This window comes from Oncorhynchus mykiss, chromosome 12 (assembly GCF_013265735.2).
Source record: "Oncorhynchus mykiss isolate Arlee chromosome 12, USDA_OmykA_1.1, whole genome shotgun sequence".
Classification (NCBI taxonomy): Eukaryota; Metazoa; Chordata; class Actinopteri; order Salmoniformes; family Salmonidae; genus Oncorhynchus; species Oncorhynchus mykiss.
Genome location: NC_048576.1, coordinates 52389626 through 52461714, shown reverse-complemented (window position 1 = coordinate 52461714; position 72089 = coordinate 52389626).

Here is a 72089-nt window from a genome sequence, read left to right as displayed (position 1 = left end):
TACACATTTCTTGTAAACAAACTATGGTTTTGGCAAGTTGGTTAGGACATCTACTTTGTGCATGACACAAGTAATTTTACCAACAATTGTTTACAGACAGATAATTTCACTTATAATTCACTGTATCACAATTCCAGTGGGTCAGAAGTTTACATACACTAAGTTGACTGTGCCTTCAAACAGCTTGGAAAATTCCAGAAAATTATGTAATGGCTTTAGAAGCTTCTGATAGGCTAATTGACATAATTTGAGTCAGTTGGAGGTGTACCTGTGGATGTATTTCAAGGCTTACCTTCAAACGCAGTGCCATCTTTGCTTGACATCATGGGAAAATCAAAAGAAATCAGCCAAGACCTCATAAAAGAAAGTGTAGACATCCACAAGTCTGGTTCATCCTTGGGAGCAATTTCCAAATGCCTGAAGGTACCACTTTCATCTGTACTGACAATAGTACGCAAGTATAAACACCATGGGACAACGCAGCCATCATACTGCTCAGGAAGGAGACGAATTCTGTCTCCTAGAGATGAACGTACCTTGGTGCGAAAAGTGCAAATCAGTCCCAGCACAACAGCAAAGGACCTTGTGAAGATGCTGGAGGAAACAGGTACAAAAGTATCTATATCCACAGTAAAACGAGTCCTATAGCGACATAACCTGAAAGGCAGCTCAGCAAGGAAGAAGCCACTGCTCCAAAACCACCATAAAACAGCCAGACTACGGTTTGCAACTGCACATGGGGAAAAATATTGTACTTTTTGGAGAAATATCTTCTGGTCTGATGAAACAAAAAATATAACTGTTTGGCCATAATGACCATCGTTATGTTTGGAGGAAAAAAGGGAGGCTGCAAGCCGAAGAACACCAATCCTCATCGTGAAGCACGGGGGTGGCAGCATCATGTTGTGAGTGTGCTTTGCTGCAGGAGGGACTGGTGCACTTCAGAAAATAGATAGCATCATGATCAACATCAGTGAAGCAACATCATGAAGCAACATCTCAAGACATCAGTCAGGAAGTTAAAGCTTGGTCGCAAATGGGTCTTCCAAATGGACAATGACCACAAGCATACTTCCAAAGTTGTGGAAAAAATGGCTTAAAGACAACAAAATCAAGGTTGTGGAAAAATGGCTTAAGGACAACAAAATCAAGGTATTGGAGTGGTTATCACAAAGCCCTGACCTCAAGCGAGCATGGAGACCTACAAACCTGATTCAGTTACACCAGCTCTGTCAGGAGGAATGGGCCAAAATTCACCTAACTTATTGTGGGAAGCTTGTGGAAGGCTACCCGAAACATTTGACCCAAGTTAAACAATTTAAAGGCAATGCTACCAAATACTAATTGAGGGTATATAAACTTCTGACCCACTGTGAACGTGATGAATGAAATAAAAACTGAAATAAATCATTCTCTCTACTAGTATTTTGACATTTCACATTCTTAAAATAAAGTGGTGATCCTAACTGACCTAAGACAGAGAATTTTTATTGTGAAAAACTGAGTTTAAATGTATTTGGCTAAGGTGTATGTAAACTTCCGACTTCAACTGTATATATACAGTATATATATATATAGTGGGATGCAACAATAAGCAGATGGCTCAACTCAACGGGGTGCAGAGGGCCCTGAGGATCATCTCCAGAGTTGGAGCAGTTCAACCACATCTCCCGTCAATGCAGAATATGCGAGAGCAGGCTGCGGTGCACCTGGTGAAGGACATGCACACCCTTGAACACCCACTGCACGACCCGATCCCTCCAGAAAGAGGTGACTGCTCCACCAGTCTCCTGAGAAACAGCCTGTGCGAACCTCCTCAGAAACGCCACTCTACCCATTTCTGTCAGACTGCACAACAACTCTAGCGCTTAAAAGCTTTCCCTAAAAGTATCTTTTTAACAATTACATTTGAACATTTCAGTTTCCATTATGAAAAGACTTCCTCTAATGTTTTAAGTGTTCTGTATTCTAGTCATGCCATGTTTGATGTATTTTAAGTGAGTGTTTAGACATTTTTTATGATGTACAGTAAATTCTGCATTTCTTCAGTTTATCTGTGAGCAAGAAAAAATTAACTCAAACTCTATTTACAAACCCTCTTACAAACCATCTACTCGGGACTATCCAAATTAAGTGTTACCATGTCTTGCTTTGCCAATGCCCCGTAAGTATTCTAATTAACATGTAAGTAGTTAGTATTGTTAAATAACATGTAAGTAGTTAGAAGTTCCAAATAACATGTAAGTAGTTAGTATTGCTAAATAACATGTAAGTAGTTAGTATTGATAAATAACATGTAAGTAGTTAGAAGTTCTAAATAACATGTAAGTAGTTAGTATTGCTAAATAACATGTAAGTAGTTAGAAGTTCTAAATAACATGTAAGTAGTTAGTATTGTTAAATAACATGTAAGTAGTTAGTATTGCTAAATAACATGTAAGTCTAAATAGTCACTTGTAATTCATATTGGGCCAGTAATCATCAGCATTTCTATGAGTTAATGAGTTTGTTTTAACTTTGATACATAGAAATAAATACTTTATGACTGCAATCCAGTGGGTGTGAAAATAAATGAAACCAACTTATGAAATATATGAGATATGGCACATGCTTAGTTGGTTAAAAAAGGCTAATTATACTGTCCTTTGTCTTACACATGCAGTAAAACTTTGTAGACAAATAAAATCTGCATCCATTTTTCATCTATCTCCTGATTGTCATCTTCCCAGATGCTGTGACCATGATGTCTTTAATGAAGGTTCTAACAGCCAAAATGTTGCCAAAGCCCAACTGCGCCCCAGCCAAGCGATCTGGCAGATTGTTGACTTAGCTTACAGCAACCCAATGATGTAGGGTCAATCTAATGAAATATGAAATGCCACATGCTGAGAGATTGAGAGCTCCTCCTCACACATAAACACACTTTCAGTGGTAATGGAAATGGCAACATCCAGAGTGGGCTAATCGTGACGTATTAGCATGCAGTGCAGAGATCTGATTACATACAATGGTATGTACGCTCATAATTTACATGTATCCTTCCTTGGGACATAACTAACAAAATTACAGTTAACTAAAATGTATGCACAATCCAGTATAAACTAATGTATAGAATTCATTACACAATAGACAAAATTCACAAATTCTACAGCGCAACGGCTAAGTCATGTCTTAAGTGAAACACTAACAATACCTCAATAATCCATGCCTTCTGGGAATGCTACAAAGTCCAAAAGTTATTGGCAGAGTTAGAAAGTTGGCTGTCTGAAGCATTACAATGTAAATGTACTTTTAAACCGTCTGTCTGCGTTTTTGATAACATGGCATATGAGGGTGCATTGGGATAACAGATGGGTTGGACTATACTTCCTCTCAATCAACTTGAGAAAAAAACCCACCATATTTTTAAAACTGGAAAACAACCAATTCTCCACCGTTAACACAATAGAAAGGTCAAATGCTTTATTATCTAAATGTTGAAAGTGTACGGGCGACGGAGAGAAACTAAATGGTGCAGTTTGAGGCCACGTGGGGGAGAGTGATGCGGGCGCTGGAGATAAGGGTGGGAGCAGGTGTGCTTGTGCCTGTCGTTGATGTTGGGGGTGTTAGTATTGTTTGACAAAAATAAATAATGGGGAGAACATTTTTGGTCATTTGCCTTCATTTTCAACAGTGATTAATCTGTCAGTCTAATGAACAGTCAATCTCCATTTGGGCTATTTCTTTGATGGCGTGTTTATTTAGTGAAAGATTAGAAGTGCCTGGCCTAGAACAATCGATAGACTATGGCTGCAGACTCATGTCATATTTTCACCAAATTAAATCATATCTAGTTTTATCGGTCACATGCTCTGAATACAACAGGTATAGACTTTACAGTAAAATGCTTACTTACGAGCCCATTCCCAACAAAGCCGAGTTAAAAAGTAAGACACATTTTTTGCTAAATAAAAAAGGAAAATAGTAACACGTCAGACTCATATATTTTCTCCTTAATAACAGAGCCTCTGGAAGAAGTGTGAGGCTTCTGCAAGAAGGCAAGGAGGAGAATTTCCAAAATAATTGCAGCCATTATAGTGGTGGCGGTGAAGCCATTTCCTGATTCTATCTCCTACTCGTCTGGGATCAGCATAAAGCAGACAGGAGATGTGTGAGCATTCCAGGAATCCGATTAGAAGGAGTTTCTCATATTAGGTACCCATCTACCATTCATAATTGGCCTGCCATTAAAGCTGAGGGAAGCAGGTTGGGCCATGAGTGGGGGAACTGCTTGCTAAAGTGGGTTATTAATGAGTAAATTCATTTGGGGATAAAGTGCACATAAGCACAGAGAAGAGACATAAGCAAAAGAGACACACGTTGGCTACATTGCAGTCTCCCATTATCAAACACAACAAAAATGTGCAATGTTGAAAAAGTGAAGGTTATTGCTTACAAAGCCTTCACATTATGTTGTGAATCTAATTATTCTATGACAAAACCTGATTATGGGATCATGATTTATCTCCCACATATTTATTTTATTAGTGCCAGGAGTCTGTATTTCATTTCTGTTCTTCCATAACAATGTGACTGGGGGCCTTCTCAGCTTGATGCAGATTCCTGCTTCTCATGGCCATCTGGTTGATCAGATAATTCCTTCCTCACCATGCAGTATGTCAATTTCATTCACCGCCAACATAATTACCTTGGTTTTGTATGAATCATGCAATTTCCTTATTGTGTGTTTTGTCGGTTGGTTGGTGTGAGCTTATTGGACTAGGGCTGAAGGTTGAAGGGTCTGCGTCTGGGCATGATACAAAATTATCAACATATTCAATCCATTCAGGAAAATAATCATAAAGGCATGTTTTACTGTTCTCTGTAAAATGCGTTATTGAAATGCTATTGAGAGGTAGCTAAGGCATAGGGGGTAGCTACGGCACAACTACCTCCTTTTTACTTTTTAGTGTAGCAGATTTGTGGGAATCTACAGTGTGTGTGTGTGTGTGTGTGTGTGTGTGTGTAGCCATGCATATGTTGCTAATCAGGAAACAGTCAAACCCTACTGTGTAAAGTGGCCCATTCCAAAGTTGTGAAACCCATGGTACTGTACATCCAGAACCACGGTGGGAGCCCTGTCTCCACCCCCTCCCAAACATCACCCTCAGCCAAGTCTTTTTATATGGACAGCGATTAAATGCTTTGCTGAGGCAATAGAGAGGGCTGCTGCCAGCATAACCGGCCAATCGCAGGCTTCAATTTAGAAGGACTTCCTCTCACAGGTGCTGCTGAGAACGCTGGGACGGAAGGAAATAATACAAAATTACCTTGGGGTTGTCAGAACGGCTCAATCACATGGCTCCATCCTGTCCTCTCATCTCCCTGCAGTCTGTGAGGAAACAGGCTCTGACACCCCCTTGCTGCTCTAACTACACCTCAAAGTCATGTTTGGTCACTCCGTCAGGGAGCTGACGAAGAAGAAAATCTCAGCCAGACTTTACACACTCTTGACTGAGTTGTGCTTTCCGGTGCTGAAGTTATTATTTATTTCTAGCAATATTGAATAATTACTAATGAGCTCAAGATGGTATTTGATACACACTGTGTACAAAACATCAAAAACACCTTCCTAATATTGAGTTGCATGGCCTCTGTAAGGCGTCAAAAGGGATGTTGGCCCATGTTCACCTCAATGCTTCCCACAGTTGTGTCAAGTTGGCTGGATGTCCTTTGGGTGGTGGACTATTATTGACACACACGGGAAACTGTTGAGCATTAAAAATCCAGCAGCGTTGCAGTTCTTGACAAAAAACGATGCTCCTGCCACCTAATGCCATACCCCGTTCAAAGGCACTTAAACCTTTTGTCTTGCCCATTCACCCTTTGAATGGCACGTATACACAATCCATGTCTCAATTGTCTTAAATCTTTTTTTTTTTTTTACCTGTCTCCTCCCCTTCATCCTCACTGATTGAAGTGGATCTAACAAGTTACATCAATATGGGATCATAGCTTTCACCTGGTCAGTCTATGTCATGGAAAGAGCAGGTGTTCTTAATGTTTTGTACACTCAGTGTATGTCACACGCCATCTAACACGTCATCGTGCGCACGTTGATTTTGTTCACCCACACCAGAAGAGATCAGGACACGCAGGTTGAAATATCAAAACAAACTCTGAACCAATTATATTCATTTGGGGACAGGTCAAAAGCATGAAACATTTGTGGGACTTTAGCTAGCTAGCTTGCTGATGCTATCTAATTTATCCTGGTATCAAATCAAATCAAATGTTGCTATATACAGTGCCTTGCGAAAGTATTCGGCCCCCTTGAACTTTGCGACCTTTTGCCACATTTCAGGCTTCAAACATAAAGACATAAAACTGTATTTTTTTTGTGAAGAATCAACAACAAGTGGGACACAATCATTTATTGGACATTTCAAACTTTTTTAACAAATCAAAAACTGAAAAATTGGGCGTGCAAAATTATTCAGCCCCTTTACTTTCAGTACAGCAAACTCTCTCCAGAAGTTCAGTGAGGATCTCTGAATGATCCAATGTTGACCTAAATGACTAATGATGATAAATACAATGATGATAAATACAATCCACCTGTGTGTAATCAAGTCTCTGTATAAATGCAACTGCACTGTGATAGTCTCAGAGGTCCGTTAAAAGCTCAGAGAGCATCATGAAGAACAAGGAACACACCAGGCAGGTCCGAGATACTGTTGTGAAGAAGTTTAAAGCCGGATTTGGATACAAAAAGATTTCCCAAGCTTTAAACATCCCAAGGAGCACTGTGCAAGCGATAATATTGAAATGGAAGGAGTATCAGACCACTGCAAATCCACCAAGACCTGGCCGTCCCTCTAAACTTTCAGCTCATACAAGGAGAAGACTGATCAGAGATGCAGCCAAGAGGCCCATGATCACTCTGGATGAACTGCAGAGATCTACAGCTGAGGTGGGAGACTCTGTCCATAGGACAACAATCAGTCGTGCACAAATCTGGCCTTTATGGAAGAGTGGCAAGAAGAAAGCCATTTCTTAAAGATATCCATAAAAAGTGTTGTTTAAAGTTTGCCACAAGCCACCTGGGAGACACACCAAACATGTGGAAGAAGGTGCTCTGGTCAGATGAAACCAAAATTGAACTTTTTGGCAACAATGCAAAACGTTATGTTTGGCGTAAAAGCAACACCCTGAACACACCATCCCCACTGTCAAACATGGTGGTGGCAGCATCATGGTTTGGGCCTGCTTTTCTTCAGCAGGGACAGGGAAGATGGTTAAAATTGATGGGAAGATGGATGGAGCCAAATACAGGACCATTCTGGAAGAAAACCTGATGGAGTCTGCAAAAGACCTGAGACTGGGACAGAGATTTGTCTTCCAACAAGACAATGATCCAAAACATAGAGCAAAATCTACAATGGAAAGGTTCAAAAATAAACATATCCAGGTGTTAGAATGGCCAAGTCAAAGTCCAGACCTGAATCCAATCGAGAATCTGTGGAAAGAACTGAAAACTGCTGTTCACAAATGCTCTCCATCCAACCTCACTGAGCTCGAGCTGTTTTGCAAGGAGGAATGGGAAAAAATGTCAGTCTCTCGATGTGCAAAACTGATAGAGACATACCCCAAGCGACTTACAGCTGTAATCGCAGCAAAAGGTGGCGCTACAAAGTATTAACTTAAGGGGGCTGAATAATTTTGCACGCCCAATTTTTCAGTTTTTGATTTGTTAAAAAAGTTTGAAATATCCAATAAATGTCGTTCCACTTCATGATTGTGTCCCACTTGTTGTTGATTCTTCACAAAAAAATACAGTTTTATATTTTTATGTTTGAAGCCTGAAATGTGGCAAAAGGTCGCAAAGTTCAAGGGGGCCGAATACTTTCGCAAGGCACTGTAAATGAATCCACAGATAAAACGGTAAAACAAATAGTTTATAAAATAGTTTATCGTCATCTCTCCCCCTTCTGGCTTTTTTTCTTCTTTGGACGTTTAGCAACTAACTTTACAGCATTACTACAATCCAACCGACCGGAGTGTGGACCTAAGTTCAATCACCCACGTGGGTATCATACTCCTGAAAACCGATGAGGAGATGGCATGTGAATATACAGTGAGGAGAACAAGTATTTGACACACTGCCGATTTTGCAGGTTTTCCTACTTACAACGCATGTAGAGGTCTGTCATTTTTATCATGGTTACACTTCAACTGTGAGAGACGGAATCTAAAACAAAAATCCAGAATCACATTGTATGATTTTTAAGTAATTCATTTGCATTTTATTGCATAAGTATTTGATCACCTACCAACCAGTAAGAATTCTGTCTCTCACAGACCTGTTAGTTTTTCTTTAAGAATCCCTCCTGTTCTCCACTCATTACCTGTATTAACTGCACCTGTTTGAACTCGTTACTTGTATAAAAGACACCTGTCCACACACTCAATCAAACAGACTCCAATCTCTCAACAATGGCCAAGACCAGAGAGCTGTGTAAGGAGATCAGGGATACAATTGTAGTCCTGCACAAGGCTGGGATGGGATACAGGACAATAGGCAAGCAGCTTGGTGAGAAGGAAACAACTGTTGGCGCAATTATTCAAAAATGGAAGAAGTTCAAGATGACGGTCAATCACCCTCGGTCTGGGGCACCCTCGGTCTGGGGCTTTGCTTTTCTGCAAAGGGGACAGGACGAATGCACCGTATTGAGGGGAGGATGGATGGGGCCATGTATCGCAAGATCTTGGCCAACAACCTCCTTCCCTCAGTAAGAGCATTTAAGATGGGTCGTGGCTGGGTCTTCCAGCATGACAACGACCCGAAACACACAGCCAGGGCAACTAAGGAGTGGCTCCGTAAGAAGCATCTCAAGGTCCTGGAGTGTTCTAGCCAGTCTCCAGACCTGAACCCAATAGAAAATCTTTGGAGGGAGCTGAAAGTCCGTATTGCCCAGCGACAGCCCCAAAATCTGAAGGATCTGGAGAAGGTCTATATGGAGGAGTGGGCCAAAATCCCTGCTGCAGTGTATGCAAACCTGGTCAAGAACTACAGGAAACGTATGATCTCTGTAATTGCAAATAAAGGTTTCTGTACCAAATATTAAGTTCTGCTTTTCTGATGTATCAAATACTTATGTCTTGCAATAAAATGCAAATTAATTACTTAAAAATCATACAATGTGATTTTCTGGATTTTTGTTTTAGATTTCGTCTATCACAGTTGAAGTGTACCCATGATAAAAATTACAGACCTCTACATGCTTTGTAAGTAGGAAAACCTGCAAAATCGGCAGTGTATCAAATACTTGTTCGCCCCACTATATACTCCTAAAAACCAATGAGGAGATGGCATGTGAATATATACTCCTAAAAACTAATGAGGAGATGGAAGAGGCCAAATAAATAAAAAACAATTGATATTTTTAGCGCCTGGCCACGCAGACGCTTGTAGACGCACGTGATCAGTGTGGGCGCAATGATTGAATAACATGTACTTGTACATTTATTTTGCAACGCTCGAGCACGCGACGCGAGCGGTGTGGTCAGCATGTTAGTCGTAATTCTGATCCTAACATTGGTAGGCTCAGCAGAATGATGTATTAATACAGGAAATGGCAGACTACGTAGGCGCTACACTCTATCATCCTGTAACTGCTGCATTATTACAATTCCCTGACATTGAAAGTAAAGGTCAAACTAACTGTAAAATGGCAATTACCTATTCCACAAGTACTCTACAGACAAGATGAACTGATACTGCAAATTCAGTAAACAGTCCTATTTAATGTTCCTAGACTGTAATGACTTTTTGGGCCGTAGAGAAGAATAAGATTTTGCTCCTGTATTAAAACGTTTCAGTGCTAATCGGAAATGCCTAACTGTGATTAAGCATAATTTACACAAGAGTTATGTCTGCATTTTATCTCAGAGTCCGGAGACAAATAGTTGCTCCATCTCTGCTATACTAGTCCCTCCAAGGGAGGGCAAGATTTACATGGCAACCCAATGCGATGGGAGAGGGCAACGCCTCAGAAAGGGTTTCTTAAATGGTGACCCCCTTCCACCAACTGACAACAAGGACATGTACCAAAGTTTGACACTCAAACATGAATTCTATCCTGGAAGTCAATGTCAAGTCTGTCTGAATGGCGGTTTGGTTGCTGAAGTATTCCGGAATTTCTGGAAATTTGTTGCCGGGGAGCCAAGTATGAAAGGCCAGGTCATCATTAGTGATGGGACGTAGAGTCTGAGTCATTTTCTATGGGAGCTTGTGTTAAAATGTAATTTTAGATCAATTTTCGGAAGGAGACACTGTGAAGGAAAGCTGCCAATGAAGGCAAATGTCTGCTTGTCAATAGACCAAGTAGGCCTATAGTATGGGCGCCAAAAGGCTGAGTCAACCATTTTAAATTAAAGTTCACTTCTGGCCACCACCCAGCAAAAAAACAAAATCACTCAAGTTTACTACTTCGACCACATAAAACGTGTTCAAAGACACTTGGAGAAGTTGGCACAAACTTTTCAAAGAAACAGGAAAGAATATCATGGCACAGACAACGTGTACTAATCCTGTTTTTGTCCTGTTGTTTCTATTGATTTCTCATTTTCTCTCTCTGCTTGGCATGCAAACTAAGCGTGGTCTAAACTCAATTTGTTGAAAAACAAATTAAAGCAGCCTCAGTGGCATCCCTATTTGTCTACAGGCTTTCTGGGGAAGCCACCTGTTTTTGTTCTATGATGGATTTGAGTTTTGGGGTAATGTGTCTATGTGCCATATTCAGCCTTTACTCAGCCTTGGGATGTTGCCACCTTGGAAATGACATAACATGATTTATCTTCCCCTGTGTTAGGCCTGTCACTGTGGTTAAAGTGTTTTCATTACCATAAATACAGAAACTTAAATTCTACTTTTGTAGAATCCATTATCGATGCTCTCTCCCACTATGGAGAGAGAAGAGAGAGGAGGTGGGAGAGAGAAAAGAAATCCAAGGGCCATTGCTATGCATTTATCAACTTGTCATCTTCAAAGATGTGCATAATGTTGCAATCGCTAAGATCTTTATCTTTAAAACACTACATTTTAATTGAGAAGAAGGGATGCCTCTGAAGCCGAAAAAGCAAGAACCTTCACATGAGCACCACAATGCCTACTACAGCCATGCTCTACCAAGGTTTTTCAGCACACAGCTTTCACCTACTACAGTAGCTATGTTGGTCTATTGTACTTCACACAATGTGTATGCAGGTTGCTTAGGGGTTTACCACCATTTTATTTAGCCATTTTTATTGTTCAGAAATGTGGTGGGTACTCTCTTCGTTCGCAGGACTTTGGTAAAAGGGCTTTTATGTACTGTACTCTGTGCCATCGGCTTGGAACGCCTTACAAAATACTTTTAAACTGGAAGAACTTGTCCCGATTGGTGTTTTTAAATCATTGATGAAGGATTTTGAGGCTGATTCCCTGACCATGTTTTTAATTTGCTGTTTTATGATTTTGTTATACTCTTGTGAATTCTATGTTTTTTTTACAGTCAGAAATTATGTAATGACTTGGTGTGGCATATCTTGGCCAGGAGGTTCTTAAAAAAATAGATTTTCAAATCGCAATGAGCCCTTCCTGGTTAAATAAATAAAATAAATAAATTAGGATTTGAACCTTCTCAAACAGCCTAATTCATACTCTTAGAGGAGGTGCTCCCACAATAATGGGATTTGTACTACATACAAGTTGATGTATTGGATACTTGTATTGGATACACACCAAACTAATGACATTCCACTACCTTTGAAAAGCTTTTTTAAATTATGAAAGCTTTGCTTTTATACTTACAAGACCATCACGCTTGATTGATCGAGCGGTTTTGTCTTGTAGTAATTAATCAAGAATAATCAAGTCAAATAAACGTTGGGTAGTTAGCCTATAGTTAATATACTGGTAAGCTTGATGTATAACTACTAACATTAGGTAGCTAGCTAACATACCGGTACTGCTGTAATGATATGCTATGTGGTTCGTAAAGACAGTGTAGCTAACAAATTGTCAGCCAACATAACGTGTAAGGTAACTTATTTGAATAGTCATTACTTTGTTACATTGAGTAGCAAGCTTGGTCGTTAGGGCAAATCTGGTCTGTGATAGGAGGGGGGTTCACACCTAGCTCAGCTATTAGACTATTCTTTAGTAAAGGTTGAATAGTCTATTGTTCAGCTATGAGCCCCCCTCCCCTACTTGCAACAAATTGCTGTTCCCATCTCATTCCTTTCCTCTTCCACGCGTCATCATTCTGCTCCTAAGTGGCTTGTGGGTGTGCTGGCAGGATCATCAGTTGTGTGTCAAGAATTCTGCATACAGTAGCACGTTTGTATGAAGGTGTGGTTATTCACAGGCAAATTGTTATATGCTATGGAGGTACATTTGTGTCTTTTTGTCAAGAGCAAAACCTTTTTTTATTTTCAATCAAAAATAATTGTTCTGAAATCAACTTTTTCCGACACAAAGTCAAAGCGTACACCTACGAAGATGGCATCTCAGGTAAGCAGCACTGGGCAGTATTGACGTATCCTAAAAATAACATCTGCTGCTTTAGATTGGAAGGTCATATTTCAGTTATTTTCATATCTATAAAAAATAAGCTGTTAGCTTTACTTTCAGAGAGCGAGCTGACCAAGGGGTCAACATTTTTGATATTGCCAGATGTTCACTGCCCAAGGAACAGCCCTTGGAAGCTTTATCGCTGTCAAAAGTGTTTGGTTCAGATTTGGTCCGATTCACACTGGCCAAGATTTGGCACAAACATAGACATATATGTTTGGTCTGGACCCCATTCCATGTAATTTATCTATTCCAGAGCTAGCACCTGATTCAACTTGTCAACTCATCCTCAAGCTTTTGAAACTCATTTAAGCTATCTTAAGATGAATGCACTAACTGTAAGTCGCTCTGGATAAGAGTGTCTGCTAAATGACAAAAATGTATTTGAAAAAAATGTACAGCTAGTTCAGAACTACAGCAACAATTTGAAACATCTGGGGGTCCCCAAGGAGAGGTTTTAGAACAACTGAAGTAGAGCACAGCAGAATGCAATACATTACAGTACAGTATTTTTAAAAAGTAGATACATTCAATATTCATTCAAAACCTAAATAAATACACATTTTCAACCTCCGTAAAATATGTATTTCCAGAATATTTAAAATATCCAGAAAATACATTTTCACGTTCATTCAGAACCTAAAATTATCCTATCTGCAACGTCTGGAAAATACATCATTTTGCTTACTGGGTTCATATTTTGGGGGAAAACACTGAAAAGTAACTTACATTTAAGTCATTCAGCAGACGCTCTTGAGCAATAAAGCAATTGGGTTAATTGCCTTGCAGACAGATTTTTTTACTTAGCCTGTTCAGGGATTCAAACTAGTAACCTTTCAGTTACTGGCCAAATAGTCTTAACCACTAGAGTACCTGACACTGTTGATCAATCAACACATTAATTTGATTTTTTTTACCTTTATTTAACTAGGCAAGTCAGTTAAGAACACTTATTTTCAACGACGGCCTAGGAACAGTGGGTTAACTGCCTGTTCAGGGGCAGAACGACAGATTTGTACCTTATCAGCTCGGGGGTTTGAACTTGCAACCTTCCGGTTACTAGTTCAATGCTCTAGCCACTAGGCTACCCTGCCGCCCCAAATAAGTCAGCGCATTAAAATTGAATAAAGAAATTTGCATTGACAGAGGAGGGAGTGATCTGTATTAGTAAACGCTAAAGGCAAAGGCTGGTATTTGTTCTGGATGCTCAAACAACGATGTGTATGTCTTGTGTGTTTATTTAGCTAATTAGCTAGGTAGCTAGCATGTGTACACTCAATGCAATGCACAGCCAATGTGTTACTTGCATGTGCATTGGCTGGGTGTTGATTCAACATAAAAAAAATATCAGCTGCAGTTTGTGTTGTGAGGGGCTGGTCTTGGTTGAGGAAATGTAGTCTAGCTAGTAGTTGTTTGTGCTGAAACTGACATCTTGCTGCACGCATAGCTAGCTAGACAGTTTGACTGTATTATGCCAAAATAGCTAGAGGAGAAATGCTCATTGCATGTATTATAAGTTAAAGTTTGGTGTTGACTATGAACTTTACTTAGCTAGCTAGCTATTCTTTATGGAAGAATGTAGCTAGATAGAATATATTGTCAACATTGAGTTGTGTCTACAATCTATACAGCTATATTACAGTCTCGTTGGCATGTTGGCTTCTCATCCGACTAGTAGCTAGCTTTTAGAACTTTGAGATATGGAGGAAAATATATTAGCATTGTCAGAAATGCTACAAAAAGGTTGCACATCATTTGTTCTCTATGGGCACGTGAGAGTGATAAATTATAAATGTAATCAAAATTGTTGCCCCTACAAACTTATTCAGATTGAAAGGCGGCATGTCTAAATGGTCACTTTCTGGATGCATTAGTCTCGTTCTTATCCGATGCCTAGATATTGAGCTAGGTTGGGCAAGAAATGTTGTTTTTCCTAATGCTAACGACCCTGTTAAAATTCTGGTATGTGGTTTGCGATAATGGCCGGACGACTCAAGTTGATTTACAAAGTTTCATCGACATATTGGCTTCATATGATCTTCAACGTCCAAAAATATGTTATTTTGCTTATTGGGTTCAGATTTTTGGGAACACACTGCAAAGTAACTTACATTTACATATTTTAGCAGACATTCTTATCCAGAGCGATTTACAGGAGCAATTAGGATTAAGTGCCTTGCTCAAGGGCACTGACAGATTTTTGCCGTAGTCAGCACAGGGATTCAAACCAGTGACCTTTCGGTTACTGGCTTAATGTTCTTATACCTGCCACCTAGCTCATTTGCTTCCATTCATGGTGAAACTGTCCCCTGCATAAAAGAAAGTCCTTCGATTCTCTTTCTCCTAAATGGTTCCTGGCTGTGATTCTGGAAGTAATTGGCCTGCTGTGAAACTGTCCTTACGAGTTGTACATAATAAAGTTTTGTCCAAATCCCCAGAGGCCAAATCAATTGGATAATTTATACTTCTGCTCTTTCATAAACAAGTTAGGTTTAAATATGTAATGGGGCCCTAATTAGGTTTGAATCATCATGCTTTTAACTAGAATGTTGAGATGGAGCCTGACGACACCCAGCAGGGAGAGATGACCCTGAATGACACTGTTATTATACACAATGTCACACAAATCCTGCGAATATGAAATTATAATGTCTGCATCGAGTGAGCTCATCATACTCTGTATGTTAATTAGGTGAATATTTAATAGCTATTATAAATTAATACTCTATGCTATGAAGTGTACAGCCTTTGCTATCATGGGCAAACAAGCGTTTCAAACATGAAAAATAATTGTATAAGTGTTCATAAGTAGTGCCGATAAGAAAGATAAAGAAATGAAATATTGAGATGCTTTAGAGTTTCATACACTAATGGGTAAGTGTGGTCGGGGCAAGCAGCTGTGCCTCGCCACATTAGTTTGCTGATTACCAACACTGACGAGAGAGCCTGGTGGGAGTGGTGCCAGGACAATAACCTCTCCCTCATCGTCAACAAAACTCAGGAGCTGATCGTGGACTAAAAGAGACAGCAGAAAGAGCCCGTCCCCATCCACACCGACGGGGCCTCAGTGGAGAGGGTCAAAAGCTTCAAGTTTCTTGGCGTGGGCATCACTGACGACCTGGAATTGTCCCTTCATACAGACAGCATGGTGAAGAAGGTGCAATAGCACCTCTTCAACCTCAGGAGGCTGAAGAAATTTGGCTGCGCCCCTAAGACCGCAGGGCTCTCCAGAGGGTGGTACGGTCAGCCCAAAACATCATCAGGGGCAAAGTACCTGCCCTCCAGGACATCTACAGAACCCGGTGTCACAGGAAGGCCAAGAAGATCAAGGATGTCAGCCACCTGAGTCACGGCCTGTTCACCCATCCCTACCATCTAGAAGGAGGAGTCAGTACAGGTGTATCAAAGCTGGGACCGAGAGACTGATAAATAGCTCCTATCTCGAGGCCATCATACAATCATGGCTCATCCTATATAACTACAGTTGTACACATACCTTTTATGTTAATATACTGTCCATACTGTCTATACACACCATTATACTGTGTACAAAACATTATGAACAACTGCTCTTTCCCATGACCAGCTGAAACATCTGATCCCTCAGTTGTTTAAAGTGGAACTGACAGTGTTTCAACTATTCTGCCTTATTATTATTCGACCATGCTGGTCATTTATGAACATTTGAACATCTTGACCATGTTTTGTTATAATCTCCACCCGGCACAGCCAGAAGAGGACTGGCCACCCCACATAGCCTGGTTCCTCTCTAGGTTTCTTCCTAGGTTTTGGCCTTTCTAGGGAGTTTTTCCTAGCCACCGTGGTTCTACACCTGCATTGCTTGCTGTTTGGGGTTTTAGGCTGGGTTTCTGTACAGCACTTTGAGATATCAGCTGATGTACGAAGGGCTATATAAATAAATTTGATTTGATTTGATTTGAACTACTTTGCATATAAAACAGACAATCATAATATCAGTCAAAAATGTAAAATTCCCAGTTTATGCTACAAAACCAACTTTATAATATGTTTTAAAAATAGTTTATATTTTACAAAAAATGCCATGATGGCATTGTTGGCAGAATAAATTGATGCAGTTCAATGCGTGCTTCATATAATTCACCAGTACATTTCCTGGTAGTCCAAAACATATTGCTATCAGGTTGCAAATCACAGCTGGCCTGGTACCCACCCATTCGGGATGCACTGCTTCAGTTTCAATGACTCAAAAAACGGACAAATGTAACTAATGCTGGGAATGTCAATACAATCAAACTAGCTAGGGCCATGATCACAAGTCTGTGTGCCAGAGCTCAGAATAACTGATGAATTTACGAATGTGAAACACCTGCTGAATATGACTGGTGTCATTAAATGTCAGCAAAAAAAGTTAATAAAATGTTGTCAGCAGCACAGTTAGTCACTAACGCTCTAGATAACATGTAAATAACCTAACCAGCTCTGCATGGGTGGGAAAAATGGTCAGAGTGAGGTGTTCTCTCATTTGTATCTGGAAGGAAGCTAGCCAACTTCATCCAGTTAACTTGGGTACTTGACTGATGTTGTGAGGAATGCTCAAATCAACCCTACACCTTATGGAAAGCCAAAAGGTTCAATTTGTCTTACCCCGAACACATCTTTACACTTGTAATGATCATTTTTTACATGCTGTGTCAAATGTCATTTTCTTTACATTTGTTTTTTTCACTTGTCCATTGTGTGTTCACAGATGATTTGAACACTTGTAATGATAATTTTTCATTTGCTTTTTACAAGTGTCAAAAGTCATTTTGATTTTTATTCTATAGCCTTTCCTCCTCCTTCTTGCTGGTCTGCAGATGATTGAGTATTTGATTATGATGTTGTGGCTGTAACATTTTCTGAACATTGCAAAAGAACAACAACTAGAACTAACAACTTTATCAGATAGATATATATTTTTTAAAGCAGCTAATTTTGGGCTCCCGAGTGGCACAGCGGTCTAACGCACTGCATCTCAGTGCTAGAGGTGTCACTACAGTTCCAGGCTGTATCACATCTGGCCATGATTGGGAGTCCCATAGGGCGGTGCATAATTGGCCCAGTGTTCTCTGGGTTAGACCGTCATTGTAAATGAGAATTTGTTCTTAACTGACTTGCCGAACTGAATAAAGGTTCAATTAAAAAAATATATACTTTTTTTTGAAAGCCAATAAAATATCTATTGCATTGTCTCAACCTTGAAATATAGCTACTCAAGATAAAGATCTTACCTTTTTATCTCTGTAGCAGTTTTCTCTCACCTCTTCTGGGCACTGCAACAGCCAGATAAAAGCAGCTGCACATCAGATCTTATTCCCCATTCTCTATTGTCTAGATTCTACAGGGAGCTAGTCTGTTCTCCTAAAACATTAGCTACAAGCAAGCCAACTTGAGCAAATACATCTCAGCTTGCGAACTAGCCAAGCCAACCGATTACAAAACAAATATACATAAAGTTAACAATTACTTTCTAAACTAATGTTAGTCTCAACCAAATGACAAGTACAAAGACCTATTGCTCTGTTCCACAACTTAACAACCATTAGTTACAGGCTAGACAGAAGACTATATTTCTAGCTAGCTAACAGCCATGCTATCTCAATGAAAATAAGATAGCAAGCCAGCGTCAGCTTTGTAGTTGTAATGCTATGTGGAATCACTCATTTTAATTTCTTCCTCACCAACGCCTTGCTGTAGCATTTACATTCTGTAAATGTCATTTGCAAATTTTAACAATTTGATCCATATTTAGCAACATCTCCACCCTCCGCGAGTAAGCATTTCATCAAGACAGGCCAGAAGTCAAACAAAGTCAAACTCCTGGAAATTGATGTGGGAGGGGCTACAACTTTACACAGGGGTTCAAAACGTGTGCAGTGGGACAATTGAATGCGTCTGAAAGGACAATATTCAAGTGTTCTAATCGCTTGATGTACATTTTTACATGTGATTCTTCTGCATGTCCTTTTAGCATGAACAGGTGAATAAAGCACCCATCTTCTTAATTTCACACATTGTCAGCACGTTAAGAATTTTTTACACTTGATTTTTTCACCTGATGTTTGCATTTAAGTTTAGAAAATGCCTGTCTTCTGTGAAGTTGCTTTTTAAAGTATGAATTTCCCTGTTTAATATACATGGAATTATATGGGTGATTTTGTCTTTTCAAAAGTTCGTAAAGCTTATCGGAAAACTGTTTTTAAATATATGCAGTAACATTATATGGAAATATAGAAGCTCACAGCTTAACTAAGATTTAAAAAATAGATGGAGGAGCTCCTTCGCTAATGTTACCTACATCTGTATCTGTAAGTGTGCTAGTTTATTTCCAGATTTTAGATATGATTTTATACATTCCATCACAGTTTACAACTAGTATAACTTTTATGAATGTGTATTTCTCTTCTGAAAGTCAGCTAGCATGTTGTGCTAACTAGCTTCCCATACATTTCTATTGTATGTTAGCTATCTAGATGCTTAGCTTTCTTTTATACTTATAGTGCCTTGCGAAAGTATTCGGACCCCTTGAACTTTGCGACCTTTTGCCACATTTCAGGCTTCAAACATAAAGATATAAAACTGTCGTTTTTTGTGAAGAATCAACAACAAGTGGGACACAATCATGAAGTGGAACGACATTTATTGGATATTTCAAACTTTTTTAACAAATCAAAAACTGAAAAATTGGGCGTGCAAAATTATTCAGCCCCCTTAAGTTAATACTTTGTAGCGCCACCTTTTGCTGCGATTACAGCTGTAAGTTGCTTGGGGTATGTCTCTATCAGTTTTGCACATCGAGAGACTGAATTTTTTTCCCATTCCTCCTTGCAAAACAGCTCGAGCTCAGTGAGGTTGGATGGAGAGCATTTGTGAACAGCAGTTTTCAGTTCTTTCCACAGATTCTCGATTGAATTCAGGTCTGGACTTTGACTTGGCCATTCTAACACCTGGATATGTTTATTTTTGAACCATTCCATTGTAGATTTTGCTTTATGTTTTGGATCATTGTCTTGTTGGAAGACAAATCTCCGTCCCAGTCTCAGGTCTTTTGCAGACTCCATCAGGTTTTCTTCCAGAATGGTCCTGTATTTGGCGCCGTCCATCTTCACATCAATTTTAACCATCTTCCCTGTCCCTGCTGAAGAAAAGCAGGCCCAAACCATGATGCTGCCACCACCATGTTTGACAGTGGGGATGGTGTGTTCAGCTGTGTTGCTTTTACGCCAAACATAACGTTTTGCATTGTTGCCAAAAAGTTCCATTTTGGTTTCATCTGACCAGAGCACCTTCTTCCACATGTTTGGTGTGTCTCCCAGGTGGCTTGTGGCAAACTTTAAACGACACTTTTTATGGATATCTTTAAGAAATGGCTTTCTTCTTGCCACTCTTCCATAAAGGCCAGATTTGTGCAATATACAACTGATTGTTGTCCTATGGACAGAGTCTCCCACCTCAGCTGTAGATTTCTGCAGTTCATCCAGAGTGATCATGGGCCTCTTGGCTGCATCTCTGATCAGTCTTCTCCTTGTATGAGCTGAAAGTTTAGAGGGACGGCCAGGTCTTGGTAGATTTGCAGTGGTCTGATACTCCTTCCATTTCAATATTATCGCTTGCACAGTGCTCCTTGGGATGTTTAAAGCTTGGGAAATCTTTTTGTATCCAAATCCGGCTTTAAACTTCTTCACAACAGTATCTCGGACGTGCCTGGTGTGTTCCTTGTTCTTCATGATGCTCTCTGCGCTTTTAACGGACCTCTGAGACTATCACAGTGCAGGTGCATTCATACGGAGACTTGATTACACACAGGTGGATTGTATTTATCATCATTAGTCATTTAGGTCAACATTGGATAATTCAGAGATCCTCACTGAACTTCTGGAGAGAGTTTGCTGCACTGAAAGTAAAGGGGCTGAATAATTTTGCACGCCCAATTTTTCAGTTTTTGATTTGTTAAAAAAGTTTGAAATATCCAATAAATGTCGTTCCACTTCATGATTGTGTCCCACTTGTTGTTGATTCTTCACAAAACAATACAGTTTTATATCTTTATGTTTGAAGCCTGAAATGTGGCAGAAGGTCGCAAAGTTCAAGGGGGCCGAATACTTTCGCAAGGCACTGTACTTGCCAAGAGGGTGTTGTACCTAGTTTGTTTACTCATTTCATAGTAAAGATGTCTCCCTTTTCTGACAAGTAATTTGCCATTTCATGCAAACTGTCAGCCCAGCAACTTGTGATAGAAATACATGGCATCATCATTACTGAAACTCACTTTGCTAACTTTTTTTATGCCAGCTACAATGTTAGCTAATTAGTGTGCTAACCCAGCTAACTATTTATTGTTCAAAGGCAGAAATGAGCCACTGAATGTATGTTAGAGACACATACAGTAGTAAACCTGTGTAACATCCCTGTGTGCTTGCTTGACAACTACCAAGAGGTCTGGACCTTTATGGCACATAAAGAACAAGATACGGTTGATATAACTAGTGGCAAGTGTGCATTCCCTACACTAGTCCAGCGTAAGCAGCCCTGGTCCAACTTCTTTCCCTCAATCACTACAGTAGCATTACACTACAGTAGCATTACTTGAACTTCTACCGCTGCATTCTGGAGCTGGTATAACTACCATCCTGAAAGGCATAACCTGAAAGGCAGCTCAGCAAGGAAGAAGCCACTGCTCCAAAACCGCCATAAAAGAGCCAGACTACGGTTTGCAACTGCACATGGGGACAAATATCGTACATTTTGGAGAAATGTCCTCTGGTCTGATGAAACAAATATAGAACTGTTTGGCCATAATGACCATCGTTATGTTTAGAGGAAAAAGGGGGAGGCTTTCAAGCCGAAGAACACCTCTGAAGAACAACTCTGAAGCACAGGGGTGGCAGCATCATGTTGTGGGGGTCCTTTGCTGCAGGAGGGACTGGTGCACTTCACAAAATAGATGGCAACATGAGGAGGGAAAATTATGTGGATATATTGAAGCAACATCTCAAGACATCAGTCAGGAAGTTAAAGCTTGGTCGCAAATGGGTCTTCCAAATGGACAATGACCCAAAGCATACTTCCAAAGTTGTGGCAAAATGGCTTAAGGACAGCAAAGTCAAGGTATTGGAGTGGACATCACAAAGCCCTGACCTCAATCCTACAGAAAATTTGTTGGCAGAACTGAAAAAGCGTGTGCGAGCATGGAGGCCTACAAACCTGACTCAGTTACACCAGCTCTGTCAGGAGGAATGGGATAAAATTCACCCAAATTATTGTCGGAAGCTTGTGGAAGGCTACCCAAAACGTTTGACCCAAGTTAAACAATTTAAAGGCAATGCTACCAAATACTAATTGAGTGTATGTAAACTTCTGACCCACTGGGAATGTGATGAAAGAAATATAAGCTGAAATAAATCATTCTCTCTGTGATTATTCTGACATTTCACATTCTTAAAATAAAGTGGTTATCCTAACTGACCTAAGACAGGGAATTTTTACTATGATATAATGTCAGGAATTGTGAAAAACTGAGTTTAGATGTATTTGGCTAAGGTGTATGCAAACTTCAACTGTAAGTTTCCCTGCATTAAAATCTCCGGCATCTAGGAGTGGGTGAGTGTTTTCTTGTTTGCTTATGGCGGAATACAGCTCATTCAATGCTGTCTTTGTACCAGCCTCAGTCTGTGGTGGTATGTAAACAGCTATGAAAAATACAGATGAAAACTCTCTAGGTAGATAGTATGGTCTACAGCTTATCATGAAATACTCTACCTCAGGTGAGCAATAGCTCGGGACTTCCTTAGATATCGTGCACCAGCTGTTATTTACAAAATTACATAGTCCCCCACCACAGTGAGTCAGTGTAGTGCAGTCAATTTGACCCTCAGCTACAGTCTGTAGGACACCTTTCTGATATCAATGACAATAGAATTTGTTTTTTGCTCACAGTTTAAAAAATTTAAACACACCTGTGAATTAACATAATAAAAATGGCACATAAAAACACACCAAGAGCCAAATATGGATTACACAATATTTGAAGACACTGAATTTACACGTGCATAAATGACCATAACAAGTGTTCTAATCATCTGTAAATGCACATTGGACAGATGTAATGAACATGTGGAAATATTACCATAACAAGCGTTCTAATTACCTGTAAATTCGCATTGAACAGGTGTATAGAACGCGTGTAAAAGTGACTAATGACACTTGAAAAAGCTGGTGAAAAATGAACATAACCAGGGTTCAAATCACCTGTAAACTCACATTGGAAAGGTGAAAAATCACGTGTACAAAAAATGACATTTGACACTTGAAAAAAGCAAGTGAATAATTATCATTACAAGTGTTAAGATGCGTTCAGGGTAGGAAAATATGAACCTTTTGGCTTTCCATAACTCCTCAGCCAGAGCGTCCAGTGTCAATAGTGCAGTTTGCACTCTGAACGCCCTGAGAGGTAAACACTGAGTTTACGAATGACCCAGAGCACACTGACATACTGGAGGCAATTTACAAATGCACTCTTGGTTGTCAATCAAATGTATTTGGCATCGATCAAATGAGTGGGCAGGCAAGTTCCCATTCAGTTGTAAAAACGTGGGTTGGGACAAGCATGCATTGGCAGGCAAGCTGCAGAAAGACGGGCAAGCTACTATTCCCCATAGTTTATCAGTGGTGATTTGATGCCGAACTAGCTGAAAAAGTTTGAGAGGGTTTATATAATGTTCCCACCTTAGATTGCAGCTCATCTCGCTCTCGCTAGCTTTAGAGTTTGATCTTGTCATTTTTGATGTGCATAACTTATGGAGAGAGAGCCTACCATTTCATGGTTGTTTGATCAACAGGACTGTAAAATCCCAAATGTAAGAGGACTCCCTTGGTATTTACATATTTGCAGACATCCATTCAGGAGTATTTTGTGGCTTCTGGCGAATGTGTTCTAATGATCTTAAGTCGCGCTGTTGCAACTACCCGTAATCACAGTTCAGTTCAATGTGAATGATGGCAGGCCCATGTGACAAATGCCTTATTTGCATAAAGGCCTAGTGTAGCTCTGATTGGATATAGCGTACCGAACTGCGTAGACTCTGGTCCTGGACGAGACAGATGTGTTTTTTAGGTTTTATTCAATGCAGTGTCTATGACTTGTCCAAACACATGGCCGCTTTCCCACTCTATATTGGTATAGAATTTTCACAAATACTTTACTGTACGTCATTCCCAAACATTCTATGAATTTATGAAAACATGAATATGACCATGTTCCTCTTCCCATACATACCCCACGCATACAATTATCTGTAATGTCCCTCAGTCGAGCAGTGAATTTCAAACACAGATTCAACCACAAAGACCAGGGAGGTTTTCCAATGTCTCACAAAGAAGGGCACCTATTGGTAAATAGGTAAGGGAAAAAAACAGACATTGAATATCCCTTTGAGCATGGTGAAGATATTAATTACACTTTGGAGGATTTAAAAAAATCATAGAAACGGAATAGAGCTAAGCACAGGTGTCACGCCCTGACCTTAGTATTCTTTGTTATTTTGGTTAGGTCAGGGTTTGACGAGGGTGATATGTGTTTTTGTCCTGTCTAGGGTTTTTGTATGTTAATGGGGTTGTTTCTTATCTAGGTGTTTTTATGTCTATGGTTGCCTAGATTGGTTCTCAATCAGAGGCAGCTGTTTATCGTTGTCACTGATTGGGGACCATATTTAGGTAGCCATATTCCTTGGGTATTTCGTTGGTTATTGTCTATGTATTGTTGCCTGTTTCAACACTCGTGGTATATAGCGTCACGTTGTTTTGGTTAGTTTGTTTAAGTGTTCTTCGTGTTCTTCCTTTAATAAAGAGGAATGTATTCTCATCACGCTGCGCCTTGGTTTCCTCGTTAAGTCTGCTTTCCAACAGACAATGGGAGATGAATTCACTTTTCATCAGGAAAATAACCTGAAACACAATACCAAATATACAGAGGAGTTGCTTTCGAAGATGACATTGAATGTTCTTGAGTGACCTAGTTACGTTTTCTGTAAGTCTTCACAAGGTTTTCACACACTGTTGCTGGTATTTTGGCCCATTCCTCCATGCAGATCTCCTCTAGAGGAGTGATGTTTTGGGGCTGTTGCTGGGCAACACAGACTTTCAACTCCCTCCAAAGATTTTCTATAGGGTTGAGATCTGGAGACTGGCTAGGCCACTCCAGGACCTTGAAATGCTTCTTACGAAGCCACTCCTTCGTTGCCTGGGCGGTGTGTTTGGGATCATTGTCATGCTGAAAGACCCAACCACGTTTCATCTTCAATGCCCTTGCTGATGGAAGGAGGTTTTCACTCAAAATCTCACGATACATGGCCCCATTCATTCTTTCCTTTACACGGATCAGTCGTCCTGGTCCCTTTGCAGAAAAACAGCCCCAAAGCATGATGTTTCCACCCCCATGCTTCACAGTGGGTATGGTATTCTTTGGATGCAACTCAGCATTCTTTGTCCTCCAAACAAGACGAGTTGAGTTTTTACCAAAAAGTTATATTTTGGTTTCATCTGACCATATGACATTCTCCCAATCTTCTTCGGGATCATCCAAATGCTCTCTAGCAAACTTCAGACGGGCCTGGACATGTACTGGCTTAAGCAGGGGGACACGTCTGGCACTACAGGATTTGAGTCCCTGGCGGCGTAGTGTGTTACTGATGGTAGGCTTTGTTACTTTGGTCCCAGCTCTCTGCAGGTCATTCACTAGGTCCCGCCGTGTGGTTCTGGGATTTTTGCTCACCGTTCTTGTGATCATTTTTACCCCACGGGGTGAGATCTTGCGTGGAGCCCCAGATCGAGGGAGATTATCAGTGGTCTTGTATGTCTTCCATTTCCTAATAATTGCTCCCACAGTTGATTTCTTCAAACCAAGCTGCTTACCTATTGCAGATTCAGTCTTCCCAGCCTGGTGCAGGTCTACAATTTTGTTTATGGTGTTCTTTGACAGCTCTTTGGTCTTGGCCATAGTGGAGTTTGTAGTGTGACTGTTTGAGGTTGTGGACAGGTGTCTTTTATACTGATAACAAGTTCAAACAGGTGCCATTAATACAGGTAACGAGTGGAGGACAGAGGAGCCTCTTAAAGAAGAAGTTACAGGTCTGTGAGAGCCAGAAATCTTGCTTGTTTGTAGGTGACCAAATACTTATTTTCCACCATCATTTGCAAATAAATTCATTAAATCCTACAATGTGATTTTCTGGAATTTTTTAAAAATTTTGCCTGTCATAGTTGAAGTGTACCTATGATGAAAATTACAGGCCTCTCATCTTTTTAAGTGGGAGAACTTGCACAATTGGTGGCTGACTAAATACTTTTTTTGCCCCACTGTACATACCCAGACTTATTGACTAAGGGGTTTGAATACCCATCTCATCAAGATACAGCATATTAACAAGTCAGCATATGTGGGAACTCCTTCAAGGCGGTTGGAAAAGCATTCCAGGTGAAGCTGGTTGAGAGAATGCCATGAGCGTGCAGAACTATCAGCAAGGAAAAGGGTGGCAACTTTGATGAATCTCAAATTTAAAATATATTTTGATTTGTTTAACACTTTTTTTGGTTACTACATGATTCCAAATATGTTATTTCATAGTTTGTGTCTTCACTATTATTCTACAATGTAGAAAATACTAAAAATAAAGAAAAACCCTTGAATGTGTAGGTGTGTCCAAAATGTTGACTGGTACTGTATATGTAAGGGATAAACGCCAATGTTCTGTACATTACCTTGGAAATAATGGACGACAAAGCAGGACGAGGCAGAACCCGTTAATCTTTCCATGGTAATGTACAGAACGAATGAGTTTATCCCGCTTGTACCACAGCTGACAAATAAAACAATATGAAAGCACACATTTACTGGTAGAAATCTTTTTTCCCCCATTTATATCAAATCACACTATTTGTCACATGCGCCAAAAACAAAAAAGTGTAGACTTTAACGTGAAATGCTCACTTACAATTCCTAACCAACAGTGCAGTTCAAGAAGAGTTAAGAAAATATTTACCAAGTAGACTAAAATAAAAAGTTATAATAAAAAGTTAACACAATAAGAATAACGAGGCTATATACAGGGGGCATAGGTACCGAGTCAGTCTGCAGGGGTACAGGTTAGTTGAGGTAATTTGTACATGCTGGTAGGGGTGAATTGACAATGCATAAATAATAAAAAAAACGATTAGCAGCTTTGTACAAAAACGGAGTGAGTGTCACGTTTCTTCAAAATCGAACCCAGAAGCAGACCAGGACAAGGAGAGTAGGAAGAAGGTGAGTATTTATTTACAAGTGAATGTGAATGGGTAGATATATCCAGGTGGCGTAGCGGGTAGCGGTGGTGAGTTGATGGGAGTAAATAGGTGGATCCAATGGGGAAGCGGAATCCTCCGACGACCAGGCGGGAATGGGGTAAATGATCCGGGTGAGTAACTGAAGACAGAACAAACGGAGGTAAGTTCAAGGCAAGCAATACGTAACAAACAACAAAACAAATTCTATCCAACTTGAGGCTGATACTCTGGCACAACATACTGTTCATAGCTAACGATCCGGCTGGGAATGGATGTCAGGTCTGGGATTATGAAGAGGAGAGAAGATGATCAGGACCAGGTGTGCAGATAGCTGATGGGATACAGGTGCCGGTAATCAGAAACCCCAACTGGCACATTGCCCGGCAACCAGACAGGGTGCGTTCCAGGACGCCGGAAAAAACTCTCCAGGACAGAACATAGGCAAAAAACAGACTCAGGAAACGGGATTCGTGACAGTGAGGGTCAATGTAAATTGTCCGGTGGTGATATTATTAATTGTTCAGCAGTCTTATGGCTTGGGGGTAGAAGCTGTTGAGGAGCCTTTTGGTTCTAGACTTGGCGCTCCGGTACCGCTTGCCATGCAGTAGCAGAGAAAACAGTCTATGACTTGGGTGACTGGGGTCTCTGACAATTTTATGGGGTTTCTTCTGACACCGCCTATTGTATAGGTCCTGAATGGCAGGAAGCTTGGCCCCAGTGATGTACTGGGCCGTTTGCACTACCTTCTACAGCGCCTTGCAGTCGGATGCCGAGCAGTTGCCATACCAGGCGGTGATGCAACCAGTCAGGATGCTCTCGATGGGGCAGCTGCAGAACATTTTGAGGATCTGGGGACCCATGCCACATCTTTTCAGTCTCCTGAAGGGGAATAGGTTTTGGCGTGCCTTCTTCCAGACTGTCTTGGTGTGTTTGGACCATGATAGTTTGTTGGTGATGTGGACACCAAGGAACTTGAAACGCTCAACCCGCTCCACTACAACCACATCGATGTTAATGGGGGCCTGTTCGGCCCGCCTTTTCCTTTAGTCCACGATCAGCTCCGTTGTCTTGCTCACATTTAGGGAGAGGTTGTTGTCCTGGCACCACACTGCCAGTTCTCTGACCTCCTCCCTATAGGCCGTCTCATTTTTGTCGGCGATCAGGCCTACCACTGCTGTGTCATCAGCAAACTTAATGATGGTGTTGGAGTCATGTTTGGCCATGCAGTCGTGGGTGAACAGAGAATACATGAGGACACTAAGTCCACACCCCTGAGGGGCACCAGTGTTAAGAATTAGCGTGGCAGACGTGTTGTTGCCTACTCTTACCACCTGGGGGCGGCCTGTCAGGAAGTCCAGGATCCAGTTGCAGAGGGATGTATTTAGTCCCAGAGTCCTTAGCTTAGTGATGAGCTTCGTGGGCACTATGATGTTGAACTACAGCTGTAGTTGATGAAAAGCATTCTCACATAGGATGCTGTTGATGTGAGCCAAGGCCGTTTCTTGTTTCAGCATGATAATGCCCCTGTGCACAAAGCAAGGTCCAAACAGAAATGATTTGTCGAGATCAGTGTAGAAGAACTTAACTGGCCTACACAAAGCCCTGATCTCAACCCCATCGAACACCTTTGGGATGAATTGGAAGGACGACTGCAAGCCAGGTCTAATTGCCCATCATCAGTGCCTGATATAACTAATGCTCTTTTAGCAGCAAAGGGGTTGACCATCTCCATATTAAAGCCCGTGATCACTGCCTTCCTGAAGACAAACAATGTATACGAAATCCTTCAGTCTGGTTTTAGACCCCATCATAGCAATGAGACGGCACTTGTGAAGGTGGTAAATGACATTTTAATGGCATCGGACCGAGGCTCTGCATCTGTCCTCGTGCTCCTAGACCTTAGTGCTGCTTTTGATACCATCGATCACCACATTCTTTTGGAGAGATTGGAAACCCAAATTGGTCTACACGGACAAGTTCTGGCCTGGTTTAGATCTTATCTGTCGGAAAGATATCAGTTTGTCTCTGTGAATGGTTTGTCCTCTGACAAATCAACTGTAAATTTCGGTGTTCCTCAAGGTTCCGTTTTAGGACCACTATTGTTTTCACTATATATTTTACCTCTTGGGGATGTTATTCGAAAACACAATGTTAACTTTCACTGCTATGCGGATGACACACAGCTGTACATTTCAATGAAACATGGTGAAGCCCCAAAATTGCCCTTGCTAGAAGCATGTGTTTCAGACATAAGGAAGTGGATGGCTGCAAACTCGGACAAAACAGAGATGCTTGTTCTAGGTCCCAAGAAACAAAGAGATCTTCTGTTGAATCTGACAATTAATCTTAATGGTTGTACAGTCGTCTCAAATAAAACTGTGAAGGACCTCGGCGTTACTCTGGACCCTGATCTCTCTTTTGAAGAACATATCAAGACCATTTCAAGGACAGCTTTTATCCATCTACGTAACATTGCAAAAATCAGAAACTTTCTGTCCAAAAATGATGCAGAAAAACTAATCCATGCTTTTGTCACTTCTAGGTTAGACTACTGCAATGCTCTACTTTCCGGCTACCCGGATAAAGCACTAAATAAACTTCAGTTAGTGCTAAATACGGCTGCTAGAATCCTGACTAGAACCAAAAAATTTGATCATGTTACTCCAGTTCTAGCCTCTTTACACTGGCTTCCTGTCAAAGCAAGGGCTGATTTCAAGGTTTTACTGCTAACCTACAAAGCATTACATGGGCTTGCTCCTACCTATCTATCTGATTTGGTCCTGCCGTACATACCTACACGTACGCTACGGTCACAAGACGCAGGCCTCCTAATTGTCCCTAGATTTCTAAGCAAACAGCTGGAGGCAGGGCTTTCTCCTATAGAGCTCCATTTTTATGGAACGGTCTGCCTACCCATGTCAGAGACGCAAACTCGGTCTCAACCTTTAAGTCTCTACTGAAGACTCATCTCTTCAGTGGGTCATATGATTGAGTGTAGTCTGGCCCAGGAGTGGGAAGGTGAACGGAAAGGCTCTGGAGCAACGAACCGCCCTTGCTGTCTCTGCCTGGCCGGTTCCCCTCTTTCCACTGGGATTCTCTGCCTCTAACCCTATTACAGGGGCTGAGTCACTGGCTTACTGGGGTTCTCTCATGCCGTCCCTGGAGGGGGTGCGTCACCTGAGTGGGTTGATTCACTGATGTGGTCATCCTGTCTGGGTTGGCGCCCCCCCCCCCCTTTGGGTTGTGCTGTGGCGGAGGTCTTTGTGGGCTATACTCAGCCTTGTCTCAGGATGGTAAGTTGGTGGTTGAAGATATCCCTCTAGTGGTGTGGGGGCTGTGCTTTGGCAAAGTGGGTGGGGTTATATCCTTCCTGTTTGGCCCTGTCCGGGGGTGTCCTCGGATGGGGCCACAGTGTCTCTGGATGGGGCCACAGTGTCTCCTGACCCATCCTGTCTCAGCCTCCAGTATTTATGCTGCAGTAGTTTATGTGTCGGGGGGCTAGGGTCAGTTTGTTATATCTGGAGTACTTCTCCTGTCCTGTTCGGTGTCCTGTGTGAATCTAAGTGTGCGTCCTCTAATTCTCTCCTTCTCTCTTTCTTTCTCTCTCTCGGAGGACCTGAGCCCTAGGACCATGCCCCAGGACTACCTGACATGATGACTCCTTGCTGTCCCCAGTCCACCTGGCTGTGCTGCTGCTCCAATTTCAACTGACCTGAGCCCTAGGACCATGCCCCAGGAATACCTGACATGATGACTCCTTGCTGTCCCCAGTCCACCTGACCGTGCTGCTGCTCCAGTTTAAACTGTTCTGCCTTATTATTATTTGACCATGCTGGTCATTTATGAACATTTGAACATCTTGGCCATGTTCTGTTATAATCTCCACCCGGCACAGCCAGAAGAGGACTGGCCATCCCACATATGCTCTCTCTAATTCTCTCTTTCTTTCTCTCTCTCGGAGGACCTGAGCCCTAGGACCATGCCCCAGGAATACCTGACATACCTGACACCTTGACTCAAGTCACTTCAGCTTATCATTTTTAATTGATTAGTAAAATGTCCAAAAACATAATTCAACTTTGACATTAGGGGTACTGTGTGTAGGCCAGTGACAAAAATCTAAATTGAATCCGTTTTAAATTCAAGTTTTAAGACAACAAAATGTGGAAAATGTAAAGGGGTGTCAATACTTTCTGAAGTGGCGGCATGTAGCCTAGTGGTTAGAGCGTTTGACTAGTAACCAAAAGGTTGCAAGATCGAATCCCTGAGCTGACAAGGTAAAAATATGTCTTTCTGCCCCTGAACAAGGCAGTGAACCCACTGTTCCTGTGACTTCTTAAAAGTACATTTGTGGAATTTCTTACTTTACTGTGTTTCAGCTAATCAGTTTCCATTCCATGTGATCATGCAAGGTGATGGTGGTTGCTGCGTGGCAGGCAGTCCTCTGGCTTCCAATGACTCCTCACACTTGGGACTTATAACTTATCCTAGTGGGTAGGTGAACCCCCGGTGGGACTTCACAACACATGAGAGTGTCACATATTCTGGTTGACACAAACGGCCCGTGGTTCGAGCTGAGCTGGGCGGATCAGCAGGACTGAATGACAAACAGCAGGCCCCCACGGGATGCATGTAATGTAAACAGCATATACTGTAGATCCATTTGAGTGAGGGACTGCTGGGGTGCAGGGGCTTGACATATTTCTCACCATGCGTGGTGCGTGTCACTGTGCATGATGACTTTGGCTGTTATGGGAAGAATAACACTAGGACATCTCAGCTTTGGAAGCAGAGGAACGTGTGAAGGCTTAGATAAACCTAAGAGATCAAGAGGTGGAATTCCGTAGTCGGTGTATCACCCATCCTCCTTGGCACCGTGAGCTGAATTTGTTCACCCTTTCAGGGCTATTGTAGTCGTTAAATATTTTGTTTTACATATCCACCTGCATTTGAAATGAACAAGGAGACCAAGCTCTGGCCCCTTATAGATAATCTTATTGAAGAGAAAGTCTGCTCTTTTCTCCACGGGTTTAGCTCACCATCAACAACAACAAACAAACCCCAAAAAGCAGCAACATTTCTGACTTGACATTCTCTGTAATTGTTTCCCCTAAACCATTTCCCTGTGATGTTCTAATAGAGGTCTCACCGTGTTTAAAGCGCCTAGATGCCACAACAGAAAATGCAGATAAATTACCACTGCCATTGGAAAGGCTACATAAACAGCTGCTGTAGTGGTGGAGGTGTGAGTGTAACAGGGAGTTGGAGAACATGTGTTAGGTGCTCTCTGAGGCAACAAGAGGAGAGGACATGCTACGTGTGACTCTGAAAATGTAGATGCAGCAGACCATGTTAAACAAAGCTTCTTCTTTTTTTGTTTACAGCTTTTATCTTTGAACTCAAGTTTGATATGTCTTCATTCAAAAGAATGGATAAATCTCAGGTAATTTTTTTTACATCTGAATTTCACACAGCCAAATGTAACAGCACGCTACTCTATAGCCTAGGAAGAAACAAGTGTTTATCTAGCGCCATGTACTGTTCATACCACAAAGGCCACACAATGATTTACTGGCCCACCCTTCCATCACAAAAATTGGTCACAGCTATAAAATACGAAAAGACTAGACCACAAGGATTTACAGGAAACAAGGATTACAGCAAACCAGTGATTTGTGTGCCTTTTATTAGGTATACATAAATGGGGGGGTTATGTTTTAAACAGTAACACATGATCTTTATGACCTCCACCAGTGGCCTGCCAGCCGGTGGTGCCATGCTGGGACCAAAGACAACACTAACGTGCTGCCTGCTGTTATCCATAGGGACTCCCTCCCCTCCCCAGCACAATAAATCCAGAGATGGTGGCAGCTATTGATTTACTCCACAGAATCTGCTCCGCTCCAGGGGAAATTACTAGGAAGTAAAGAAAAGGGGGATACCTAGTCAGTTGCACAGCTGAATGCATTCAACCGAAATCTGTCTTCCGCATTTAACCCAACCCCTCTGAATCAGAAAGGTACAGGTGGGTGCCTTAATCAACATCATCGGCACCCAGGGAACAGTTGTTGTTTGGGGTTAACTGCCTTGCTCAAGAGCAGATTCTTGAGTTTTTGAAATAGCAACCTTTCGGTTACTGGCCCAACGCTCTTAACTGCTAGGCTACCTGCCGCCTGGGTGGATTGAAGGGTATTTTTACTTTATTGAAACCAAATTGAAATACTTTGAGCAGAAGGCATTCCTGATGATATAGAAAAATGCTGGTGTCAAATAAGTTAAATAAATTACTCAATGGCATCTTGTAGTATTTCAACTCAAGTTTTATTGTAATTTTTATTGTCAGGTACATTTTGGGAGAACATGTGGGAGAAAATATAAATAATTGCTCTTATAGGAATGGAACACAGGCCTCTAAATCAAATCAAATCAAATGTTATTTGTCACATACACAAGGTTAGCAGATGTTAATGCGAGTGTAGCGAAATGCTTGTGCTTCTAGTTCCGACAATGCAGTAATAACCAATGAGTAATCTAACCTAACCATTTCACAACAACTACCTTATACACACACAAGTGTAAAGGGATGAAGAATATGTAAATAAAGATATATGAATGAGTGATGGTACAGAACGGCATTGGCAAGATGCAGTAGATGGTATCGAGTACAGTATATACATATGAGATGAGTAATGTAGGGTATGTAAACATATAAAAGTACATTATGGCAATGCACTATACAGTATACAGTATGTGCCTGGTAAGAACACAGTTGACAACATATTTTTTGTTCCACGAAATGAGTGCCTTTTGCGTCCCTTGGATAAGTAGAAATGTTGCACCAATATAGATTAAAAGCCTGTTACATGAAATGAAGTGCCCTTTAATATAGACCACATGGGAATTCAATATGAAAAATACTTGCTAAAGAGCAAAAATTCAGCATTTTGACATGTCCCTCTGTACATAGTTAATGTAAATAAGCCTACATCACAAAATGGCAGCTAATTCTAAACATCTAATCATGGATTGGTGATAATCTCTTGAATTCATTGTGTTTTTGGTGAAATCAGATCACAGTGGGTTCTCATCCTCTCCAATAAAATAGTAGATTTTTAGTATAGTTTTCAAACTCGATAGTACTGAAATTTTAAAAAGCTCTTATTTTGAGTGGGTGAATAAAGGTTGAAATCTCATTGATCAACATCTCAACCAAGCATTTCCAAAAATTCCACGTTGAGATGACGTGGTGTGCCCAGTGGGCATGCTCAATTTGTTTTACTTATTGTGATTGATCTTGAATACTTGTATCAAATAATATCTTTATAACATTCAGAATCTTCTAACTCATGATATACAGTGCATTCAGACCCCTTGACTTTTCCCACATTTTTTAAATTTATAACCTTATTCTAAAATGGATTAAATAATTTCCCCCCCTCAATCTACACACAAAACCCCATAACAACAAAGCAATAACAGTTTTATTTTTTCTGTTGCTAAATAAAAACAAAAATGAAATACCACATTTACATAATTATTCAGACCCTTTGCTATGAGACTCGAAATTCAGCTCAGGTGCGTTTGATCAACCTTGAAGTGTTTCTACAACTTGATTAGAGTACACCTGTGGTAAATTAAATTTATTGGACATGGTTTGGAAAGGCATATACCTGTCTATATAAGGTCCCAGAGTTGGCAGTGCATGTCAGAAGAAAAACCAAGAAATGAGTTTGAAGGAATTTTCCCGTAGATCTCAGAGACAGGATTGTGTTGAGGCACAGATCTGGGGAAGAGTACCAAAACATTTCTGCAGTATTGAATGTTCCCAAGACAAAGTGGCCTCCATCATTCTTAAATGGAAGAAGTTTGGAACATCCAAGACTCTTCCTATAGCTGACCGGCGGCAAACTCAGCAATTGGGGGAGAAGGGCCTTGGTCACAGAGTTCCTCTGTCAAGATTGGGGAACCTTCCAGAAGAACAACCTTCCCTGGAGCACTCCACCAATCAGCCCCTTACGGAAGCCAGACGGAAGCCACTCATTAGTAAAAGGCACATGACCGCCCGCTTGGAGTTTGCCAAAAGGCACCTAAAGGACTCTCAGATCATGAGAAACAAGATTATCTGGTCTGATGATACCAAGATTGAACACTTTGGCCTGAATGCCAAGTGTCACGTCTGGAAGAAACCTGGCACCATCTCTATGGTGAAGCATGGTGGTGGCAACATCATGCTGTGGGCATGTTTTTCAGCAATAGGGACTGAGGGAAAGATGAACGGAGCAAAAAACAGAGAGATCCTTGATGAAAACCTGCTGCAGAGCACTCAGCACCTCAGACTGGGGGCGAGGGTTCACCTTCCAACAGGACAATAACCGTAAGCACACAGCCAAGACAACGTAGGAGTGGCTTCGGGACAAATCTCTGAATGTCCTTGATCTAACATATCTGGAGAAACCTGAAATTATCTGTGCGGCGTCGCTCCACATCCAACCTGACAGAACTTGAGAATATCTGCAGAGAAGAATGGGAGAAACTCCCCAAATACAAGTGTGCCAAGCTTGTCGCATCACACCTAAGAAGACTCAAGAATGTAATCACTGCCAAAGGTGCTTCAACAAAGTATTGAGTAAAGTGATGGAATACTTACAGTATGTAAATGCAAAGAAAATGTTTTTGCAAGCATTTAAAAAAATCTGTTTTTGCTCCAAAGGGAGTGACAGATATAGGGAAGATAATCAAGGAGGTTGATGGAGTCCAGGTGAGTGTCATTATGTGCAGGTGTGCAAGACGATGGTGACAGATGTGCTGGATAATCAGCAGCCTGATGACCTAGAGGCCGGAAAGGGAGTATACATGACAGTACCCCCTCCCCGATGTGCGGCTTCAACCGCAGGACGCCGTCTAAGGGGACGGACCCAGGGATCAGGAGCGGACCGGTCCTACCTGCTGATGAGAACCTGTTATGCCAGCTGAGGCATGGGAACATGTCGAGTCAGCTGGGGCGCGGGAACTTGACAGATCGGTTGAGGCAGGAGAGCCTGGCGATCCTGCTGAGTCAGAAGAACCTGACGAGCCGGTGGGAGCAGGGGAGCCTGGCGATCCGGCGGAGGCATGAAAGCCCAACTAGCCTCCTGAGGCAGGGGAGCCTGGCGATCCGGCTAAGACATGAAAGCCCGAAGAGGCGGCTGAGGCAGGGGAGCCTGGCGATCTGGTTGAGGCATGAGAGCCTGTAACAGTTCCCAGACACACACACAAAAAAAAATCCCTGATGCTTCTTTAGGTGAGGTGTTATTCTGTAACGAGTGTTCTGAGAGTCGGTAAGCAAGTTCAGGGAAAGAGCGTTTTAATAAAAGAAACAATGAACACGAAACACACATCACACCAACATGAAAACAGAGTCAATAACACCTGATGAAAAAAAAGGGAGTGACAGATATAGGGAAGATAATCAAGGAGGTGATGGAGTCCAGGTCAAATAAAATCAAATTTTATTTGTCACATACACACGGTTAGCAGATGTTAATGCGAGTGTAGCGAAATGCTTGTGCTTCTAGTTCCGACAATGCAGTAATAACCAACAAGGAATCTAGCTAACAAATTCCAAAACGACTACCTTATAGACACAAGTGTAAGGGGATAAAGAATATGTACATAAAGATATATGAATGAGTGATGGTACAGAGCGGCATAGGCAAGATACAGTAGATGGTATTGAGTGCAGTATATACATATGAGATGAGTATGTAAACAAAGTGACATAGTTAAAGTGGCTAGTGATACATGTATTACATAAAGATGCAGTAGATGATATAGAGTACAGTATATACGTATACATATGAGATGAATAATGTAGGGTATGTAAACATTATATTAGGTAGCATTGTTTAAAGTGGCTAGTGATATATTTTGCATAATTTCCCATCAATTACCATTATTAAAGTGGCTGGAGTTGAGTCAGTGTGTTGGCAGCAGCCACTCAATGTTAGTGGTGGCTGTTTAACAGTCTGATGGCCTTGAGATAGAAGCTGTTTTTCAGTCTCTCGGTCCCAGCTTTGATGCACCTGTACTGACCTCGCCTTCTGGATGATAGCGGGGTGAACAGGCAGTGGCTCGGGTGGTTGTTGTCCTTGATGATCTTTATGGCCTTCCTGTGACATCGGGTGGTGTAGGTGTCCTGGAGAGCAGGTAGTTTGCCCCCGGTGATGCGTTGTGCAGACCTCACTACCCTCTGGAGAGCCTTACGGTTGTGGGCGGAGCAGTTGACGTACCAGGCGGTTATACAGCCCGACAGGATGCTCTCGATTGTGCATCTGTAGAAGTTTGTGAGTGCTTTTGGTGACAAGCCAAATTTCTTCAGCCTCCTGAGGTTGAAGAGGCACTGCTGCGCCTTCTTCACGATGCTGTGAAGGTGGACCAATTCAGTTTGTCTGTGATGTGTACGCCGAGGAACTTAAAACTTACTACCCTCTCCACTACTGTTCCATCGATGTGGATAGGGGGGTGTTCCCTCTGCTGTTTCCTGAAGTCCACAATCATCTCCTTATTTTTGTTGACGTTGAGTGTGAGGTTATTTTCCTGACACCACACTCTGAGGGCCCTCACCTCCTCCCTGTAGGCCGTCTCGTCGTTGTTGGTAATCAAGCCTACCACTGTTGTGTCGTGGGTATTGGGAATACATGGGTATTCCTCTTGTCCAGATGGGTTAGGGCAGTGTGCAGTGTGGTTGAGATTGCATCGTCTGTGGACCTATTTGGGCGGTAAGCAAATTGAAGTGGGTCAGGGTGTGAGGTAGGGTGGAGGTGATATGGTCCTTGACTAGTCTCTCAAAGCACTTCATGATGACTGAAGTGAGTGCTACGGGGCGGTAGTCGTTTAGCTCAATTACCTTAGCTTTCTTGGGAACAGGAACAATGGTGGCCATCTTGAAGCATGTGGGAACAACAGACTGGGATAGGGATTGATTGAATATGTCTGTAAACACACCAGCCAGCTGGTCTGCGCATGCTCTGAGGGCACGGCTGGGGATGGCGTCTGGGCTCCTGTGAAGGAGAGTCCGCATGTTTTGGTTGCTGGCTGTGTCAGTGGCACTGTATTGTCCTCAAAGCGGGCAAAAAAGTGTTTTAGTCTGCCTGGGAGCAAGACATCCTGGTCCGTGACGGGGCTGGTTTTCTTTTTGTAATCCGTGATTGACTGTAGACCCTGCCACATACCTCTTGTGTCTGAGCCGTTGAATTGAGATTCTATTTTGTCTCTATACTGACGCTTAGCGTGTTTGATTGCCTTGCGGAGGGAATAGTTACACTGTTTGTATTCGGTCATGTTTCCGGTCACCTTGCCCTGATTAAAAGCAGTGGTTCGCGCTTTCAGGTTCACGCGAATGCTGCCATCAATCCACGGTTTCTGGTTTGGGAATGTTTTTATCGTTGCTATGGGAACGACATCTTCAACGCACGTTCTAATGAACTCGCTCACCGAATCAGCGTATTCGTCAAATGTTGTTGTCTGACGCAATACGAAACATATCCCAGTCCACGTGATGGAAGCAGTCTTGGAGTGTGGAATCAGATTGGTCGGACCAGCGTTGAACAGACCTCAGCGCGGGAGCTTCTTGTTTTAGTTTCTGTCTGTAGGCAGGGATCAACAAAATGGAGTCGTGGTCAGCTTTTCCGAAAGGAGAGCGGGGCAGGGCCTTATATGCGTCGCGGAAGTTAGAATAGCAATGATCCAAGGTTTTTCCAGCCCTAGTTGCGCAATCAATATGCTGATACAATTTAGGGAGTCTTGTTTTCAGATTAGCCTTGTTAAAATCCCCAGCTACAATGAATGCAGCCTCCGGATATATGGATTCCAGTTTGCAAAGAGTCAAATAAAGTTCATTCAGAGCCATCGATGTGTCTGCTTGGGGGGGAATATATACGGCTGTGATTATAATCGAAGAGAATTCCCTTGGTAGATAATGCGGTCAACATTTGATTGTGAGGAATTCTAAATCAGGTGAACAGAAGGACTTGAGTTCCTGTATGTTGTTGTGGCCACACCACGTCACGTTAACCATGAAGCATACGCCCCCGCACCTCTTCTTACCAGAAAGATGTTTCTTTCTGTCGGCGCGATGCATGGAGAAACCAGCTGGCTGCACCAACTCCGATAGCGTCTCTCCAGTGAGCCATGTTTCCGTGAAGCAAAGAACGTTAGTCTCTGATGTCCCTCTGGAATGCTACCCTTGCTCGGATTTCATCAACCTTGTTGTCAAGAGACTGGACATTGGCGAGAAGAATGCTAGGGAGCGGTGCACGATGTGCCGGTCTCCGGAGTCTGACCAGAAGACCGCTTCGTTTCCCCCTATTACGAAGTCGTTTTTTTGGGTCGCCGGCTAGGATCCATTCCGTTGTCCTGGGTGAAAGGCAGAACACAGGATCCGCTTCGCGAAAGTCATATTCTTGGTCGTACTGATGGTGAGTTGACGCTGCTCTTATATTCAGTAGTTCTTCTCGACTGTATGTAATGAAACCTAAGATGACCTGGGGTACCAATGTAAGAAATAACACGTAAAAAAACTACAACTGCATAGTTTCCTAGGAACACGAAGCGAGGCGGCCATCTCTGTCGGCGCCGGAAGTTGTATGAGGTGAGTGTCATGAGGCGCAGGTGCGCGAGACAATGGTGACAGGTGTGCGGCATAATCAGCAGCCTGATGACCTAGAGGCCGGAGAGGGAGTATACTGATAGTCAAGGGGTCAGAATACTTTCCGAATGCACTGTAATAATTTTTTTTTTTATTATGTTGAAACATGAGCTCTTTATGACAGAATGTTAAAATTAGGTGAAAACAAAATTAATGTTTTACCAAGTTACATTTCTCAAAAGGCACCGAATTGGTGGAATTACCCAGATACAGTTACAAATTTAGAATAAGAGTAAATGGTTTTGAGCTTGGAACTATAATTATAGACTGAACAGGGGGGTGAGGGGTGATTTGCCTGAGAATAATTAATCTTGTAAAAGCGCTGGCAGATTGATTAGCCAAAATGGATTGCAGGTGACATGAGAACTAGCTGTTGCAATGAACCGTAATGTCTGCATTATTTAATTTAGCACTGGTTAATGCACTAAGCTATGGTGCCTGCACATCACTTGGCATAGAAAATTAATGGAAAGCTCTCGTGGACTCATACATCATCTTTTGAATATATTATTCTGGGATGGAAGTCACATTTTTTAACTTAAAAGGGAGAGCAGTTTAGAGTTTGACCCTACTCCCTATAATCATTAATTCCATTCTCTCAGTAAATGTTACCCGTGTTTAAAGTATGGGTCTTTACTATGTTATACTATTTTTTATTTTCCTTCATTCAAGATGTGAAATAATCTCTACGTACTGTATACCATGTCAGAGATGGATGATTGACATGATTTACAGAGAACTGGAAGTATAGTGAGCAAACTGTACATTTCACTCCTCGACAAGAGTCCCTAGAGCAGTTTGTTGATTATGTGAATCAGCTGTGTAGTGCTCGGGCAAAAAAAAAAATTGGACCCCTTGGTGTCCTGCGGACCGAATTTGGAAAACCCTTCACTATAGACTCAAAGCCACAAGAAGGTAAAACACATTTCAAACGTTGTTGGTTATGATATTCCATCGGTGCCGGTGCCGATGCCTCAAAACATATCATGACTTTGTATAATTGTCCTGAGGAATTTTTTTTTTAACCCTGCGTCCCTCAATATAATTGATTTGATCATCCCTGAGTTTATCCTCGGTTGATGATCCCATGTTTTATGGCACTGCACTAAGTGAAGCCATCACGATCCTACATACAGTCCTCGTCCCTTGGATCCAGGCATGTGCCCAGATAGGACCCTACCTGTGCAGAGCACATTCCCCTTCCATTATTCAAAGTGCCCTTTTGGGTGATGGTACACTCTTAGATTAAGATGGTTCCAAATGGCATCTTTGGCTGTCTCCATAGGAGAACCCTTTTTGGTTCCAGGTAGAACACTTTTGGGCTATGTGGAGAACCCCCTGTGGAAAGATAGAACCTTTTTTTCCAAGAGTGTATCATTTCCCCCAGAAATGTTATTATTTTGTAAAAAAAAAATTGTCGTTGTTCGGAGGACCACTGCCTACAAGTTCTAGTGAAGTCATCATGTTCGCCACCCCACCCCCCAGCCCGTCTGTTGGTTGCGCCTGTTGTTCTTCCCTGTACGGAGATCGCGTGCTCCCGGTATACAAACATGCATGGCTTGAGAGATGAGATCAACGGCTGTGTGTGTAGCTAGCTACCTGCTGTCGTTTTAATAAATATCAACAGTACTGCCACCATAGCATAACATTTGAGTAACACTTGATTTAGTCTATTCGGTCTGTTTGGCTGATTGCACAGAGAGGCAGAAAGACAGAGAGGAGCAGGTCCATCCCTTTTTCATTCAGCAGATACACATTTGTCAACCACCATATACTAAAATATCCACACAACCCACTAGCCAGCCAGCCAGCCATACACTGCATTCGAAAAGTATTCAGACCCCTTGACTTTTTACACATTTTGTTACATTACAGCCTCATTCTAAAATGTTTCAGTTTTTTTTCACTCATCAATCTACACACAGTACCCCATAATGACAAAGCAATAACAGGTTTTACATTTTCTTTGCAAATGTATCACAAATAAAAAACGGAAATATCACATTTACATAAGTATTCAGACTCTTTACTCTGCACCTGGCAGCAATTACAGCCTCGTCTTCATGGGTATGTTGCTTCAAGTTTGGCACACCTGTATTTGGGGAGTTTCTCTCATTCTTCTCTGAAGATCCTCTCAAGCTCTGTCAGGTTGGATGGGAGTGTCGCAGCACAAATATTGTCAGGTCTCTCCAGAGATGTTCGATCGCGTTCAAATCCGGGCTCTGGCTGGGCCAGTCAAGGACATTCAGAGACTTGTCCCAAAGTCACTCTTGCTTTGTCTTGGCTTTGTTCTTAGGGTTGTTGTCCTGACGGAAGGTGAACCTTCGCACCGGTCTGAGGTCCTGAGCACCCTGGTGCAAGTTTTCATTAAGGATCTCTCTGTACTTAGCTCGTTCATCTTTCCCTCGATTCTGAATAGTTCACAGGTCCCTGCCTCTGAAAAACATCCCCACAGCATGATGCTTACACCACCATGCTTCACCATAGGGATGGTGCCAGGTTTCCTACAGACGTGACGCTTGGCATTCAGGCCAAAGAGTTCAATCTTGGTTTTATCAGACCAGAGAATCTTGTTCTTATGGTCTGAGAGTCCTTTAGGTACCTATTGGCAAACTCCAAGTGGGCTGTCATGTGCCTTTTACTGAGGAGTGGCTTCCGTCTGACCACTCTACCATAAAGGCCTGATTGGTGGAGTGCTGCAGAGATGGTTGTCCTTCTAGAACATTCTCCCATCTCCACAGAGGAATTCTGGAGGGTTCGGGTTCTTTGTCACCTCCCTGACCAAGGCCTTTCTCCCCCAATTGCTCAGTTTGGCCAGGCAGCCAGCTCTAGGAAGAGTCTGGGTGGTTCCAAACTTCTTCCATTTAAGAATGATGGAGGCCACTGTGTTCTTGAGGACCTTCAATGCTGCAGAACATTTTTGATACCATTCCCCGATCTGGGGAAGGGCCTCGACACAATCCTGTCTCGAAGCTCAACAGACAATTCCTTCAACCTCATTTCTTGGTTTTTGCTCTGACACGCACTGTCAACTGTGGGACCTTACATAGACATGTCTATGCATTTCCATATAATGTCCAATCAATTGAATATACCAGAGGTGGATTCCAATCAAGTTGTAGAAACAGCTCAAGGATGATAAATAGAAACAAGACGCAACTGAGCTCAATTTCGAGTCTCATAGCAAAGGGTCTGAATACTTATGTAAATAAGATATTTCATTTTACAATTATTATTTTGCACAAAAAAAAATGTAAACCTGTTTTTGCTTTGTCATCAAGTGTAGATTGATGAGGGGAATTTTTTTTTATACAATTTTTTAGAATAAGGCTGTAACGTATCAAAACCTGGAAAAAGTCAAGGGGTTTGAATACTTTCTGAATGCACTGTATATCAGGAGTTCGAAGATTATGAATATTATCAAGATATTATTTGATACAAGTATTCAAGATCAATCACAATAAGTAAAATTGAGCTAGCCCACTGGGCAAACAACTTCATCTCAACGTGGAAGTTTGGGAAATACTTGGTTGAGATGTTGAGATTTCAACCTTTATTTACCCACTCAAAATAACAGCCAACCCTTCTTTTTTAATTTCAGTATTATCAAGTTTGAAAACTATACTAATAATCAATTATTTAATGGAGAGAGGTTGAGAACCCACTGTGATCTGATTTGACCAAAAACACAATGAATTCAACAGGGTTTATCACCAATCAATTAAGTGTTGATTAGACGTTTAGAAGTAGTTGCCATTTTGTAATGTAGGCTTATTTACATTAAATTAATCAAATTGTATTTCTCACATGCGTTGAATACACAGGGCCCCTCAGGGGTGCATGCTTAGTCCAAGCATGCTACTCGCTGTTTATTATATATGCATAGTCACTTTACCCCTACCTACATGTACAAATTACATCGACAAACCTGCATCCCCGCACATTAACTCTGTACAGGTACCCCCTGTATTTAGCCATGTTATTGTCCAAGCATGCTAATCGCTGTTTATTATCTATGCATAGTCACTTTACCCCTACCTACATGTACCTTACCGTGGAATGCTTACTGACAAGCCCTTAACAATGTAGTTCAAGAAAATATTTACTAAATAACAAAAATACAAATAAAATGAAACATTATAAAATAACAATAACATGGGGGGTGCTCCCTACCCAACCGTAGACAACTTGCTCCCCCCTAAAGGCATAACCAGTTGAGTCTATGGGGGCGCTATTTCATTATTGGATAAAAAAACGTGCCCGTTTTAAGGGCAATATTTTGTCACGAAAAGATGCTCGACTATGCATATAATTGACAGCTTTGGAAAGAAAACAGTCTGACGTTTCCAAAACTGCAAAGATATTATCTGTGAGTGCCACAGAACTCATGCTATAGGCGAAACCAAGATGAAACTTCAAACAGGAAATTAGCAGAATTTCTGAAGCTCTGTTTTCCATTGTCTCCTTATATGGCTGTGAATGCACCACGAACGAGCCTGCCCTTTCTGTCGTTTCTTCAAGATGTCTGCAGCATTGTGACGTATTTGTAGGCATATCATTGGAAGATTGGCCATAAGAGACTACATTTTCCAGGGGTCCGCCCGGTGTCCTTTGTCTAAATTGGTGCGTAATCTTCAGGTGCGGGCATTTTCTCCTGGGATTCAGGAGAGAAAGCACACTTCCACGAAAGATATATCATCGAAGAGATATGTGAAAAACACCTTGAGGATTGGTTCTAAACAACGTTTGCCATGTTTCAGTCGATATTATGGAGTTAATTTGGAAAAAAGTTTGGCGTTTTGATGACTGGATTTTCGTTTTTTTTTGGTAGCCAAACGTGACGCACCAAACGGAGCGATTTCTCCTAAACAAATAATCTTTCAGGAAAAACTGAACATTTGCTATCTAACAGAGTCTCCTCATTGAAAACATCTGAAGTTCTTCAAAAGTAAATTATTTTATTTGAATGCTTTTCTGTTTTTTGTGAAAATGTTGCCTGCTGAATGCTAACGCTAACGCTAAATGCTACGCTAGCTAGCTACTGTTACACAAATGATTGTTTTCCTATGGTTGAGAAGCATATTTTGAAAATCTGAGATGACAGTGTTGTTTACAAAAGGCTAAGCTTGAGAGCTAGCATATTTATTTCATTTCATTTGCGATTTTCATGAATAGTTAACGTTGCGTTATGGTAATGAGCTTGAGGCTGTATTCACGATCCCGGATCCGGGATGGCTAAGTGCTAGAGGTTAACCTTTCTAGCGCAGGCGGAACCCCTCGACAACATTCCGCTGAAAAGGCAGTTCGCGAAATTCAAAACAATTTTTTGAAATATGTAACTTTCACACATTAACAAGTCCAATATAGCAAATGAAAGAAAAAACAACTTGTTAATCTACCCATCATGTCCGATTTCAAAAATGCTTTACAGCGAAAGCACAACACATGATTATGTTTGATCACCGCTAAGTCAAAAAAAAATACAGCCATTTTTCCAGACAAAGATAGGAGTCACAAAAATGAGAAATATGGATAATTAATCACTACCCTTTGATGATCTTCATCAGATGACATTCATAGGACATCATGTTACACAATACATGTATGTTTTGTTCGATAATGTGCATATTTCTATAAAAAAATCTGTTTACATTGCCGCGTTACGTGCAGTAGTGTTTTGATTCTAAAATATTCTGTGATTTTGCAGAAATACTCATAACAACCATTGATAAATGATACAAGTGTTATTCACAGAATTAAAGATAGACTTCTCCTTAATGCAACCGCTGTGTCAGATTTTGAAAAAAAGCATAACCTGAGAATGGCGCTCAGAGCCCAATCCAGCCAGAGAAATATCTGCCATTTTGGAGTCAACAGAAGTTAGAAATAACACTATAAATATTCACTTATCTTTGATGATCTTCATCAGAAGGCTCTCCCAGGAATCCCAGTTTGACAATAAATGACTAATTTGTTCCATAAAGTTCCATAAAGTCCATCATTTATGTCCAAATAGCCACTTGTTGTTAGCGTGTTCAGCCCAGTAATCCATCTTCATGAGGCGGGAGCATTTCGTCCAGACAAAAACTCAAAGTTCTGTTACAAGTCGTAGAAACAAGTCAAACGATGAATGGAATCAATCTTTAGGATGTTTTTAACATAAAATAATAAGCTTCAAACCGGAGAATTCCTATGTCTGAAGAAATGCACTGGAACGAGAGCTAACTCTGTCGGGAGCGCACGTCACGAGCCTGAGATACTCTGCCAGACCACTGACTCAAACAGGTCTCATGAGCCCCTCCTTTATAGTAGAATCCTCATTCAAGAATCTAAAGATGGTTCACATCTAGTGGAAGCCGTATGAAGTGCAACTTGACTCCATAGACACTGTGTATTTGGTAGGCCAAGCTTTGAAGAACTACAAACCTCAGATTTCCCACTTCCGGGTCGGATTTTTCTCAGGTTTTCGCCTGCGAAATGAGTTCTGTTATACTCACAGACATCATTCAAACAGTTTTAGAAACTGCAGAGTGTTTTCTATCCAATACTAATAATAATATGCATATATTAGCATCTGGGACAGAGTAGGAGGCAGTTCACTCTGGGCACGCTATTCATCCAAAACTGAAAATGCTGCCCCCTATCCCAAAAAGGTTAAAAACCATTTAAAAAATGTCCTCCTGGTAACCCATGCCAGTCACCAGGTGCATGGCTGTCCATTTGCAATATGTTTCAATGGGCATTTACCATCACGAATTTGACATGCTCAAAAATACTGCAGCAATGCAAAATTGACTTATCCGATGAACTCGGGATGGCCGGGCAGTGAGAGTGGTTCCTTTCCATCGCTCATTGTGTTGATTTCATCATGTTCATTTGATGATGTATTTTCACTGTTGAATCTTAATGCAAATGTACTGTCTATTTGCAACATGTTTCAATAGGCATTTACCATCACGAATTTGACATGCTCAAAAATACTGCCGAAATGCAAAATTGACTGGCCCGATGAACTTGGGATGGCTTGGCAGTGATTCTGGTTCCTCTCCATCGCTCGTTGGTGTTGATTTCAGAATGTCAATTTGGTGATGGTCTATCACTTTTTAAACACATTGCAAATGGACAAAAGTCAGCCAGCCAGTCACCGTCCATCAGTCAATTGGATATCATTCTGACACCAAACTGATACAAACTGACACCACACCCACTCTTTCCAACTCATTTAGAAGCCAACTATCACATATTTCAGAGCAGGCCTAAAATTCACAGCGCCTTTTGTTTAACTTTTTCATGACAGGGGGCAGTATTTTCACGTCCGGATGAAAAGCATGCCCAAATTCAACTGCCTGCTACTCATCCTCTGAAGATAAGAAATGCATATTATTATTAGATTTGGATAGAAAACACTCAGATAGAAAACAGTTTGTATCATGTCTGTGAGTACAACAGAAGCTATTTAGCATGCGAAACCCCGAGGACAAACCATTCAGATTTGTTTATTTGAGGTCACTCTCTTTCAATGTGAATCCAGATTTCTAAGGGACCTTCTTGCAGTTCCTATCGCTTCCACTGGATGTCACCAGTCTTTAGAAATTGGTTGAGGTTTTTCCATAGTGTAATGAAGAAGTTGCCTTGTTCAGAACGAGGGTAAATTGTAGTGTACTGTTAGATAGAGGTGCGTGACCAGAAAGGTAGCGTCAGTTTGTTTTCTTCCTGTATTGAACACAGATCATCCCGCCTTCAATGTTATCCATTATTTACGTAAAAAAAATACCTAGTTGTACTACAAAAGTAGTTTGGCAAAACTTTTCAAAGTTTACAGCTAAGTTTTGAGATATTTTGTAGTCACGTTGCTCAAGTTGGAACCGGTGTTTTTCGGGATCAAACGCGCCAAATAAATGGACATTTTGGATATATATCGACGGAATTAATCGAACAAAAGGACAATTTGTGATGTTTATGGGACATATTGGAGTGCCAACAAAAGAAGCTCGTCAAAGGTAAGGCATGAGTTATATTTTTATTTCTGCGTTTTGTGTCACGCCTGCAGGGTTGAAAAATGTTTTCTCTTTGTTTACGGAGGTGCTACCCTCAGATAATAGCATTGTTTGCTTTCACCAAAAAGCATTTAAATTTGACATGTTGGCTGGATTCACAACAAGTGTAGCTTTAATTTGTTATCTTAAATGTGTGATTTCATGAAAGTTAGATATTTATAGTAATTTATTTGAATTTGGCGCTCTGCATTTTCACTGACTTTTAGCCAGGTGGGACGCTAGCGTCCGACATATCCCAGAGAGGTTAAACCATAATAAAAACATAAAACACGTAGTTATGTTCTAGCTGCGGGTCCAGTTCTAACATTATGTGTAGGCCTAGCTGCGGCGACCCCGAATCCCAAGTTTCGGCTCAATAGGTCATTTGGAGCCCGAGCAGCGACCTTAATTGGTGCTGAAAATCCACATTTTCCGTGCGTTGAATGAGCTATCGGACAGAAACGTTAAGGTCCGTTTCTATGGGCCGAGGCGGTTTCAACGCACCTAGGTCTTGCAACTCTGGGACTTTTCTAAATGTCGTAATTTTCGTGATGGTCAAAATGAATTGAAGTTATTGCATATGTACAAGGCTGTTTTTCGGTCTGAGAACCTTCTAGAGCCACATAACTCACCACACACACACAACTTGAGCTCTAGAACAGGTTTCTAAAATTTCAGAGCTCTATGTCTGACGGTTCTTTGATAGTTCGAACAGGTAACTATTGCAGACTGTGTGTCTATAAGCCCCACAATATGTCACTCCTTCCTTGCTGTGTGTGTGTGAGCTTTTCTTGGAAATCTGATGGGAGAAATGACTTGTTCTTCAAACCCTAACAGTTTCCCCGCTGTCACCCAAAAGCACCTGACATTTAGGGCCAGGCTTCATTTTGGGCCTACTTTTTTTCACGGTCGCTGCGCTTAGACCGAGCGAGCTACAGTCAAGCAGGGCATCTCATTGAACTCGGCACGGCCTTGATCTTATGGTAATGCCATTGCAGGCTCTGTGTGTCTTTAAGCTCTGCACTGTGTCACTCCATCCTGTGTGTGTGTGTGTGTGTGTGTGTGTGTGTGTGTGTGTGTGTGTGAGTTTTTTCTTTGACATCTGTTGGGAGAAATGACTGATGTACAGTTCATGAGGGTTGCCTAATCCCATGTATTTCATTTTGGAAATATCTGACCTTTTTAACCCTTCAAAACAGCCCCTATGACCCCAATTTAAGACACTTCCGGTTCACACATATCCTCCTTGGGGTAGGCTCTTACAGAATATAGAGTTTTATGTCTTTACGTTAAGAACTGACTGATTTACAGAGGGTTGAATGAGTGAGTGTGATTTCAGAAAATCACAGAAAATCACAGAAATCTCGCAGAGCTCCGAAACCCACCTTAACGGATTCGTCTGAACACCACGCAACTGGATCGGTAACCTTTGTGGAAAAAAACACATTTCTTTGACCATCACCAATTGTACATTGTGCGATTTCTCGTAAATTACGATAGATAAATGGCTGGTTCTTTTTTCCTGACACCGTAGGTTCAAGTACTTTGACGTTTATCATGTACCTTGATCTTTATCGTGAGGCTGCATTCATTGTAGCTTGGAATTTTAACAAAGCTAATCTGAAAACAAGACTCCCTAAATTCTATGGATTGATGGCAGAAACATGACCGAATACAAACAGTGTAGCTATTCCCTCCGCAAGGCAATCAAACAAGCTAAGCGTCAGTATAGAGACAAAGTAGAGTCGCAATTCAACGGTTTAGACACAAGAGGTATGTGGCAGGGTCTACAGTCAATCACTGATTACAAAAAGAAAACCAGCCCCGTCACGGACCAGGATGTCTTGCTCCCAGACAGACTAAACAACTTATTTACTCGCTTTGAGGACAATACAGTGCCACTGACACGGCCCGCTACCAAAACATGCGGACTCTCCTTCACTGCAGCCGATGTGAGTGAAACATTTAAACGTGTTAACTCTCGCAAGGCTGCAGGCCCAGACGGCATCCCCAGCCGCGTTCTCAGAGCATGTGCAGACCAGCTGGCTGGTGTGTTTACGGACATATTCAATCAATCCTTATCCCAATCTGCTGTTCCCACATGCTTCAAGAGGGCCACCATTGTTCCTGTTCCCAAGAAAGCTAAGGTAACTGAGCTAAACGACCACCGCCCGTAGCACTCACTTCCGTCATCATGAAGTGCTTTGAGAGACTAGTCAAGGACCATATCACCTCCACCTGGCACCCTAGACGCACTCCAATTTGCTTGCCCCAACAGGTCCACAGATGACGCAACCACACTGCACACTGGCTTAACCCATCTGGACAAGAGGAATACCTACGTGAGAATGCTGTTCATCGACTACAGCTCAGCATTTAACACCATAGTAGCATAGTTTCATCCAGAAGGCGAGGTCAGTACAGGTGCATCAAAGCAGGGACCGAGAGACTGAAAAACAGCTTCTATCTCAAGGCCATCAGACTGTTAAACAGCCACCACTAACATTGAGTGGCTGCTGCCAACATACTGACTCAACTCCAGCCACTTTAATATTGGACAAATTTATGTAAAAAATGTATCACTAGCCACTTTAAACAATGCCACTTAATATAATGTTCACATACCCTACATTACTCATCTCATATGTATATACTGTACTCTATACCATCTACTGCATCTAGCTATCTTTATGTAATACATGTATCACTAGCCACTTTAAACAATGCCACTTTTATATGTTTACATCTCATATGTATATACTGTACGCAATACCATCTACTGCATCTTGCCTATGCCGTTCTGTACCATCACTCATTCACATATCTTTATGTACATATTCTTCATCCTTTTACAATTGTGAAATTGTTAGGTTAGATTACTCGTTGCTACTACTGCATTGTCGGAACTAGAAGCACAAGCATTTCGCTACGCTCGCATTAACATCTGCTTACCATGTGTATGTGACAAATACAATTTTATTTGATTTGTGAAGTGGTCAAATTAGCGCTTTATTTTCATTCTTGACCTTTAATCTCAGAAAAATGTCCTTAACTCAAAAAGCGTTGAGGCCTCGACGCCATCTTGTTTCTGAGCTAACAGCCCATTAGTCCAAACCTATGCTCACCAAATTTCGTCTGTGATGTATTTTCCGTTTAGGAGAAATGGCCATGTCGTGATTGGTGATGTTTTGTACATTTGCAAGATTCCATTCGCCACCTGGTGGAATTTACCGGGACAGTGGGAAAATGAAATTTTTTTTAAAAATTAATAAAACGGAAACCGAATGTCCGAGAGACTTTGTTCGATGACTTCCCGGTGCACGGCCCGCCGCCACCGTCGGCAAATTTTAAAAACATTTGCGGACATCTAGTAAGGGACCGTACATTTGCAATATGGAGATTCTCATTAATTATACAGCAAATGCCCAAAGTGCCCTTCATGTATGTACGGTCACTGTAGGGATGACATCGTCAATGCACTTATTAATGAAGCCGGTGACTGAGGTGATATACTCCTCAATGCAATTGGATGAATCCAGGAACATTTCCCAGTAGCATCGGCATCAGTAGCATCGGCATCAGTAGCATCGGCATCATCTGACCTCTTCCGTATTGAGCGAGTCACTGGTACTTCCTACTTTAGTGTTTGCTTGTAAACAGGAATTAGGAGGATAGATTATGGTCAGATTTGCCAAATGGATGGCAAGGGAAAGCTTTGTATACATGTATGTGTGAAGTAAATGTGGTTTAGAGTTGCACATGTGACATGCTGGTAGAAATGAGGTGAAACACATTTAAGTTTGCTTGCATTTCCCCAGCCACTAGGACCGTGAAAAAACTGAAGCCACACCTGCGTTGTCTTGGCAAAAAACAAAATAGAAAAGCAAACTTTATCAACCAGGACCTTTCTTATGTTACACACTTTTGAAAAGCACCCTGACATGGTTACTGAGTGTACAAAACACTAGGACACTTGTTCTTTCCATGATAGTCTGACCAGGCAAAAGCTATGATCCCTCATGGATTCCATTTGTTACATTCACATCAATCAGTGTAGAGGAGACAGGTTAAATAAGGATTTTTTGGGACAATTGAGACATAGTGCATGTGTGCCATTCAGAGGTTGAATGTGCAAGACAAAATGTTTAAGTGCCTTTGAAAGGTTATAGTAGTAGATGCCAGGCACACTGGTTTGAGTGTGTCAAGAACTGCAAAGCTGCTGGGTTTTTCACGCTCAACAGTTTCCCGTCTTTATCAAGAATTGTCCACCACCCAAAGGACATAAAGCCAACTTGACACAACTGTGGGAAGCATTGGAGTCAACATGGACAAGCATCCTCGTGGAACGCTTTCGACACCTTGTAGAGTTCAGACAAATTGATAGACAAATTGAGGCTGTTCTTACACAGTGTATACAATCATACTCATGGTGAAAAATGTATCTTCCAGACTTAAGGTCTACACTACTGTTGGCTATTGTAATTTTGTGGAAAACAATTAGAGAAACTTAAAACAGCATTGTGTAAACCTTTGTCCATGTAAAAACTTATGCAAGAACGGTTGAAATAAAAGTTGTACCAAACCAAATAAAATCATGAAAATGCCCAACATTTCATTTCTGGCACAGACTTCTCGAAACAAATTAGATACACAAACAAAAAAAAAGGCATTGTCGGAACCACCTTAGATCCTTTTAATTTCTTAAACTCTTTCATCCCTTTTGTCATTGCCCCTCCCAATTGAGTTCAGATGCATATTTCAAGCAGGTTGACATCGCCTGTAGTACTTCTGCCTCTGAGGCCTTTGATTCGCCAAGACTCACACCAAGACTCACACCTACTAAGTTCTTCCACACCAATCTTTTTTTATATATTTTTTTATCCACGCCCATACCTTTTTAAAGGTATATGATGACAACAGATGCAGATATGTATTCCTAATCATTTGAAATCCATAGATTAGTTAATTTTTCTGTAACCCAAACTGTAACTCAGTAAAATCTTTGAAATTGTTGCATGTTGTATTCATATTTTTGTTCAGTATAGCTTAAATCTTACTGCTAAAACAAAGGATGCATGGCGGTGTTGTATCATTATAACTTTAATTTGATGGTAAGTAAACATGTTTCGGTAACACAGTAGATTAGTCTGTCAATATAGTAAATATAGCAAAAGTACACATGGCTTGTATTCAAGACAGAGTTTATTTGATCTGGAGACAAGTACATTTACACAGCAGTATGCAGGAAAAGTTATGGCTCAACTCCTCTTCAGTGTATTCCGGCTCAAATAAATAGGGCTATATGTTCTTGTGTAAAAAAAAAAACATTTTCATTTTTTGGGTCTCCAGCTCTTCTTGGAAAGAGGAATCAGAAGCAGCAATTGTAGCTAATTATTTTGCAATCTTGAATAGACAGAGCATGCTAACATAGCTCCAGTGAACTAGTCCCGCCCCCGTTTTGAAAAGCCTGCTTTCGGGTGGGAACAAGTAAGTAGGGCTCATGTCAGGCTGTAGTCTTCACAACGCCAGGCAAAATGAGTCAACCTACATAGACTTCAATGTATTGGCAGATAGGAACATCATTGAAACAAGTCCAATGGCTCTATTGAACAAGGACAACCATATCTACTCGTGTGATATATATTTGAAAATATCAGTTAAAGTAATATGGTAAAAGATCCTCCCAGTCTATCAAAAATCAAGGTGGCTGTTCAGTGGCTACGGTTCAGTGGCTAGGGTTCAGTGGCTAGGGTTCAGTGGCTAGGGATAAGGGGTTGATTGCTAATCAGCTTTGCAGGCTACCATATTTACATAACTTGGAGGCAGTAGTGGATGGAGGTGGGAAATGAGATTCCTCATGCAATTCTAAAACACAACAATATACAGAATAAAAACCATGCCAAGTAAATTTAATGTACACAAACTGTCAATGTGTGTTTATATGTGTCAGTTATAAATGATTTGTATTCACTTTCGGTTTCTCTTGGAGATCTCCTGCACTTCACTGGCTTCGGCAATTTTGACGTCTTCATACTACCGTTTTGATTACTACCATCTTCATACTACCGTATTCTAGGCAGAGTTCCTCTGTCCATTGTCTGTGTTCTTTTGCTCATCTTAATATTTTATTTTTATTGGCCAGTCTGAGATAATGCTTTTTCTTTGCAACTCCTAGAAGGCCAGCATCCCGGAGTCGCCTCTTTAATTTTGACATTGAGACTGGTGTTTTGAGGGTACTATTTACTGAAGCTGCCAGTTGAGGACTTGTGAGGCGTCTGTTTCTCAAACAAGACACTCCAATGTACTTGTCCTCTTGTTCAGTTGTGCACCGGGGCCTCCCACTCCTCTTTCTATTTTGGTTAGGGCCAGTTTGCGTTCTTCTGTGAATTTTCTTCTGTAATCGAACCCACAAATGCTAATACTACAGATACTCAACTAAAGAAGGCCAGTATTTTTCTTCTTTAAATCGGCACAAACAGTTTGCAGCTGTGCTAACAAAATTGCAAAAGGGTTTTCTTATGATCAAGTAGCCTTTTAAAATGATACACTTGAATTAGCTAACACAACATGCCATTGGAACACAGGAGTGATGGTTGCTGATAATGGGCCTCTGTACAGTTGAAGTCGAAAGTTCACATACACTTAGGTTGGAGTCATTAAAACTTGTTTTTCAACTACTCCACAAACATCTTGTTAACAAACTATAGTTTTGGCAAGTCGGTTAGGACATCTACTTTGTGCATTACATGTAATTTTTCCAACAATTCTTTACAGACATTAATTTCACTTATAATTCACTGATTCACAATTCCAGTGGGTCAGAAGTTTACATACACTAAGTTGACTGTGCTTGGACAGCTTGGAAAGTTCCAGAAAATTATGTCATGGCTTTAGAAGCTTCTGATATGCTAATTGACGTCTTTTGAGTCAATTGGAGGTGTACCTGTGGATGTATTTCAAGGCCTTCTGTCAAACTCAGTGCCTCTTTGCTTGACATCATGGGAAAATCAAAAGAAATAAGCCAAGACCTCAGAGAAAAATTGTAGACCTCCACACGTCTGGTTCATCCTTAGGAGCAATTTCCAAACGCCTGAAGGTACAATGTTCATATGTACAAACAATAGTATGCAAGTATAAACACCATTGGACCATGCAGCTGTCAAACCGCTCAGGAAGGAGACGCGTTCTGTCTCCTAGAGATGAAAGTACTTTGGTGCGAAAAGTGCAAATCAACCCCAGAACAACAGCAAAGGACCTTGTGAAGATGCTGGAGGAAACAGGTACAAACTATCTATATTTTGACGGCCCTCCCACTCTGTCTGCCGTATTCTCTCTTTGTTCTTGTTTCCTTATTAGGATGCCGGTGGGCGGAGTTGGGAGGGTCATCATCTACATGGGAAACATCTGGGCCCGGTGTGTCCCAGGATAAATACACCACTTCCCCATTCATGGAAGAGACTCTCTCCATGCAGACACCTTTATAGATTTTGTTGTGTATCTTGGTGGTTTTTGGTTGTTTGCTTTGGCACCTTTCAACACCCTACATTATCACAATCATGCATGCAAAACACTCACACTACTGATTACTGATTACACACACTTTATTTACTACATATATGTTTTGTTACTCCTTATCTCCACGTTGTCTCCCTTTTGTTACGGGCTTTGAGCTGGTTCGTAACAATATCCACAATAAAACAAGACCTATATTGACATAACCTGAAAGGCCGCTCAGTAAGGAAGAAGCCATTGCTCCAAAACCGCCATAATAGAGCCAGACTATGGTTTGCAACTGCAAAGATCGTACTTTTTGGAGAAATCTTCTCTGGTCTGAGGAAGCAAAAATAGAACTGTTTAGCGATAATGACCATTGTTATGTTTGGAGGAAAAAGGGGGACGCTTGCAAGCCGAAGAACACCATCCCAACCATGAAGCACGGGCGTGGCAGCATCATGTTGTTGGGGTGCTTTGCTGCAGGAGGGACTGTTGCACTTCACAAAATAGATGGCTTCATGAGGTAGGAAAATTGTGGATATATTGAAGCAACATCTCAAGACATCAGTCGGGAAGGTAAAGCTTGGTCACAAATGAGTCTTCCAAATTGACAATGACCCCAAGCATACTTCTAAAGTTGTGGTAAAATGGCTTAAGGACAACAAACTCAAGGTATTGGGGTGGCCATCACAAAGCCCTGACCTCCATCCTACAGAAAATGTGTGGGAAAAACTGAAAAAGCGTGTGCGAGCATGGAGGCCTACAAACCTAATTCAGTTACACCAGCCCTGTCAGGAGGAATGGGCCAAAATTCACCCAACTTATTGTGGGAAGCTTGCGGAAGGCTACCCGACACGTTTGAGCCAAGTTAAACATTTTAAAGGCAATGCTACCAAATACTAATTGAGTGTATGTATACTTCTGACCAACTGGGAATGTGATGAAAGAAATAAAAGTTGAAATAAATCACTCTCTACTATTATTCTGATATTTCACATTCTTAAAATAAAGTGGTGATCCTAATTTACCTAAAACAGGGATTTTTTTTAACGAGGATTAAATGTCAGGAATTGTGAAACTGAGTTTAAATGTATTTGGCTAAGGTGTATGTAAACTTCTGACTTCACCTGTAGATATTCCATAAAAAATTATGCCTTTCCCAGCTACTGTAGTAATTTAATATTAAATAGACACTGTACACTGTATTTCTGATCAACTTTGGAAAGGTAGTGTAAATACTAAAGTAAAGTACTGATACCCCCCAAAAACAACTTAAGTAGTACTTTAAAGTATTTTTACTTTACATCACTGGCAATAAAATACAACCTTTCTATCATTTCTTTCAGCAGTTGATGTTTCACGGTGTTGACAAAATTTGTTGTGACGATGGTGTTTCCAATATAGTTTGTTTAAATCTATCAAATTGGATAACTTTACAGACAATGGTGGTCTTGTTGCACTACACGTAATGAGGACATGAATAAGGGGTCCTTATGTTATAGCTGACACTGCTCATTCCTGATTAATTTAGGATTTTAGACAAATCAGACTGAGTTGACCAAATCTCCAGAATCACAGCTTTGAGAGAAATATTCTTTAAAGTCACTGAGGGCTATTGCAAGAATCTACATAATTGTTCAGTTAATATCCATTATTGTCATAAAAAAGAAAAAAGAAAAACTTTTTTTGGAGAGTTTGAAATTGGTATCCTTTGTTCTGGACAAGGGCATTTCCAGGCATGAAAATTTCCAGACATGAAAATGAATAATATTGAAAATATTTTGTACAATTCCCAAAACAAATATTTCAACTTATGCATTTCCCCTACCTGTACATTTTATACCCCTAAGTGTACATTGAGAGGAGTGGCTGCATCAACAACCTATAACCTATAAGTATCCGCCCCTTTTTTTAAATGTTCGCCTAAAATGACATACCCAAATCAAACTGCCTGTAGCAAGGATATGCATATTCTTGGTATCATATGAAAGGAAACACTATAAAGTTTGTGGAAATGTGAAAGGAATGTAGGAGAATATAACACAATAGATGTTTCAGGGCCAGAGATACAGGCAGTTAGATTGGGGTATGTCATTTAGGTGAAAATTGAAAAAAAAGTTGCTATCCCTATTAATATTATATATTATGAAATTATTATTTAATACGAGCATCGAAGATTATTCAAAATCAGTAAAAGAAATCAAGCCAGCTAACAAGCAAGTTTACATTAATTATCAATATAAATGATCAGCTCATAGCCACCCTCTTTTCCCAATGTCGATCATGTGTTTAGGAGGCACTCTAAACTGGCTTGCTTACATTTTGTGATGATGAGTGAGTGTGTTGTTGCATAAATAAATCGAGCTATGCTCAATAATTAAAAAAAAAGTTCCCTGCAGAGGCATTTGTTGTGGTATGATTTTCGGCCTTTCGCATTTTGAGCACCTGTCCCCTGAAAGGTCTGTGCACAACCCTGTCTGGATCAATAGTCAGTTTACATGGATATGCTAAACTGAGTCTGTTAGGGGCTTGCTAGAGACCGCTCCTTCCCTGGGAAAGAGAACTACTGTCCTGTAGATCCATTTCCTTTGAGAATTACTTGTCAGAAAGAACAAACATCCCCTAAATCGAGAGTCGGCAAACGTTAGCCAATATATCCTCCAAATTCTGTCTTCGAGGGCATTGTCACTTTTATACAACAAGTTTCCAACATATTTAAATAATGGTTTACATATTTTCATAAAAAAATGTTGTTTGGATTCATTTATTCATACTATTTCATCCTTCCACAAGATATAGTCCCTACACAAATCTAGGGTTGCTACCCAAGCTGTTCGTTCTAAGTTTGGTTGCCAGAGATGCGATGCAGCTGTTAAATCCTTTTGTTCTGTATCTATGGACGCAATCCAATTTTCAATTGTCATACTGGCTGGCAACGTTCTTATCCCTTGCTTGCTAGCTAGCCAACTACAGCTAACTTGCAGCCAGAAAAACAAAAACTAGCTGCATTTGTTTAAGCTGTCTTCTAGTGACATTTAATTGGATACATCCATAACAATGAGCTAATGATGCATGATTTCACCTGGCAAAGAAAATGTGTTCTCTCGCCAGGACACTGTTGTTCAGAGGATCTAGCCAACAACACAACTAACACAATCACTTCAAACTGAAGCTGGAAAGTCTGCAAATTAGCTGCACTTAGTTTTGTTTTACTTGTTTTCTATTGATATTTCTTCATATATCCATAAAAATGCTGATTCATGATTTTGATTGGTTGAGAAAAGCTACATGCCTGTCTGTCTAAGCCTAACTCCCGACACGTTCATTACTATGTGACAGTTGGAGATCGAATTTGACTTTTGAAACAATGTTGCAAATGTCGAAGAGACAGAAAGCCATGTTTATACAAATCTCTGCTGTTGAAAACTTTTCTAAAATAAATTAGATAATCTCTAGATGCGTTTTATAGTGGAGATCAAGTTTATAAATTGCCTGGCTGTGCTGTAGAGACAGTGGATTGTGAGGTCAGATTGAACAGAGTAAATAGGCATTTTAACGTCATACATTTGTGGAAAAGATACCGGCTGGGATGCGGTTTTAACCAATCAGCGTCCAGGATTAAACCCATCCTTTGTATAACAAATATATCCTCGGTCTTCATAATTGGATCAGAGCACAAACCACGAGTGACCAGATTTATACATTGTATTTTAGACCACCACTTTCACCCATATAGTTTTCTGATAACACTTTAGGTGGTATTATTCAACCATGACAAATGATTTCATTAATTTCACAGTATTGTTTGCTGCTTCAATGGCAATGAAAGTGAGGTGTCTCACCATTCAGCCTGCAACTCAAATGATCGCAGACGCAGGGATCCCATGGTCAACGCTTTTAGGGGCGTATCAAACACATGATTGATTTTTAACACTTTGCTTTAGCTTCATCAAATAGCATTGAGACTGGAATTCTCCAAAGTAGTGGTCTTAGTTAATTTTCCTCCGCCCACCTCTCTTCTCAATCTGCTGGTGGAATCCCAGGGGTGGGTTCTCCACATGAAGAATAGCCTTTCGTTTTATTTATATTGTTGAAATAAATAAAATATTTGACAAAACTTGTCCTACATAACAAATGAAGGTAGAAGGTTAACTAGAAAGGCAGGGAGCTACATACACTTCAAGGGCAGTCAAAATCTCTTTTGCCAGTGCTGATATTAGCAGTGATCTCATCTCACGGTGCTAATTGAAGTATGGGCCACTACGCTCAGGACTCTGTGGTATGAGCTGGCTCTGAGTAGAGAATCAAGGCTACGTTATTGCCTTTATTATGAACAGCAGAATAAGTAGGAACCCCTGATCCATGGGAAGTTATTGTGCCTGTGACATGCTTCAAGATCACATTCCATACTACTGAGTGAAGGCTTTCCTGCGAGGCCACATTCATTCCTTCATCAACCCTGAAAGAAACAACGCAACTGTTATTTTGCAATATATGCTTAAGAAGCATGAAACATCTCATAGATGCTTTCTCTTGTTTTTATGTAACATTGAAGATGTATTATGACTATGCTTTCGCCACCATTTAATTTAACGCTTGAGTGTCAGTGAAGGATTCCATCCTCCAGATAGTTAAAAATAGTGATCTGTGTCACATAAACACCCTGTGCGCTAATGAAGATGGCTGAAGGTTCCTTTTCTTCAGAAATCCCATATGCACGCCAGCTAAATCACGTTATAATCTCCGTCTCTCTCTGCCAACATCAAGCTGTAACGCCCGGGGTGTAGTGGGTGAGAAGTCAGGCGCAGGAAGCAGAGAGTTTAGGGTAGTGCTATAATGTTTAATGCATGAAACCGGTGAACATACACCAACCCCTCACGGAACACAGGGCACACACCAAAAACAAATTCCCCAAACACGGGGGACTTAAACAGTCCAGCAAAAACCAAGAACATAGGCAAACCGAGACACACAGACGTGTACACACGTACACCAAACAATCCCGCACAACCAGCAGGGGGTCCTGCTGGATAATAAAGCCCGACCAATCAGCCTAAAATGAACACAGGTGAAACCAATAAACAGAAAGGGGGAAAAGGGATCAGTGGCAGCTGGTAGGCCATTGACGACGACCGCCGAGTGCCACCCGAACAGGAAGGGGAGCCACATTCGGTAGGAGTCGTGACACAAGCAATGAGCGCATAGCGCATCCAATGTGTTCTTAGTCTCCATACCCTTGGATTTCCAAAGTCCAATTCAGACCGCCTGTCTTATGAGTACATCTCGATTCGGTCTTATGTAGCAAAATTTTTACTTTGAAATTATGTTTTGAGGAACAATGGGAAAGTAATTATGCTTTGAAAGTTGATCAACTTTTGAGAAAATGGCCCTTGAATGATTTTGGTACATGTACTGGAGAACTCTCTGTCTACACCCATTCAACATAGTTCACACCCTCTTAAGCCTTAGCCCCACCCATCTCTTTAAGGATTCACATGTGAGGCCATGTGGTAAACACACGCTATATCACTTTATCACATGCACAGGATACAGAAAATGTAAACGATACAGTGAAGTGGTTACTTGCATATATGCACTGTCCAGATAAAAATATTTTAGAAATAGTTTATCAGATGACGCTTACCCGACACACTTGTCTAAATTGATGAGTCATGTGAAGGAAATGCTATCACCACCCCCCAGCCACATCTAGCTAAGTGCATGGGTCACTATCTAGACATGTACATGTTCATGAAATACAATAGATGGCCGTAATCACTCCCAGACACACCTGGCTAATTTGATGGGTCATGTAATAATCTGGCCGAAGTGGAGTCTTTTGTTTATTTTTTATTTTTTATTTTACCTTTATTTAACCAGGTAGGCAAGTTGAGAACAAGTTCTCATTTACAATTGCGACCTGGCCAAGATAAAGCAAAGCAGTGTGAACAGACAACGACACAGAGTTACACATGGAGTAAAACAAACATACAGTCAATAATACAGTATAAACAAGTCTATATACAATGTGAGCAAATGAGGTGAGAAGGGAGGTAAAGGCAAAAAAGGCCATGGTGGCAAGGTAAATACAATATAGCAAGTAAAACACTGGAATGGTAGCTTTGCAATGGAAGAATGTGCAAAGTAGAAATAAAAATAATGGGGTGCAAAGGAGCAAAATAAATAAATACATTAAATACAGTTGGGAAAGAGGTAGTTGTTTGGGCTAAATTATAGGTGGGCTATGTACAGGTGCAGTAATCTGTGAGCTGCTCTGACAGTTGGTGCTTAAAGCTAGTGAGGGAGATAAGTGTTTCCAGTTTCAGAGATTTTTGTAGTTCGTTCCAGTCATTGGCAGCAGAGAACTGGAAAGAGAGGCGGCCAAAGAAAGAATTGGTTTTGGGGGTGACTAGAGAGATATACCTGCTGGAGCGTGTGCTACAGGTGGGAGATGCTATGGTGACCAGCGAGCTGAGATAAGGGGGGACTTTACCTAGCAGGGTCTTGTAGATGACATGGAGCCAGTGGGTTTGGCGACGAGTATGAAGCGAGGGCCAGCCAACGAGAGCGTACAGGTCGCAATGGTGGGTAGTATATGGGGCTTTGGTGACAAAACGGATTGCACTGTGATAGACTGCATCCAATTTGTTGAGTAGAGTATTGGAGGCTATTTTGTAAATGACATCGCCAAAGTCGAGGATTGGTAGGATGGTCAGTTTTACAAGGGTATGCTTGGCAGCATGAGTGAAGGATGCTTTGTTGCGAAATAGGAAGCCAATTCTAGATTTAACTTTGGATTGGAGATGTTTGATATGGGTCTGGAAGGAGAGTTTACAGTCTAACCAGACACCTAAGTATTTGTAGTTGTCCACGTAGCCGTCCAGAGTAGTGATGTTGGACAGGCGGCTAGGTGCAGGTAGCGATCGGTTGAAGAGCATGCATTTAGTTTTACTTGTATTTAAGAGCAATTGGAGGCCACGGAAGGAGAGTTGTATGGCATTGAAGCTTGCCTGGAGGGTTGTTAACACAGTGTCCAAAGAAGGGCCGGGAGTATACAGAATTTTAGACATGTAGCTAGCTAGGTAGCTAGCTAGTTTAACAATGAACTGGCATAATCCCAACTCATACTATTACCAATACAAACACTGTCATGGTTGTAGTATGAATCTGCAGATAGCTAAAGCTAACAAACTAGGTTCAATGTTAGCTAGCTAACATTAGGTTATAACTAGCAATGCAAGTGGATTTCTGATTCGAATAATATTATTACACAGATCAAACATGTAATGTTAGCTAGTGAGCCAGCAAGCTAACGTTTGCTTGCTAGCTAACTAACAGTACACTTTAACGTGCAATTAAAATTATTTTCTGACCAAATCAGAAACGTATATCTGAAAATGTAGCTAGACTCGTACCCGTATACATGGATGAACGCTTCACAGCAGACTGGAACCATTTAACTCCATTATTTTTGTAGCTACATCTTGTTTGGCCAGAATTGTGTCAAGTCACTCCGGTTCACACTGACCGATGTGTATGCAGAAAGTAGTCCATCACTTTTTCCAACTGATCTGTTGATAGCGCCTGGTAAATTCAGGGCATCAATGTTGTTGAGAAAAGTAACGTTGGTAGTTCTCGATGACTAACGTTATATCTTTCAAAAAATGGCGCGGTAGAAATAACGTTATAGACAGAAGCATGCTACATGGCAGACCAATCCAAACTCCTCCATTATCTCAGCCAATCATGGCTAGCGGGAAGGTTCCTCACTTTTTCCGTGGCTAAGCCAGCTAGGCTCATAATTTAACAAATTTATTTGCATTTTGGGATGGAATACAAGTTTGTTATTACGGGACATGAAAGTTCACATGTTCCAGAATGCATTTCGGCCATAAATGTTGATTAAAAATAAATGTTTACGTTCAAATGCCACACCTGTGAGGTAGTAACATGCAACATACGCATAGTTTCCTGAAACAAGTCACATATACACTGAACTACAAAGGTATTGGAACAGTGACACATTCGAAATGCAAATGATATTTGTGTGTCTGTAATCTAAAGTGTTTAAGTACAGAGCCAAAACAACAAAACATGTGTCACTGTCCTAATACTTTTGGAGCTCTCTGTATTTTTGTCAACAATAACAAAATGAAGTGGGTTAGCAAAAATGTCATGTTCAGCAAAAGATGTCTTTCAAATGAATTATGCAGAACGGTTACGCTATCTAGCAGTTAATGCATGCCAATCCCAGCTGGATCCATCATATGGAGAGTGGGTTGACCCAACATGATTTTTGTTATGTGCCTCATATACTATGAATGTTGAAAAGGCTGAGCTGCGAGAGCAGGAACGTGGGTATCCCCTTGCAGATGTTTTCCTCTCTGGCTGGTTGTTTGGGGGCTTGCGGGGCGCTGTGGGCTGAAGCGGTGAGAGGGCGACATGCAACGGTGAGTTGAGGTGCCTTGTCTTTGGGTACCAGGCAGGTTTCCCTCAGGGTGCCTACAGCACTTTTCAACTGTACCTCATTCATTATTCAGCCTAAATCCTAATGCATATTTAATGGACAGGAAATTAAAGAAGTTGACAGAGGAGTGCGGTATGGGTAGGAAGCGTAGAGCGATGACGGCCCCGTTCCCGTTCCAGTCTCCAAACAGACAATGGGACACTCCGTAACTCCAGCCATTTCACACTGTATGACTAGTGCCTGTGTGTTGGCCATGCAAAGACAGATAGAATGAGTCACTCAGTGGGAACTCTATAGGGGAAAAGAGACAGCACTGCTCGGGATGGCGGGCCCAGGGAAACATATAGCAGAGTCTCAGGCGAGCAAACACTAAAATGAAAACACATAGATCTTGCTCAGCAGAGCAGTGGGGAGCAGTTGTTTGGGAGCTGGAGTTATGGCCAGAGAGGTACAGGCTTATATGTTGCCTCATTGTATTATATATCCAGCACTACAGTACAAAATGGAGGACTAGCCTATTCAGTGGCTCAGAATAAAGTCTAAAATATTTTTTTGTTTACACACACAAATATGCAAGCTGATATGCAAGCGCTCCACATCATTTACCATTCCACCTGCATCCAAATGGCATTTGGGTAGGAATTGATTTCTGCCTGTGCTGTGTGTGAAGTGAAATGAACAAATTAAAATCAAAGGAGCAGATGCCTTGGTGAGCATCTGCAATCTGACAATCTGACATTTGCTTGGCTAGCCTAGTGACAGGCTGGCCAGATAGATCTGTCAGTTCCGGATGCCGTCTATCCAGGAAGGATGCTCATCATATATGCAGGAGCACAGGTTCACATAGCAGACAACGTCACAGAGGAAACTTACTGGGCAACAATCAGTGCAAAGAGACATTCCTGGCATACATTGATAGCCAATCACAACCTACTGGGCACAGACATCAGTTCAACGGCTAGTTTTGATTTACATTTGATTGAGTTGTCTACCTGCGAGAACTTAACGTGAAATCAAGAAGGTAAGGTTAAAAGTTAGGTGAAGAAAAAAAATGAAATACCCTTACGTTACTTTTTTCGAATGCAATCAGTTTTACACATTGATTCAACGTCAACACATACGTTTGATGTTTTTTCCTTGATTCAACCAGTTTGTGTCCATTGGGACCTATGCTTTTTGTATTGGTCTGACACCATTTAGTTGACTGTTTGACTGTTGACTGTCGATTGTTTGGTTGATAGGCTGTTGGTCGACCGAGATTTATTTTGTCGAGCAGTCGCAAAAAAACTAACATTTTTTATGGTGTACAAGACACCTGTCTGATTTGTGCCTGTCTCAGTGGACTAATCCACTGTGGACACCACGGGGATGGCACAGTCCATCACTCTAAGACATGTGATACTGAAATTGTATGTGGTTATGTTACGTAAAAATACTGGTGCAACACTAATAAATAAAATAAAATTTTACAACAAATGCGCTTTCTCCCGCGTTGGATATGGTCGCTGTCAGCGGTTCTGAAACATAATCTTCAATGCGCTGTAGAATTGGCGCCTTTCCCTATGTTGCCAAGTGCATAATAGCAAAATGAACCAGCATAGGATTGTGAACATTGCGGTGGAGGCAGCAGCAGCAGAGACGAGGAAACAGCCCTTGCCTTCAACCCTATTTGGATGGGATTAGTTTTACTGGGGGTGGTTTGGTAATGTATGTGCACAAGCACTAAACACTACATCTGTCATTTTAGTCTACTATGTCAGTAATTTTTACATGGCAGGAGATTAAGAATTCCAGCCAGAATAACCTACTGTTTTTTGGAGAACTCCAAGGTCCTCTGATAATACTAGTCCCGTCCGAATCGACATCCCTGTGTTTTGAGAGAAATGTCTGAGTTTGACTGGTGTTGCTCCCGGTTTGAGCAAGAAAACAATAACAATTAGATAAATTGAGTGAAGTGCTGTGCATAGCCTATATTTGAAGGGCCTACATGTATCAACTTTCACAGTGAATGCTTTTGTTCTTATGTTTTGTGCATATGGATTGAATATTGCCAAATGCATCAGTAAAAATAATGTGCCTATTTAATATAATCCTTGCTGTTAATAGATCGCGAAGCAGCATACAACTGACCTAAATGTTTGGAAATGATAAGTTCACTTTCGCATCCATAGCCTTAAAACGCATCTCAAGTTCAAGTGCACTGTTTAGCTCATATCTGAAGGCTAGTGGGCATTTAGGACGTCGACTTCGGATCGTTAAAATATCCTAACGATTATGATCACACTTCCTCAATTTGAATATTATGGCGACACTATACCAACGTTGGTTTGGTATGGTTTAGAAACCTCAGAATCAAGCTCGAGTTATCTGTGGAGCCCTGTCATCACCTGGACTTGTTAAAATATCTTCACACCTACAAAAAAAACTCCAGGCTTCCATCATAACTGTCAATTTATTGGAAGGAAATGTAGAATTACAGGGTGAAGTTTTGAAAAAAATGAATCCATTCCGAATCATCCTCTGGAATAACGGACATTCTGGGGTAATAATTGCGTAACCAACGTACTAGTAGTACTAGTCCTGTGCAAATAGGGCTTAGCCTAAATGTCTAAGAAAATTGATTAGAGAGCAAACCCCAACTTTATTAAGTCTATAATCAATAGCTTAACTGTTAAATGTGCCTTGTTTTATAAATCATCCATATACAGTACCAGTCATTAGCTTGGACACACCTACTCATTCAAGGGCTTCTCTTTATTTTTTTCTACATTGTGGAATAATAGTGAAGACATCATAACTATGAAATAACACACACTGAGTCATGAAAGCAACCAAAAAAAGTGTTAAACAAATCTAAATATATTTTAGATTTTAGATTCTTCAAAGTAGCCACCCTTTGCCTTGATGAGAGCTTTTCACACTCTTGGCATTCTCTCAACCAGCTTCACCTGGAATGCTTTTACAACAGTTTTGAAGGAGTTCCCGCATATGCTGAGCACTTGTTGGGTGCTTTTCTGTCACTCTGCGGTCCAACTCATCCCAAGCCATCTCAATTGGGTTGAGGTCTGGTGATTGTGGAGGCCAAGTAATCTGATACAGCACTCCATCACTCTCCTTCTTGGTCAAATAGCCCTTACACAGCCTGGAGGTGTGTTGGGTCATTGTCCTTTTGATAGTCCCACTAAGCACAAACCAGATGGGATGAAGTATTGCTGCAGAATGCTGTGATAGCCATGCTGGTTAAGTGTGCCTTGAATTCTAAATAAATCACTGACAATGTCACCAGCAAAGCACCCCCACATAATCACACCTCCTAATCCATGCTTCACGGTGGGTACCACACATGCAGAGATCAGCCGTTCACCTACCTTGCGTCTCACAAAGACATGGCGGTCAGAACAAAAATCTCAAATTTGGACTCATCAGACCGAAGGACAGGTCTAATGTCCATTGCTTGTGTTTCTTGGCCCAAGCAAGTCTCTTCTTCTTATTGGTGTCCTTTAGTAGTGATTTCTTTGCAGCAATTCGACCATAAAGGCGACAGCCCCAAAACCTGAAGGATCTGGAGAAGGAGTGGGCCAAATGGAGGAGTGGGCCAAAATCCCTGCTGCAGTGTATGCAAACCTGTTCAAGAACTACAGAAAACATATGATCTCTGTAATTGCAAATAAAGGTTTCTGTACCAAATATTAAGTTCTGCTTTTCTGATGTATCAAATACTTATGTCATGCAATAAAATGCAAATGAATTACTTAAAAATCATACAATGTGATTTTCTGAATTTTTGTTTTAGATTCCGTCTCTCACAGTTGAAGTGTACCTATGATAAAAATTACAGACCTCTACATGCATTGTAAGTAGCAAATCCTGCAAAATCAGCAGTGTATCAAATACTTGTTCTCCCCACTGTATATCCATTGTAAAACAAATCCTATATCGACATAACCTGAAAGGCCGCTCAGCAAGGAAGAAGCCACTGCTCCAACACCACCATAAAAAAGCCAGACTACGGTTTACAACTGCACATAGGGATAAAGATCATACTTTTTGGAGAAATGTCCTCTGGTCTGATGAAACAAAAATAGAACTGTTTGGCCATAATGGCCATCGTTATGTTTCTTGATCTCCTTCTCATTGTTATTATTAAATTTTTTATTATGATCATCATTATAATAATAATTAATGTTGTTGTCATTAGTAGGCTTTGCATTCAGCTGTTAGAGCAGCTTACCAATCACTGTACCTGTACACTGCCAATCTGTAAGTAGCACACCCAACTACCTCATCTCCATACTGTTATTATCCCTTTGCTCTTTTGCCCCCCAGTATCTCTACTTGAACATTATCATCTGCACATCTATCACTCCAGTGTTAGTGCTAAATTGTAATTATTTCGCCTCTGTGGCCGATTTATTGCCTTACCTCCCTACTCTTCTACGTTTGCACACACTGTACATAGCTTTTCTATTGTGTTATTGACTGTACGTTTGTTTATGTGTTGCTCTGTGCTGTTGTTTTTGTCGCACTGCTTTGCTTTGTAGTTGGAAATAAGAATTTGTTCTCAAATGGCCTACCCCCACACCGCTGCTACTCTCTGTTGTTATCATCTATGCATAGTCACTTTAACTCTACCTACATGTACATATTACCTCAACTAACCAGTGCCCCCTGCACATTTACTCTGTACCTTTACCCCCCTGTATATAGTCTCACTATTGTTATTTTACTGCTGCTCTTTAATTACTTGTTACCTTTATTTCTTATTATTTTCCGTATTTTTTAAAACTGCGTTGTTGGTTAGGGGCTCGTAAGTAAGCATTTCATTGTAAGGTACACCTGTTGTATTTGGCGTATGTGACTAATACAATTTGATTTGATTTTAATATATAGGCTACTGTATCAATCAATCAATCATGAATTTGTTCACGTCATCACACAGAATAGGAGAATTTCATGCTTTGAAATGCAATCAAATTTTTGTTTTAAAATTAAATAAAAGGGAGTGTAACGCTCGTCGTCGGTGGAAGGAAGAGTGGACCAAAGCGCAGCGTGGAAAGTGTTCATGATATTTCTTTTCAAGAAACACTCAAAAAAAAGAACAAATTCAAAAAACAAAGTGAACAGTTCTGTAAGGCTCAGACACTAAACAGAAAATAACACCCCACACAACCCAAACGGAAAATCATAACTTATATATGATCCCCAATCAGAGACAACGATAGACAGCTGCCTCTGATTGGGAAGCATACTCAGCCCAAAACACAAAGAAATAGAAAACATAGATTTTCCTAACCAAACATAGAGAATAATAAGGATCTCTAAGGTCAGGGCGTGACAGGGAGCTTTGAATATTTAACATAAACAATAAATAAGCCGCTATTCACAAATGCATTCAACTGTTTTTAGTCTGCTGCAATAAAGGTTTTATATATAATTTTTTCAATGGAACAGAGTTTCTGGTACACTTATTTATTTAGTGTTGTTTACACTGCTCCAAATAATCTAACAGCAACTGTTTGGCACACATAATACTCACCTAATGGTTCTCCTATGCATTACTTTTTCTCAAACTCCAGTAGTTTCCACAACTAAGTCACATGTCTTCCACAGATCTGTCTTCTCTTTCCCTACTGAGCAACCAGTAAACATTAGCCCGTTTCGAGTTTCTCTTTCACGTCCTCCGCATCCATTTTTCGGTCGACATTATTCTGTTCGAAGTTTGTTATAACCAATTTATTGTTGTGGTTATGATAGGCTATAGGTCAGACCCTATTGGTCACATGCATGCAATGCTTACATGTTTCACGTAAAGAGAGAAAGGGTTGAAGGACTAGGGAATGTTTTTCCTAAATAAATTAGGGATTTCGGAAGCAGAACTTTTCAGTCAGAAACAAGTAAGTAACTAAATGGCTGAAATTTTGTTGTAGCTTCAGCACGTACAGCACAAGAAACACTTGCTGTGCTCTGGTGAATTTTCAATGCAGTAGGGAGGAAGGAGAGCAAGACAACGTGCACCAGTCACACAGGCACTCACTGTCATTTTGTTTAACACAGTGTGACCATCGGGCTTTTTCTTAAGTCATTTGTGTGTCTTAATTATTTAATCAAACAATGTGCATAAAGCATCAGACAAGCTCAGTGCATATGTAGTTGGTTTTATTCAAACACGTTGATTGGTCGAAAGAACAGTTATAGAGACTAAGCATCTGCTCAATTACCTTGGCATTATTATTAAAACTAGCAGCTAGTGTATTAATTGATTATGTTGAATGAATATGTCAGGCCATGTAATATTCCATGACACACAAAATCCCCATAGGTCATTTCTTTAATGTTATGAAGGCGAATGCGTCTCCAGACTTCATTCAAAATGTTACAGCTCTGCTTGATCATTGAAAAATAAATGCCACCAATCAAAGCCCCTGTGGGGTTGGATCTATCTCTGGCCTTGATTCCTCTGATGGCGGGGTGATAATGAGCTAATTTAAGATGTCAGAATACAGGGCAATGAGCTCACTGACAGACATTTAAGAGCAGGTTGGCTGGTGGAGGTGCTGCCAGTGGCTGGCTGCCTGGCTGCTAGCTGGGCCAGACAGTAGATTTCATCATGCAGTAGGTGCCAAGAGGGGTTCCGTCTCAATCAGCCTGATGATGACGCATGGCTCGGGGATCCCTAATTGCAGGCTCAGGCTTCAAGTAAAGAGACCATTTGCTATAAAGAATGAACCTGTGATGCTGAGGAGGAATAATGGGCCTTTTATTGCCGGATTAATCTCAATGGCTCTGTTGTCCATTGGCTGGGTGAGCGCCGTCATCCATCAAGAGGCCTGGAGAAGATTATGCACACCATCCTCTGATCCCAGGGATTTCCTCGGGTTTCGGGTCCCCAGTCCCCTAACCTTCCCAGGCTGCTCCCTCCGATGAGGTCGGGGACCACCGTTCATTACTTCACCTGCTATCGACCCATTCCTTTCTGCTCAAAGCCCACCAGCAGGGGGCACTCTTCTGCTTTTACTGCTGTTATCTGTTAGAGGACGCATGCAGTGTAGACCCTGTTGTTATAATGGGCCAATTTATTTACACTTTAATGTGTAATTGCCCTTGCACACATGTGCATACATGAGTGTGTGTCAGAGTGTGCATGCATGTTAAATCCCTGTCCTTTCCTGAAGTAATGCACAAGAGAAGAGCATAGGCTTACTGAGGGGAAAGAAGAGGATTCTGTTCAAGTGTCATGAATATTTATTCATTTAGTGTGTGTGTGCGTTCGTGACGCTCTCCCCTAACACAATCCTCTGTGTGTGTGCGCGCATGCGTGCCTGTGTGTGTGTGTGTGTGTGAGTGTGAGAGTGTGCAGTGTCGATAGGGCAGAGACTGTGGCCAAGTGTGTGAATTGATTAGTCTTTAAGGAAGAAAATATTAACTGTGTTCACAGCGTATGTGTGCAAACGTATCATATCTGCAGCAGTGTACATGCATGAGAGTGTTTTAATTTGGACATACAATGTAGAGTACTGGACATACAGTGGGGCAAAAAAAGTATTTAGTCAGCCACCAATTGTGCAAGTTCTCCCACTTAAAAAGATGAGAGAGGCCTGTAATTTTCATCATAGGAACACTTCAACTATGACAGACAAAATGAGAAAACAAAATCCAGAAAATCACATTGTAGGATCTTTATGAATTTATTTGCAAATTATGGTGGAAAATAAGTATTTGGCCAATAACAAAAGTTTATCTCAATACTTTGGTCAAACATTTTCTGTAAATTTCCAACTTCAACTGTATAACAAGCTAAATATGGGGTTTCTGACCAACTGTAGAATCCCTACTGGTGACAACTGTCTTTTCATAGTAACAACAAAATATTAATGTTTTTTCCTCAAGATAAATGAAATGTAACCACAAACTGCATCTGCAGACCATGTTTTCCCTGTACAGATAATCACAACATTAAAGCAGTTTAGCTTTCTTGGAATTACCATGATTTTTATATGTAACCTTTACTTGCACTCTTGATTGACGAAACAAACAACAGTGTTTACAGTCTAATGGCTATTTGAGTACCAGTTATGTTATCATAGTTAAAGCCACTGAATGTAGCAGGGCCATGAAGTCTTCAAGCAGCTTGATAGCTATTATCATTGACATTTTCATTCCCATATTAAGCATACACATACTGCATGTTGAAGTAACACTGTTTTGGTACCGCCTTGCGTAACACCTAGTCATCTACTGTATTTGTCTGTAGTTACAAGGTGTGCGAGAACGCAGTGTGTGTGCTCAGGCATATGTGGGTTGCAGCACATGGGACAAGAACCATGTGATGTCTGTACGCCAGGTCCTGTCTCTCAGGAAGTGCCAATGTATGCAACCAGCCATGTGTGTAAGTGTTTGAGTGTGTGTGTATGCGGTCTGCCGCGTGTGTACCAATGTGTCAGCCAATTGTGTAGGTGTGTGATTATGAGTATTGGA